This window comes from Onychostruthus taczanowskii, unplaced genomic scaffold (assembly GCF_017590055.1).
Source record: "Onychostruthus taczanowskii isolate IOZ18803 unplaced genomic scaffold, ASM1759005v1 scaffold198, whole genome shotgun sequence".
Lineage (NCBI taxonomy): Eukaryota > Metazoa > Chordata > Aves > Passeriformes > Passeridae > Onychostruthus > Onychostruthus taczanowskii.
This window is the reverse complement of record NW_024499217.1, coordinates 343,690-414,332: the sequence shown is the minus strand read 5'-3', so window position 1 is coordinate 414,332 and position 70,643 is coordinate 343,690. Positions and strand designations below refer to the sequence as shown.

At 47.1% G+C, this 70,643-nt stretch overlaps 3 protein-coding genes across 6 annotated transcripts in view; 1 reads left to right on the top strand and 2 right to left on the bottom strand.

Moving 5' to 3' along the window:
* The window catches only part of SMARCD3 (SWI/SNF related, matrix associated, actin dependent regulator of chromatin, subfamily d, member 3), a 54,262-nt gene extending 32,152 nt beyond the window's left edge, over positions 1 to 22,110 (bottom strand). The window contains exons 1-3 of one of the 4 annotated variants that reach the window (XM_041402378.1): positions 21,896 to 22,110; positions 8,960 to 9,177; positions 5,887 to 5,929 (exon numbers count right to left, since the gene is read on the bottom strand). In XM_041402378.1, the coding sequence (XP_041258312.1) occupies positions 5,887 to 5,929; positions 8,960 to 9,177; positions 21,896 to 21,955 (321 nt within the window). In that variant the 5' untranslated portion in view covers positions 21,956 to 22,110. Of the gene's footprint in view, positions 1 to 5,886; positions 5,930 to 8,959; positions 9,178 to 12,471; positions 12,497 to 15,371; positions 15,418 to 20,049; positions 20,220 to 21,895 lie in introns of those variants that run through there. The other 3 variants (XM_041402377.1, XM_041402379.1, XM_041402380.1) reach the window with 3 other exon arrangements.
* A 21,887-nt stretch (positions 22,111 to 43,997) lies between these two features.
* LOC121334871 (ATP-binding cassette sub-family F member 2) lies at positions 43,998 to 66,343 on the top strand. The gene is made up of 15 exons (XM_041402374.1): positions 43,998 to 44,018; positions 56,295 to 56,616; positions 58,704 to 58,916; positions 59,797 to 59,979; positions 60,286 to 60,457; positions 60,595 to 60,690; positions 61,741 to 61,843; positions 61,928 to 62,023; positions 62,124 to 62,243; positions 62,780 to 62,869; positions 63,095 to 63,205; positions 63,462 to 63,524; positions 63,991 to 64,119; positions 64,936 to 65,139; positions 65,748 to 66,343. Exons 1-15 carry the CDS (start codon positions 43,998 to 44,000, stop codon positions 65,883 to 65,885), a joined length of 2,061 nt encoding a protein of 686 aa, XP_041258308.1. The 3' UTR covers positions 65,886 to 66,343.
* CHPF2 (chondroitin polymerizing factor 2) lies at positions 50,951 to 56,241 on the bottom strand. The gene is made up of 4 exons (XM_041402375.1): positions 55,663 to 56,241; positions 53,344 to 53,908; positions 52,706 to 52,888; positions 50,951 to 52,426 (listed from the first exon to the last, which is right to left on the bottom strand). Exons 1-4 carry the CDS (start codon positions 55,932 to 55,934, stop codon positions 51,164 to 51,166), a joined length of 2,283 nt encoding a protein of 760 aa, XP_041258309.1. The 5' UTR covers positions 55,935 to 56,241; the 3' UTR covers positions 50,951 to 51,163.
* Positions 66,344 to 70,643: the final 4,300 nt, after the last annotated feature.

Below are 70,643 nucleotides of genomic sequence, written 5' to 3'. Positions count from 1 at the left end.
ATATTTGGCAGCTTCTTGAGAATTAAGCTACCCTGGAATTTCTGTCTTTGAGACAGGCAACAAAATCCAAAACCTCTTACTCCCTCAAGTCTGACAAGCTTAATTTGATCCCTAGCTTTTTTTACTACCTATGGCAGATAGACATAACCCACACATCTCACAGGTATTGTTGAGAACCAGAATTTTTATCTTCAGTGGCAGTGACTGAAGTCTGACTTGGCAGCTACTTTCCCTGCTGAGAAACTTTAGCCTACAGCTTATTGACAAAAGTGTCTCTACCACTGAGGCTTCTATGGTCAAAGAAAGACAGCTAAAGGCTGACACTCCTTATAAATCATAACTGTGCCACCCTACAACCCCTAAGAGAGAGTGGTTTGAGGAAGATTTCTGACTGACTACCACAGGGCCAGTAACACAGCCCAATAAAATGGCAAAAGCAATCCATGTTCTTGGGCCTCGTCTCTTCGGACCTGGCAAGCCACTGCTGTTGCTAGGTCCCTTCAGAGGCATCCTTCAGGCTGAACAAGACCAGTTGTCCCAGTCTTTCCTCATGTGCTGATCCAGTCATTCAATCAACCTGACAATCATCCACTGACCTTAGTACAGTTTGCCAATGTTTTTCTTGAATTCAGGATTCTAGACTAGGATCTAGACACAGTGCTCCAGCCCTGAGCTAACAAGTATAGAGCAAAGAAGGGTAATCAGATCCCTCAATCTCTTGGCTGTGCTCCTGGCCACAGAGCTCTGGATGCTGTTAGTCATCTTTGCTGACAAGGCATACCTCCCGCTCACACTCAGCTCACTGTCCACCAGTGCCTCCAAGGCCTTTCCAGCAGTGCTGCTTCTCAGCCAGGTAGCCCTCCTCTTTCTCAAGGAAGAACATTTGACTTGGTTGACTTTCATAAAGTGCTTGTTGGTTCATTCCCCCAGCATGTCCACAAGCATATCAACTGGTTTCCCCACCCAGTGATCAGCGTCATCTGTAGATTTTATAAGCAAGCACTGCACTGCCTCCTCCAGTGGCAAAGATGCTGGACTGAACAGCTGCTATGACACATCCCTGCAGCACTCTGATGTCAGTATCTTCATGGCCAAGAGCAACCATTAGCCACCTTCTCAGCCTCATCATCCGCCCACATGGCTGTCAGCCCATTTAGACCAAAATGTCCCAACCTGAATACAAGACTATTATGTATGAGAGAGTGGCCTTGAAAGGACATTGGCCAGTTCTCTCAGCTCCCTCATATGTAGCCTGTTGGATACCATGGAGTTGCACAGGTCAAATTTCCTCAACTAATCCCTGGCCCTATTCCCGTTCACTGTTGCCTGTTCCTCTGGGATGTGTTCACTGATCACAGGGCATGGGAGGCATCATTAGTGCAGACTGAACAAAGAAGGCTTTGAGTGCTTCAGACTTATTGTCTCTGTCATCACTGGATCACCCAGCCCACTCAGCATGGAGCACACATGTTCCTTGGTCAGCCTTTATTACTAGTGCAATAGTAGAAGCTTTTCTTGTCCTTGATGTCCCTTGAAGATCTCAACTAGAGCTGAGCTTTGACTTTGATGATACCATTCTCTGCATGCCCAGGCAATGGTTCTAAACTCTTCCTTTGCAGCCTGTCCCTGCTTCACTTCTTGTACATTGCCTTTTGACGTTGGGACCACCATTGTGATTACCCTCTTCTGGGCTCCTCATAAATCTGCTCATTTTCCTGAATTTAAAACAGGCTGCTCTTAAATGTCCTTAAAGACCTCCCAGCTTCCTTAAGCCACTTTGCCCTTCAGAGCTGCTTCTCAAGGAATCACACCTACCAGTCCCCTGAATAAGCCAAACTCTACTTGTCTAAAGTCCAGGGTTTGTACTTGACTACTCTCCTTCCTCATCCCCGGCAAGATCTTTAATTTCTTTATTTCACAGTTGCTATATCCAAGGCTACCACTGATTATCACACCCCTAACCTCTTCTTTCTTACATGAAAGAATGGCAGATACAGGTGTTCCTCACCTCTGGTTGGCTCAGATGGAGAAAGAGGTGGACAACAGCCATGCAGTGACCAACCCACAGCAGGACAGCTATTATAGCATGGGATCTGTGCAAAGAATTCCACATGGTGGTCAGTGAACAGCAGCAGCAAAAATTGACTAAATATTTGTGCAAAGTTAAATGAAGCAGAGAAGATGAAAAGGAGAGGACAGGTGTACAAAACCCTGTCAGCACAGCTAGACAAAAAGTCCTCAGGAATTCAGGGCTGAGTGAGAAGAACAGCAACCAATACTGAGACAAGCACACCACTGAAGGAGAGGCAGTTTGCTGTTTCAAAGTTGCACTCTACTCAGCAAGTTAAACAAGGAAAAACAGAGATGAGCACAGCTATGCAGCCAGAATGGTTTTCACCTGAGATTCCTGCATCAGAATGGGTAGGCGAGAAAGCCAAAAAAACAGAATGGTGGATCACATTCACAGCTCCCTGGGAAAAAATGCAATGACTCAATACTAAGAGAAAATAAGACTGACCAGAAGCAATGAGGAGGCAAGGCCTGGAGAAAGAGGTACAATCTGAGGTGCAGTCATGTGTCCCTACTGACAGTTTGTGGTCTGAGGTCGAAATTGAGGCACAACTGCGAAACCTAGGTCACAAGGGTAGCATCAGCTCCAGAGATTTAGGTTCCAGTCATGAATGAAGATGCCTGTGAACTTCTCCAAAACTGAATGAGGGTTTCAGCAACAGCCAGGTGTGAACAAGGGAAAGATCCAGAAGTGAGGAAAATAGGGCAGGAAGGATCCTGCTGGACAGAAATGGAGTCAATGTTAAATACACTATAAAAAATGCTAAGCTTTGTTATGTTACAGTATGTCAATGTAAGCGTAACCAATGTCTTTGAGTTCATTAAAACTGCATTTTAGACAAAAGATATGCAGTCAATACAATCAACTTTTACATTTAAGTAAAGCATTTGACATACAGTCATAAAGGGAACCACTCCTGAAGACAGAAAAATGGGAGCTGGAGCAAGACCTGACATAGGAAAAATGTGTTCTTGTACAAAAAAAGGAGAGGTATGCTAAGAAAACTTATTAGTGATAAATTTGGGTGTCACTGTCATTGCAAGGAAGAGGATAGTACAGAGAATGTAAGGAAGTTCAGAACTGTATAATGGAGATGGGATGATATATAGCATTACAAGAGTAATGCCTCAGAGTCTAAATCCTGCTCTAATATGGGAATTCATCAGTTGCATATGACAGAAAGCAGAAATACTTGTATTAGCCAATCACAGAATGACCAGAGGCTGTATCAATGTGCAAAGGCCAATTAAAAACCCCAAACAAATAAACAAAAAGCACAGCAATCCAAATTTGCAGTGCTATTTCGAATAGCGCTAAAAATGCAGGAGAGCATTCAAGCATGGTGAATATTGGCAATCTGTAATACTATGTGTAGTTCTGGTTTCTTCAGAGGTAGATTTAAAAAGGTTTGAAAGATTAATTTAACTGTGATCAGATAAAACAAATGACTAAGAGGATTTCAAGAGGGGAGCCTCTCTAACTTGGCAATCTAAAAGTACTTCTCTTGCCAAGCCTAGCAAAACAAAAAAAAAAAACCCAAACTGCCAGATCAAAAGTATGTCTCAGGTAAGAAACCTAACTAGTCTTGAAGTGGCTGTTGTGTCATGGTTTCCATGACAGAGGGAACCAGACTGGAATTGCAGGATGTCCCATGCAGTTCCCTAATCCAATCTTCCTATGTGCAATGTTTGCTGGGTTGAATTTTTCATAAAATTATATTCCTGCAAAATTAAATCCTTCTCAAATAGTTGACCTGGAGTGGCTCAGTGATTCTACCCAACCAGCACGATGCTCCAGGACTATGGCACAGGCTTGACCAGAGAGTCTGGAAATCCAACAAGAAGTTACCTGTGCCAACTGCCTGAGTCATTATCATAGTGAGGAGCAGTGAGCACCCACCTCCTTTCCCACTACTACATAAGATCATTTTCAAGAGTCAAATCTTGAAAATCTTCCCTTCTCCCCTTCAAAGTTCCCAGAAAACATAAGCAAGAGTCTTTAAAAAGTCTATGGGTAACAGATGCTGACTGGCTGGAAAACACTCCAGAGGTAGTGACAGAAGTTTTACCCCATGTTTCACATGCATTCCACAGCCACCAGTGCACATCCTCCACTTGACAGGACAATGATGTGCACAGCATTTCTTCATCCCACAGACAGTGTAAGGGATTTCTGACACACTAACTGCAGCCTTACAAAGTACCTTAACCCAGACAGAGGTCACATCATTGATACCACTACTGCAGCTGCACTGATAAAAACCCCACTGCAGAAGAGACTTCTAGCAAATGTCTTATTACTCCATCAGTTAAAGCTATTGGCTGGCAACAACAAAGATACTGAAAAGCAAGGATATTTGGTGACAGCATGGCTCTGAAAGCATCTGTAGAGATTTCTGACACACCTATGTATGGCTCTACCTATTAAAGAATTATCATGGACTTGGTAAACAGTCAGTGATCTTCTGCTGGTAAAAAGGTTTGATTACCTCTTACACCTTTTAATCTTATAAAGGCAACATGCAAAATAAAAACTGAAAATAAAACCACTCCCACAACCAACCAACCCAAAACAAAACTAAAAGCATCTTGAAATTGACATATATTTCAGTAACAGCCTCACTATACAGGATGTATCATTGTCTGTGAAAACAGTTTGCGTGGGACAGACAAAACTGACAGTACAAGAAACTTAGCTTTCATTATACAAAAAAGGTACAGACCACCAGCAGAGCAGGAATGAGACTTCAACATAATTACCAGGGAAGCTGCTAGTGGCTCAGTGGTTTAATGGTACCTTAGTCCTTTCAAGACTGCAACATAAGAGATCTAATGGCTTACATATGAAATGCTGTGCTTTCAGAATGTGGCAGGAATTACAAGAGAAGAAGTGATAGCATAACATCAGGAGCATCAAAGTGGGCTCATTTCTTTGGATGGCTGGCAGTAGGCACCTGTGAAATGTCACAGAAGTGACTTTGGAGCCTGCCAGCAAGTTTGGGCTCACTTTAGCTCACTTTCTTGAAAACTTGAAAAGGACATGGAGGAAAAGGACACACCTGTCCAAGGGATTCCGAGCCCAGAAAAAGCACCAGCAGTCAAAACAACTTAGATTAGGATGTGACAAGGGTATGTATTTTGAAGCCCTTAGGGACCAAGCAGTTTCTTCCGAACTGTACTGAAGAGGGTAAAGAAAATAAAAAGTATGGGAATAATGAGAGAGGAGAGCAGAGAGAAATCCCAACGTTTAGAAAGGAAGTAGAAGATGTAAGCACTGAGGATCAAACATAGGCAGACACCAAAAGCCAGATGTATCCCCAGGGATAAGAGAATTAGTAACTCTCCAGACAATACAGACCCCTCAGACTCTGTTGTTTACACAGGTTCACTTCAGCCCTATGGTGACACAACCATAAAAATCACAACCTGGCAGCTCTGCTGGGCCAGAGACCTGAGTCTGAGCCCACCCCTCAGGTAGAGCCACATGTGGGCCAGGTTTCGCCAGGCTCAAGGGAGGATGGCAAGCCTCGAGGAGAGGCGAGGCCGCGGAGCCGAGGAGCTGCACCCAGCGCCGCGCTGCCTCCAGCAAGCGGCAGTGCTGGCTCGGCTAACCCAGGCACGAGGCCGCGCAGGCCGGGCCGCTCCGCGCTCCCAGCCCCCAGACAGCCCCAGCCGCCTCGCCAGACTTTCACCCACTGCCTACTTACTTTTTAATTAGATTTTTAAACAAAAAGTGAAAGAATTTTCTAAATTTCCTCTAATTACACTAAGATGCTGAACTGATTGTGAAGGGAATAGGAAATGAAAGCGACTCACCCTCTGAGGGAGAATTTTGTCAGCCATCTTCCTCCTCTTGGCACTGTACATTTTTTAAAGAAAAAAACACGTTACCATGGTGACAGATCTAGGAGTAACGAGGCCACCTGCTAAATTATCCTGACATCTCCACATGCTGGTGCACAGCTGTGCATGCATCAGCAAAAGGGTCTCACCCATGCCCAGGACCTTGTACCCCTTCTCTCAGCAGCCTGGGGAGGCAGATAGGTAAAAACAAATCAGGGCTGTCTGTTATGCATCCTGGAAAGAAGTCTGTAAGTTCTTTGATCACAGCATCTGCCGTGGTGCAGGGTGGCAACATATGCAAGTGCATGTGCACACGCTGCTTCTAGGTACAGGCAAGCATGCAGGGGACAGTCTCACGTGTGGCATGCACAGACACACCTATGCATGTGCACCTCTGAGTGGCTGAGTGCCTGCAAATGGCACATCAACTTGTTCAAACAGACAACACTCATTTATTCAATCATGCCCAAAATTAAGTGCTGAAGAACACACATACATATATATATGTATGCATTTCACATGAGGTATGAAAACACACACATATGCACACCCTTCCTTCATATGTACATACACACTTGTTTTACTTTAACATATTTGCATGAGTGATGGATAAAGATAGAAGACCTTACATTTCCACATTTCTTCATCTTTATGAACACACATGTGGGAAGACATATGTGTGCCTGCAGTGTGTATACATACTGTGTCCATACCCATACATAGGCACAATTCTATAGCTATGCTTTTAAAAACACACTTGTACTCATGTACATAAACACAAATGTGTATGTGCCTGAGAAATGCTGCTGTCAGGAAGACTGTCTTCAGATTCTAATAATTGTTCATGCCCACCAAACCTGTCACCCAGCTTTCTCTAACAGGGGCCAAGAGGGAGTTCAGGTCCTATTCTTCATCTCTTTAACTTGTGAGGCCTTTATCTTAAGCAGGAGATTAATCACTCCGTCTGTGACAGACACCTGCTGCCACTCTGCCATGTCACAAGGACACCCCTCCTTTTCACACTGGAAGTCTGTCATCAGCATGTCCACATAAAAGCTGTTTCCACGCACGTTGGTGTGGCATATTCTCTTCCCACCTTTGTTAATAATGACCCAGGGCTGAAATACCAAATTCTTAAGACTCTTCCCCATCCCCACAAAAGTCAAGGCTGAGGAACTCTTTATGCCTGGAGATACAGCGGGCAGAAAATTCAGTTAAACCCAACTTAATAGGTGAACAATGTCGCCTTTTAAAAAAATGTAGGAATAATGGGAATGGAATGTCACATGGTGTGAAACTCGAACACCTTCCACAGCTCACAAAATGAAATCTGCACAGAAACACTTCACAGAATCTGGAAGTAAAGGCTGAGCAAGCCCCAGCCTCCAAAAGGGCTAGGGATATGCATGTATCTGCAACAATCCCATAGGCTTGCAAATAAAAAGCAAGAAAAAAAACAAAGCAACATCCCCAAACAATTTGGATCTCAACCAGTTCTTCAATAATCTCTTACAGAAATGAGATTTTTGTCTCCACCGAACCTGCCAAAAAAGGACAAGTGCAACTTTCTTGGCCCATGCTAGAAAACATGGAACTCATTTTACCCCCAGAATTGCCTGAAAAACACATAATGGGAAATAACAGGGAGGTGGAAATGATAAAATGGAAAACATTCAACACATTATCTGAAGGGAAGGTACAGCAGAAGAAACTCTCTGAGTACCCACGCAGCACTGGTGTGATCTGGGCTCAAGGCAGCAGAGATCACTGCTGGGTCTCAAACTAGCAACACTGAAGTTAAGAATAGGGGAGGGGAACTTTTTACTGTGAGTCAGGCCAACAACTTTTAGCAAATACTGTCCTCTAATGCTCCCTGAAAACTAGTTAGTGACTAAAGTTTACCTTAATTATCCAGCAGGGGCAATTTTTCAGGTTATATCCACCCTAGTAGCTGAAGGCTGGGCGTTATTTTGTGCAGCCTCCTGGAGAACCTCCTGGGAGGTGCTATAGAATGTGCATTTTGGCTGGTGCTGGGGAAGGCCTCCAGGAGGCACACGTGCTGCTTGTGCTCACGTGCTGCACTCACACACATTCCTTCTGTGGTCAACCTTTTTCAATTGTAATGTGTTCATACTCTCAAGATCAGTGTCCTTTCCAGATGCATCCCAGACACAAGCATTCCCAAATCTGGCTTGCTGATCCAAGGTATATAACCTGGACAGAGCAGGGCTCCTGAAGAACCTAACTTAGAGAGTCATGTTTTACCTACAGTCCCTGACACCACCAGAACACTGCCTGAAGCTGGATATAAGTCTATAATGATTTTGCAAAAGGTAGCCCACACAGATGACTGCACCCTATGTGCGTGTGGATCACACTCAACACTCCAGACTGATGAGGTCTAATGTGCTGCAAAAAGAAGGTAGTTAACCTATTTAAGAGAGAATGCATTCAGCAATGTACAAGGTGGGCATATTTCAAAAAAAAAATTCCACACAGAAATCCTTCTGATTTTATGAAATTACTTCCAGTGCATATTTATTTATATGCAAAAACACTTGGGACAACTGCAAGTTTTATGACCACTCTTCTGAGTGACCATAGTACAAGCATTCACATGACAAACCGAAGTTTTTTCCACTTGTGTGGAAACAACTTTGTGTTTCCAAACAACTAGGTAAGCCAGTCAGAAATCAGAGCAACTATACAGAACAGGCAACAAATAATACAGTAATTGTACTACATTAGAAGAGAACTGTTCATTAATTCTAAAGGCCAAACATACTCGAAAAATTTATGGCCTGACAAACCTGCAAAGTAAAAACAGAATAACTTCAAAACCAGACCTTAGTAAAGGTTGGTTTGTTCAAGACCATTCATTAAAAAAAAAAAAAAAAAAAAAAAAAAAAAAAGTAAAATTTACTAAAAACTGTCAGTACATAGATCTTCTGTCTCATTTGATCTTAAAAGTCTTATCTACTGCTAAAGAGGTACCATCTTTGCTTCCTCAAATTGCCCTCCTGTGTTTTCTTTCCAGAACACTCACCTCCTAGCTCGGTTCTGAGTGGCTTGCTGCTGCTGCTGCACCTGCTGCTGCACCTGCTGCTGCTGGACCTGCTGTGGTGCAGTGCGTTTTCTTGTGGTTTCCATCACAGTCTGGGGCATCCCAGGTCGCACTGAGGGGCTTCCGACATATGGGGGGCCTGGAGGACCCATGGGAGCCCCCTGATGGGGCATTCGAGCTCCTGATGGCATCCCAGGGCGCTGGAGGAAAAGCGAAACAGAAAGAAAAGCCAGTTTGGTTCCTCTTTCTGCAGCTGCCAAGACATTTGTACATCATGCGACAGAGGCCCCAACAGATTCCCTGTTTTGACCATCCTCATAAGCACTAAGCAGCAACACAAAGCATGTGAGCTCTGTGACTGGTGTATCTTGGGTATCATGAAGAGGCATTCAGGGATAAAGTAGACAGGAAACAGGGAGGCAAAATACTAGGCTTGGGAAAACACTCAGCGGTCAGTAGCAGATCCAGACCAGGTTACAGCTGAAAGCTCTACCTTTCAGCCCGAAGGGAACCCCCCATGGCAGCAACACGCAGTCCACACCGGTGCAGCTCGTGCTGCTCCGAGCTGCGAGCACGCTCCCGCTGCCGAGCAGGCGGCTCTGATCGGCCGGGAGGCAGAAACCAGCACAGGCAAAGCACCAGGATAAACATTCCCACTGAGAGCCTTCTACTTCGCCTACACCAGAGAGCAGTGTAAGTTCGTAACGCAACACGAATCCTTTATAGAAAAGGTCACGTCTCTGATCAAGCCTTTAAAATAAAAATAAAAAAATGAAGTGGATGTGGTAGTTTGTCAGCAGCCCCTGTAGGCATTCTAAAGCCCTGGCATTTATATTGTCTTCTGCATGTTCTTGAGAGACACTGGGTCAAATCACAAGCTTAATGCTGCACAAGACACACAGTAAATCCAATTCTGAATTCTAAAAGTTTATAGCCATCAAGGAAAACCACCAGTAAAATAATGACTGCCTGTAAAATGCAATTCAAAAATGAGAGATGAGCTTAGTTTCATACTGAGAATTATCAATATGTATATGTTCACATATATGTAAAAATACAGAAACACACACTCTCTACGCATTTGAACCAGGATGAAAATAAGAATACAACACAAGTCATCTGAAAGCCAAGTGCCCTTACAAAGTCTTTTAAGGAAACCAAGAGGCAATGGCATCCATTATGGATAAACAATTGGTTAAAGGATAGAAATGAGGCAAAAATAATTTGTTCTGAAAACAAAAGGAAGGCACATGTAAACTTCTACTGGGATGTCTCCTTTTCAGCATATTTAAAACAACCTGGGGAAAAAAAGAACCAAAAAAAAAGCCAGGAAAAAAGCAAGGAAGTGAAGAAGTTTGTTGGCAATGCTTAGTTATTCATGCTGACAAGGACGAAGGCCAGTTTCAAGAACTGCAGAAGGACTTTATGCGACAGAATGAATGCTTAAAAGGAAGATGCAAATGTTCAATGCATATTGTACCGAATTACAAAAGGGGAAAAAACAATACAAGAATCACAAAGTGATGGGCCCTAAGTTGATTGCTGTCCAGCAGAACCAAGACCTTGTTTAAACAGACACTTCCAGAAAAACATTGGTTCACTGGTTACTAGAGGTCAAAAAAAGTCATAGAAAAGAAATAAGAGTGGAAGGAACAGAGGATATCAGTGCACCATGGCCATGGTGTGTCCACAAATGAAGGTCTGTGCGCACTCTGGCTCCTGCAGCTCAGTGATAGCAGAGAAGAGCTGAAACAAGGACAATGAATGGCACAGGAATTCTTAGCATATGGAACTGCATCCAGGGAAGTAAAGGTAAATACGTTGTGACTTTTCATCTGGAAAGAGGTGATCCAAGGTGATCTAAAGGGGCATTTGCCAGAGCTCTGCAGAATCACGTGTAGCCTGGGGAGAACAGTCAGGTATTGACTGTTCACTGCCCCTGCCAGAATAGCAAACCCTGGCCATGGAGGGGTCAGAAGGGTCAGGCTCACAGACCACTGGAGGGGTGAGTTTGTCACACTGTGGGTATCAGCCTGTGGAACCCTCTTCCAAAAGGGTGCTAACAACATGGAAGACATACTTGGCTCAATAGCTACAGACTGTGAAAGTACTTGGGAGAAATACACTAGTGGACCCCAAAGTGAGATATGTCCACCCCTGAGGGTATGCAAGCGAGTCCACTGGGGGTGGGAAGAAAATATTTAGTGCACAGTCAACATATACAATTATTTTTAAGTTTGTATCACCTTTATATCATAATTTCTATGATTTCTAAATATTTATAGATGTATTATAATAAAACATAATTCTAAAAATAATTTGAACCTGCATCTCCAAATTAACCACCCAAATCCACTATAGCTCCCAAATCCCCAGCTCAGTGCCCTCCCTGATCACCACAAGTCTTAGATATTCATCACGCTTGTATCTATAAAGCAAACTGGAGAAAGGAGAAGAACGGATAATCAGCAAAGAACCAATATGGGCTGTAACTGGTACGGACAGAGAAGCAAGGCAGGAGTTAGGAGAGTCACCAGCACAGGAATCCAAGCAGGTGAATTCAGCAAGTGTCAATGTAAGAACACAATGGCAGGTATGGCCACGGAGAGAGCAGCAGGCAGCAGACAGACCACACTGCAGCTTTGTGCAAAGCTCCAAATGTCTTCTGCCATGAGCCTGGAGCCCCAAGAACAGCTGGAAGAGAACAGTGCTCTCTGTTCCCGTGTATGTGCCCCGACCCTCTGACCCAGGCAGAGTCAGCGGAAAGAAACGGCCCAGAAAATGCTTCTCTTTTGAGCCTGCATTTAAGACCTGTCATCTGTCAAGCCACACATTGTGGCCTCCTTCCAGCAAAGGGCAGACCACCGGCCAGCTGCTGCCTGTCAGTCAGCTGGGGACATCTGACAGTCATCAGAAGAGCCCGAATCCTGAGCACAGCCATCTCGTGGAGACTGACTGCCTACATGGATAAAACTGAAGGCCCACGTTGGTGCTGCTCTGAAGGACAACTTAGGGCTTGAAGAACAAGGTTGGCAAGCTAAATCTACTATCAGTCTTGGTCTTACGTTTTTGAACTTCCTACAGTTTCCTTTGTTAAGCACTAAAATAGAGAAACATAGAGAAAGGACAAACATGAGAAGAGAGTGGCAGCTCTAGCAAAAGCACATTCGATCTCGTCCCTTGACCACCTCATTCCTTTGCCTCTGTTCTCATGTTCTTACCTCTGAAATCATTCATAGATAAAATATTACTCACTAAGCAACTGTGCAACTGTCTTCCTGCTGCAAGCCCACCAGACTCCCAAGATACACAAATCCTTTGTCTATTTAAACTCTGATAAAAGAAGAACATACAAGCAGTATCTCACTGTACCTCAAAGCTTATTTGCTCTCAAATGCATGCACGATACAAGACAGTGACGGACAATACACCAAATTTTTCACAATAGTTACATTAAAAAAGAAAAGTCTTCATACTAAAGAGTATTCCAATACCATTATGACTTTTGAAAGAGATCTTGAAGGTGCATCTATCTACAGATGAGGATCTGTCTCTCCCCCTCTTCCTCAGCAGGACGGAATCAGTCTTAAACAAGCAGCATCCATGGGAAACACTGCAGTGCAAAACTGACACATCCTCCTTCCTGGAAAATCAGCTACCTGAGACCCCCATCCCTGACCCATCTCTGTTTGTACCCACGGTCCTATGTCCTTTTTACCTCCATTGATTCCATTTACATGTATTAATCTGCACAAGCACCTTGATGGCAAAACCACTGTTGGCCATAGGAACTGACGAAGACTACAGCCTGTCCCCAGCTGAAAGGACCACTCTCACAGCTCTGAGAAGGTGAAGCAGAGAACAGAGCAGAAGTGAGGCACAGCGTCAAGGCAAAGACACAAAGGCACAAAACCAATATTTCATGCATGTATACTGGTCCCCAAGAGTTCTGCCGACTGCCTGTGTACATGTGCACAGCCCATCACCGCTCTGGCTACAGCTGCTCAAACCTGAGCATGCTGTCAGTACAGCAGAACACCTGCCCCCTGACACCTGTGCCATAGCCCTCCACTGCCTTCCACTGACCAGTTTTCTAAGCCGTGTTTGGCTTGTCTGCTGTCTTCCTTGTCTGAACTTCCTGTCACATCAGAGCTCTGCCTCTGTCCTCTTTGTCACACTTAAGTGAACTTCTGTCTGACAGCAATAACAAGACAACATTAGAGCAGTGCTTTTCTATGCTCTTCTACTGCAGAGTCTTTTCTCAGGGGATGTGCATCACAGCAGTCAAAACACAGAAGTAGAAAAAAGGAGTCCTGTCTGGACATAACAGTAAGAGGAAAATAACCTGGAGAACTGACAGGTGAAAGTAAAAGAAAGTGTCAAGAAAAGTAAAGCAAGAACACCCACAAGAGGCCTCAGAAAGACTGAAGAGAGAGCCAGGAGTTGCTGCATTGCAGTTGAATGCTGAGCTGCACTTAGAGCAATCTCCTGTCCTGACAGACTCCAACCACCTCAGCACCACACAGGCAGCTCTTGCGGCTGGCCCGTGGGGAACAGCCACCAGCTCCTTGTTAACAGAGACACTGACAGATTTTGAGAATAACCACCACCACCAAGTACACAAACAGCATATTTCTTAACTAAAAAGGAGCTTTCAAGAAAAATGGAGAGAGACTGTTTACAAGGGCCTGGAGTGACAGAACAAGAGAGAAGGGCTTCATACTGACAGAGAGCAGGTTTAGATTAGAAGAAAATTCTTTACTTATGAGGGTCATGAGGCCCAGGTTGTGGCTGCCTCATCCCTGGAAGTGTTCAAAGCCAGGCTGGATGGAGCTTGGAGCACTCTGGTCTAGCAGAAGGTGTCCCTGCCCACGGCAGAGGGGTGGGACAAGCTGATCTTTAAGATCCCCTCCAATCCAAATCATTCTATGATTTCTATAGGGCATAAACCGAAGCAAGAGGAGATACCTGATGCTGTCTGGAAGTAAAAATGAGTAACTACAAGTACATGGAACCCTTAAGAAATTTAGACTAGATTGATGCTGTGTAATGGCAACAAGTTTCTGACTGCACAAATGGTTTCCCAACTGGATGTGTTGTTTCAGAATGGACTCTTAGAAGTACAACAAATAAAACTGGTACAAGGCTTCTCTCCTCCTTACAAATATAGATGTTGCTTCCTGCCAGATTCACCTTCCTCCATTTCCTAAAAGCTCTCGGTCTGTAAGTCCAAGTGTTCCAGGTACCACACATTTTAATATAATATTCACAACAATCCAGAAGTCTTTAATTAGGAAAACATCCCATTTACAGAACTGTGAATTGGAACATGAGACTAAGTTCAGTTCTAATTCATGCATGTCTGTTCACAGCTCAGAGTAATCTGCCACCAAGCTCAAGTGGTGTACTTGGATGCAACCAAAAGAAAAAAACCCAGTCTTTGGAATTGAAACAAATAAAACTTACACACCAGCTTTGAGTTCCACCAGCTTTAACAGATCTCATCATACCACTGCTGTGATCTAATGTATAGAAGGGATTTTGTGTGAAGAACTACCAGGATGCACCTCTTGAAAAGTATGGCTTTGGGAGGGAGAGGAACAACAGACCTCTGCAGCACCATGACTGGCTCAGAGAGAGAAGAAGCTGGTCAAGAGCTTGTTGTCTCTTCCCTTACAGTAATCAAACAACAGTTGGCACGATCAGATAATTCCTTATGCAAGACAAGCTGAAAAAATTCCTGACACAAAACACTGACTGCTAGAAGCTTACAAGGGTTCAGGAAGATAGCATTAGACTAACATCCATAAATAAAATCCACAGAGAGGCACTACACAGAGGGCAGCTTTGGGTCAGATAGCTCCCAAGCTCCAATTCAGCGTATTCATATGAACAATCACTAAGGTTTTGCCTTGTTCCTGTATTTCCATGCTGCCTTCCACTGCCCCCATTCTACACAGGATACTGAACTAAACCATCGTCTGACTATTTTCATATTCCTATAGTATTTTTTTTTTGAAAGAGAAGAGCAATTCAAACATCTCACAGATCCATTTTATCCATACACCTACATTCATCAGCAAATCCAAGTTTTCTCAAGCAGAAACTCAAATTTGTTTAACAAGCCCATATTGCACAAAATCACATTGATCTCAATTAAAGCCTTGACTAGCAGGAATGATTTTATTTTCTTCATTACGTACCAACCTTTCTCTATTTGACAGTCTGAAATCAGTCCATGGCTAGAAAAGGACAAACCTTCAATCTCTACCAGTAGCTTGCTCACATAGTTGGATGTTGTACAAAGTTTTCACTCTAGTTGTCCCCTGCAACTACCTCCCAATCAAATTCCTTGTCATAAAGTTTGTTGACTTCTCCAGGCTGCCCTACTCACCCCAAATACCTCCTTGCTGACCACAACAGGGAACATGCACGCAGCAAAGCAGTGCCTCCATTCCAGGCCCTGTTCTCTGAGGATGCCCTTGCAGAGAGAAGCACACAGGGAGCTCTGTGGTAGAAAGTGGAACAAACTGTCCAAAACAAACTGTTCAGGAGGCTCTTTCCTAGCCATTCCAGTGTTAGCTGGCTTATGCTCTGACAAGACAGTACCTACACCCAGGACAAAAGAAAACTAGTAGGATATTTTTTCATTAGCAAAGATCTACTTTTTTCAAACTTGGCCACACTCTTCACCTCACTATTGCGAGTAGTGATCTCTACAACCCTGTGACTGGGTGGGAGAAACAGTCACATTTATTCACTTAAAACTAAAACAGACCACCATTCAATTTTGGGAAAATATCTTTAGTTTTTCCCATTCTAATAAAACCTCCATAATTTTTATAATATACTGAAATATGAGTCCTTGAAGTCATGCAGTTCTTCCTCCTCTCAGAGAAGTACTACCAGTATCTCCATCATCTTTGACAGATGTTTACTTCTTTAACCAGTACCCAAGAGCCTCCAATGACAGAGATTTTACAAGTTACATGATCAGTCTCTATACTTAGAGATTATAAATAAAACCAAAAATACCCCTCTTCCCTCACTGATGAAGCCTTCAGAGGTGTCCCACTACTACTGTCCTCTGAGTTCCCAGTCTTCTGGCTTATTAGTCATACAGATTACCAAAACCAGAAAAAAACATCATTGTAAGTATATGCCATGGATTTACCATTGCTTCTGGGTTATTCCCTGCCCCACTTCCCAATCAGACTAACAGTTTATGTGATTTCTTATTGGTTAGACACTAGGCAGCTCACAGGACATCCAAGCCTTTCTCCTGAATAGTGACATTTCATTTAAACCCACAATGTATCAGGAGATGCAAAACTCATATACGAAATTCATTGCTTGCCCCTTTTTCCAAATCACTGATAAATCTGTTATAGATCCTCTGTATCCATCAGACCTGTTGTTTAGTCTGTTCTAACACTGACGAGTTATTTATCATATATATTAAGTATTTGTTTACATGCTGGTGTGCTCTGACACTCTTCTTTCACTGTTGTAAATGCCATTTCATAGGAGACATTTTATGTATTCACCATAAAATCCTATGACCAAATTTGATAAGTAGATAGCCAAACAAAAAGAGGACTGAGGATAAGGAAAGGAGTCACATCAGCGATACACAGGTTTGTATGAATTAGCAATCTTGGAGTGTAGCTAATACTAAATGGTAGAGATTAGCAGGAATTATGAAATAACACCTATTAGCAGAAAATAAATATGGATAATGACTTCTACTGCCACAGAGAGCTTCTTAAGCATAGTAAAGAGGATGAAGACCAAGATCACTATGGGAAAAAGAAGGTGATTTGAACTGACAGCAAGTACATTGTAAATACAGCTATGACTCCAGAGTTCAGAAAGGCACATAGACCTTTATAGGGGTATCTGGTGGATAAAAGGCAAGAAGATTGGCTTTGGAAGGAAGATAAAGTGGGAACAGGAAAAGGACACAGCAGCAGATGAAGAAGGTCAGAACAATGTGAGAAGAAAATGAACCTCTCAGCAGGTTCTTGTGCACAGATGACACAGCCAAGGTCGCCAGCACAAGGCACCAAGTGAAGGCTCCTGCAATCCAGTCACAAGGGGACAGACGTCTGGACAAGAGTTTTGACAGGACCAGCACCACAGACCTTCTCAAGACTAAACAGGCAGATACCTGTTTGAGTAAGAAAAAGACAAAAGAGAAAGAAACAAAGAAAAAGCAGGGGAGGGAGACATAGGCAGGATCCATTTAAGGGATCCAGCCAGCAATGAGACCTATGGTAGGGACTGGAGGATAGAGGAAACTGAGGAAAGTAATGATCTGCAGCAAGATTAGTAACTTGTTCAACAAAATATAAGAAAACAGCTGGACACCTAGAGAAATGTCATAAAGACTGCCTGAAATGTACTACTGGAGAGCAGAAAATGCATTGATAAAAAGATAATCAACATAAATGTGGTGATTAAAGCCATATTTGTCCATACAAATGCTAGAAAAATAGAGCAACAACAACAACTAAGTACAGCATGAAGCCTTTGAGGGGAAAAACAATTCTTCCCACAAAAATGATGTGCAAGATGTTGATGAAATTGAACAGGAGTAAAAGCATAGTAAAAATAAATAACTGAAAGAGATTTAAACTTTCTAAAAGCCCAGCTGCTAACCAGAGGTGTAACAAACTATCAAGGTCTCAAGCAGGTGAGAATGAAGAGTCCCACTTGAGAGTTTTAACCTTTGAAAGATTTCACCTTTCAGGGGGATCCCTTCTGCCTGGGACAAACAAGGAAGAAGACATCATCTAGACTGGGAATATGGAAAAGCACAAAGGCAGGATCAGGTGCACAAGAGCAAAGGGCAAAGTGACCTTAGCAAAGGAACATACGTTTCCAGAAAGATCAAGTGAATCCAAGAGCTAACTGCCCATAGGAAATACTGCAGAATTATCCTGTTAATTTAAGTGTCCACAAACAAAAAAAAAAAAAAAAAAAAAAAAAAAAAAAAGATTTCTCACAACATTCTACCTCTGTTTGCTTCTCCCCATTTTTTGAGGGGGGAGAGAAAATAATTTTCAATAACCAAATTAAATAATGTTATCACAGATAGAATAAAAAAATTAGTCATTTGAAGAAGAGATTGGTCCCTAGAATTAGAGCAGAATCTGACTCCAAGAAATTCCACTAAAGTCTGCAATGCAACTTGATTTTTCACTTAATTCATTCAGGTGTTGACACACTTTGGGTAGTAATAAAACAGAGGAGCCAGCGCTAGGCAAACTCAAGGTAATGGCTGGCATGGCACATTCTCTTATTTGGCAGGATACAGGGCCCGGAGAGATAAAACAAAGTTATAGGTTTTTTTCATCTTTTTTTGAGTAATGGAAAAGTGACTACCCCAACCCATGTTTTGATCAAAATGAACCTGAGATGAGGAAAAAACTAAAGGAAAAAACAAACCAGGCACCAAAGCAGAACTAAAGGAGATGATAATGAAGGATAGAAGAGGGTGATAAAAGAGGTGTTCAGGCACCAGAACTACAGCCAAGAAGCCCCAGCCTCGGCAACAAGGAGCAGGAAGATATTTACAGATATTCCAGGCTAATGCATATATTCAAGTAAGATGCCACGAGCAACAAAATTCCCAGGGTAGAAAAGGCAGACTTTCCGGGCATCCAAATAAGTAATGGAAATGAGTTCTGCTATATTCATTCCGGTATAAATTAAAAATTTCCCAGGCTTAAGAACCCTGCATGCTGCTTTCACACGAAGGCCAGCTAGATGTGGAATAAGCAAATTCACATAACTATTTTTGCCACTCTTCTTGATACTAAAGGAAGAGCACTGGTGTGCAAATGCCAAGGGAAACTTTAGAAAAGGCAAAATCATCCCATCTGCCACCCTCCCAACTTGCTTCTGGTTCTGCTCAGATACAGCCATCACAATCCAGACCACCTTGACAAACCCACATGTCCACAACTAAACCACTGCTCTCCGTCACCCCGAAGAGCTGCCAGCCTCGCCCAGCCTGCTCCTGTACACTGGCACCACATCACCTCTTCACAGCTCCCACCACGGCAAAGGCCACCTCAGAGTCCCTAGCCCTGCCAAATCCACCATATCCAGGATCTAAACGAAACACACAAGATCCTACACATCTGGAGTAAGCCTGAATCATGGAGACAACTCAATAGTCTGCCTGGAGCCCCACAGGTTTCTGTGACCTCTGTACAAGAGCCCCCACCTGATGTCTTCAAAAAGGTGTCACAGGAGCTGCCAGGATCCTCAAGAAAGAAGCACTTGGGAATACCAGCATCCAAATAATATCACATTCCTTCGGGCTCTTTAACAACCTTATTTCTGTTCAATGTGTATTAATGCTAGAAATCCAAATGTTATAAATGGTGACTGCTCTCAGACACTGGAGTCATTTAAAGAACGTTTCCAATGGCAGCAAAACAGGGTGAACGTTTCCCCTTAAATGGAGATCGAAGACCTGATTCTTAAACAAAAGCTGGAACATTTCTAAAGACCTGAAGGATTGCTTTAATTAAGCATGGCACCCTGAAATTCTCTCGTGGGTGAGTTTCCATAGACTGTTACAGACCTGCAGAGCTAATCTCTTCAAGCCCCTGAAAGTCACCTGTTAAGTAGCCAGAGGATACAAATGAGCCAAGACTGGAGACAAGAACCAGAGGCAGCACCCCAAGGCTTCATCAGGCTCTCATCAGAACTGTTTTTCAAAACACAAGTTTGATTACAGAACAAAGTGTCCTACAAGCCCATATGGGTTAGATCCAGTGCAGATTCTGCACCATGATCAGGCTGCAAAGCATGCTATTCACCATTCATGGAGAATCACAGCAGAAAGCACAGCACACATCCCCCCAGACACAAGCCTGTATTAACAATGAATCAGTGCATAGGCTGGGGGTTCTACAGACCCCAGTGCTCTCCTGGTGATGCAGCTATCAGCGCCCCAGGAGCACACTGCAGGAGCCGATCCAGCCCAGCACAGAACCTCCAGTTTCCACTCATCCCTCTATTCAGAGCCAGCCAGCTCACTAACTTTCCCGACTCACCACCCCATGGACCAGAAACTCAAAAAGTTTGCTTTTCGTAGCTTTGCGAGCCCCTCCTGTAACTTCATCTGTAGCCATCAGGGTCTGCTCAGCCTCTCTCACTCTCTCTCTTCCTCTTTCTTTCCCTTTTCTGCCTTTTTCTCCAACTCTCCCCTCTGAGTCCTGCTGGGCTCTCACACTTCTAATAGCACGGAGTGGGGAGGGGGCCCCTTCAGGGCCTTCCTGACGGCCCACTCGAGCTCAGCCTCAGCTGCTGCATTCCTCCACTGATAAGCCAGAAATAGTTTGTGCTGCCGGGCTCTGTCTGTTTACTCTGCAGGGACAGAAAATCCAGCTTTTTAAACCTCTCTGTCCAAACAGCAGAGATAAGCAGGAGGCAAATTGAAAAACACGTCTCAGTTTTCCCTGGTAGTGCTGCAGCCTCTCCTCCTCTGCATCAGGGATGGGAAATTCTGGGGCACGGGGAAGGGGGAGGGGGCAACTTCAGCAGTGACAGAGCTCAGCACCTCGCAGAGATGTTTTCCCATTGGAAAATGCAGGCGAGCAGTGGTTTTCCCTTGCTCCCACTGCTCCTCCCGCACTGCATTTCCAGGCCCTTTCCCCAGGGACCTGGCAGGCAGCACACAGAAACATTCGCTGGCAGCATTTCCAGCATGAGAGACGGAGAGCTAACCCCTCCGGACAAGAGAGAAGCAGCAGGAGGCCGGAGCTGGGAACAGGGAGGGACAACATGTGGAAGCGAGGGGAAAGAAAGTGTGTGAGGCCGGCGGAGGAAGGGGGTGGGGGGCAGCATGGCGGCACAGCTCCCACGGCCTGCTTCCAGCCCCCACGGCCTGCTTCCAGCCCCCACTCCCACCGCCCCTCCCCAGTGACCGCGCTCGGGATGCCGTGGTACCCCTGTGATGGATTCTCTAGAGAGCCCAGGCTGACTGACAGACGCAGACAAATTATTAACACCACAGCTGCTCTAAGACATCAGCAGTTCGCTGCTTATCACACAAAGCCCTGCACGACAGCGTGCGCTATCCCAGGACACTGCTGGGAACGTGGGAACAAGGGGGGAGGCAGAAAGGAGCAGCAGCGCCTGTGTGGCCCGGGCGAGCGCGGCGCTGGCAGCGCGGCGGCCATTCCGCACGCAGAGCGCGGCTCCTCCATCATGGCCGGGCCCGCGGCTCCCATCTCGTCCGGCAGCTCTCAGGGCCCGCGGTCCCTGGCCTCCCTTAACACAGCAATAGGCGAGATGTTGCCAGGTTACAAGAGGGGTTTATTCTATTCCTCTGCTTGAAATTCTTGTCTGCGGGCTGTGAATTTTCTGGCAAGACGGCAAACAACGGGATCAGATCAGAAACAAATAAAAATTATTCTGCCCTCATCCAGTAATAAAAACAAGCACAGAAAAGACACTGCATTGACAAGCAGTGAAGGGCAAGCCATGAAGGTCACATGGCCTTCTGAACACGGGGTGAGGCCAGTGACCTCCACTGATTTTTAGGGTCACCCCAATCTACATGCTATTGTGTGGCAACAGCCCTAGGAATCACAGAAACTTAGGGAGGGTGAGCGTGGTTATCAGCTCCCCCTCTCAGCCCCTCAGAAGGAATATGCCAAGCAAATCAACATAGCCTTGCCTTGTTTTGTGCTGGAAAAATTCCTTAAGTTCTAGCTGAACTAAAGGAACATATAATCTGGAACCAAATGCTGCATGTCTGGTGGACGTTGTCATCTGAGGTTAACTTGATCTGAAGGGTTTTTTCCAACCTAATCAACTCTAAATTCTACATGGCAGCGTGACTGGCAAGGCAGCATGCAGCTGGTATCTGCTATGTTTTTTAGACCCCAGACTCACACAGGAATGTTGGCTCCCATCATGTGAGCCCCCTCCCTGCTCCCGGCAGACACCGTGCATTTTCCTCACAGTCTGCACTGGCTGTTGCTGCCGCACTGGCCGGCGGTCTCTCAGTCCCGCCCGTGGGGGGCACCGGCCCCGGCCCGTGCGGCTGTTTTCCCCCTCGCGGGGAGCCGTGCGAGCCCCACCGCGTGAAACGGCACCAAGGACGCGCCGCAGCGCCTCCTCCAGCAGCCGTCGTTACGGGCCCGGCGCGTCCCGCGGCCCTGCCCGTCCTGCCGGCGCGGGAAGGGGCGGCGGCGGCTCCGGGCTGCGGCGCGGCGCGCGGTCCCCCCTCGCGTCCCCCCGCGCTCCGTCGCCAGCACCATCGGCACCGAATGGCAACGGCGCGCCCGGCACGGGCAGGGCGTGCGCCTGCCACGGTCCCGGCGCCGCCGCGGGCGGGCGAGGACTAGCCCGGGCCAATCCGCCTGCCCGGGGCCGGGGGCCGCGCGGGCGGGGGCGCTTTAACCCCTCCCGCGCCGCGGCCGGCACCGCCCAGGGCGGGGCGCGGCGGCAGCGCCGGCGGAGGGCAGGCACGGAGCGCGACCCGGCTGTCCTCAGGCCGGGACCGAGCCCGAGCCCCGGCCCTTGGTGCCCCGGCCCTTGGTCCCCCGGCCCTTGGTCCCCCGGCCGGAGCGTGCGCCCGGCTGGGCATTTCAGGGTTTTCTTATTTTTCCCCTTGGCTGCGGACACGGCTCGGAGCCGCAGCCGCCCCGGTCTCCATCAATAGCCACTGAATACCTGCTGGAGCAGGAGGACATTTGCCATGAAGTGGTAGTAATTTCAGCTGAAAACCATATTGTATATATGTAATATATATTGTAATTTATCTGGATGTTCTTAACAGACATCCAAAACCAGGTTTCCTTGAACATCAAATTCCAAGGCCAGCCACTTGAAAATTAAGGAATGGCAGCCTCGCTTCAGCGGTCAACTGAGTAAATGTAAAACAAAAAGTCTAAAAATCCTGCAATAATAAAAACTCAGCTCTTAGCATGATGGTAGTTCTCCAAGCACTTTAGAAAAAATCAGCACATGCAGCTCTTATGTTTTGCAAATGGAAAATACGGTACAAATGGATGGAAGTGACTTGCCCAACGTTACCTAGCTGAGAATGAAACCCATTTCCTGTGATTCTTCAACCCTTCACAATAGTGTCCAGGAAAACTACTGTGTGAGGCATTTGCACAAAAGGGTGAAGGTTACCATACAAGAATGTAATTTCCCATATTAGGAGACACAGCACATAATTTTATTTCAAATTGTTTGGTTTTCTGTTTTTTTTTCCCCCTAAAAGTGTAGAAAATAGTTGCCAACGTTCTTTCAAAAAGTGACTGATTTAACCCGAGTGATCCCCAACTGCTGCAAGTATCCTGGCAGCTCCCAGCCGTCTCTGACCTGGAAGTTCTCTGTGCCGTGGGGCTCTGTGCAAGCCCCGTGTTCCTCCACTCATTCCTGAAGGCTGAGCACGCGCTGGGGCCTCATTCGTACTCACTTTCAGCTCGCTTCATGTCCCATTCCCAGACCATTTCATTTCAGAGAAAGGCTGATCTCCCTCCCTGGTGCTTCCTGGGGCATTGGGAGCCCACTTGGTCTCTGTGTGTGTGGTTTGGTTTAACTTCTGTTGTTCAGGGCTTTTCAGGCTGTTCAACTAAGAAGGTCTGATTAGAAAATATATGAACCAAGTTGTTGTTTTAGGGAGACATGTTTGCTGCTACTTGCCATTTTCTGGTCTGTAGGTAATTATAGAAGTAGATGAAGGTACTGATTGCTTTAAAAGGTGTGGTTTCCCTCATCCAAGTTTCACTTAAGTCAGCATTGCTCTTTTCACTGAAACTTAGAATATTCACAACAGTTTTGGAATTGATGCAATGTGGCATAGAAGACATGCTGGAACCAGAAAGTATCCCAAGACGGAGGCTCTGCTTAATCTAGAGAAATGTTCAATTGTTCCTGAGTTCAGCATTATTCAATAGTCTCATTAACAATATAGATAATGTACTTAGAGAACATGCTTATTCAATTTCCTAGCAACATACAGTTTGGAGAGGTTACAAGTTTGCTACAAGAGATTATCAAAATTAAAATCCTGAGGACCTGGAGATATGTCCTGTTTTTTTTCAAACCACAATTCAGTGCAGGATTCCACATAAGGATATAAATCAACATCTAAACAGAAGATGGAGAACAACTGGCTGAAGGGAGGTTTTTTTCATAAAAAACATCTGGGGATATGAGAGGTTGTAAGCTAAATGTGAGTTAACAGTTCTACACTGTCACAAAATAAACAGATAAACCCCCAGAAGATCAGGAACTGCAGGAATGCTGCCCCACTGCTCTCATCCCCTTGGTGGCAGCACAGGCACTGACAACGGTACTCTAGATTCTTCATTTTTCCTCATTCCATCTCTCCTCCTTCTCCCCATCCCCTGAGCTCTCCAGGCCACAAGCTGTTCCAGCTCAACATTTCCTTAAGGTTGAAAAATTACATGTTGCCAGAATTGCTGAGGAACTCTTCCAAAGCAATTCTGTCGTGGTTTGAATTGTCAGTGTCTCATCCAGACCAACCTTTGCCGTCAGGCTCTGTGCATCAGAGGAAATGTGGGAGAAACCAGGAAACCAGGATTGTTAAGGAAGGACAGTAAGTGTGACAAGAACTGTAAGGTCCAAACAAGATAAAGAGAAAACAACAGTCATCAGGTCTCCAAAAGGCTGCTGCAAATACAGGGAAGAGCTGCTCCCCATGCACAGAGTACAGGAAATAACGGCTTGAATTTCTCCGGGAAGATTTATGTCAGATATTCAGGAGAAGCACAGGAGTGACAGTAGAGATGTTCTGGGATAGTTTGTCCAGCAAGGATGAGACTCCTGATCGCCAAAGGTCTTTCAAGAACAGGTTAGACAAGCATCTATCCAGAGTGATGTAGGTGGTGTGGATTCTGACTTTGGACAGGACAGAGGACCAGCTGATTTCCAGAGGTTCCTTTTGCCTTATTTCCCTACAGAAACTGAAATTTTGTAACACAGAGGTTTCTTTCTCTGTTAGGCCTTTCCAGTACTTGTTTCTAAAATCTGTTTGGGAGGGAGGGAGGGAGGGAGGGAGGAAGGGAGGAAGGGAGGAAGGGAGGAAGGAAGGAAGGAAGGAAGGAAGGAAGGAAGGAAGGAGACAGAGAAGTGTGTGTCTCTATCTCTGAAGATTCGAAACGTCATTGTGAAGAGGTACAGAGAGAAAGTTAAAAGTAATCAAAGACAACAGCAGGGATGCTAAAAGACAGAGAAATATATAAAATATATATGTAACATTATAGGATACAAAATAATGAGTCATCAGAATTATCATCAACCATACTAATATTTTAGTCAATTCTGTTTGACCTCATGGTAAGCTGTCTAGTTCTACCATGCCTTTACCTCCACTTTTCCATCATCACCATCCTCACCATCCCTCTTTACACCAAGTGTGCAGCAACAGCTGTGCACAGCTTCAAACATCGGAGCAAAGAACCAGAGCACTGCAAGGAGCTGCCATAATCCTCATCCTCTAACCCAGGGCCTGAGCAGAGCTGCAAAGTGTGAGAGGTTAGTATTAAGACTTTGGTCCTGGAAGGAGAACAGTTGGGAATACCGATTTGAATTTTTCAGAAGTGAATGAAATAGAGGAATTCTTGGTGAGTAATCCCGAGGGAGCAGAGAAAAAGACCTATTAACAACTACCCTCAAACCAACTGCCCCCTACTCCAAAAAGTGTATCTTCATGATATTTGGTGGTTAGAATGATGGCTTTGGGATGCATTTGGTAAGAGCATCTAGAATATTCACCTGCTGTCACTCACTGACAGAACAGAGCTGAGGGAACCACTGGCTCTTCCCAGTGAGGGTGGTGAGGCCCTGGCACAGGCTGCCCAGAGAAGCTGTGCCTGCTCCATCTCTAGAAGTATTCCAGGCCAGGTTGGACAGGCTTGGAGCAGCCTGGTTTACTGGTTGGGCTGGAAAGTCCCTTCCTACTCAAACCATTCTACAATTCTCTGATTCTAAGTATAATCAACAGCAACCATGTCACATCTAACCTTTCCAGATATAAGTTTATTGCACAGCACTTTAAATCTTGGTATTCCCACAAGACAGCTGCTAAAAATTTGAGCTCTGGGGTTTTGTGGCTATTTTCATTTATTCTTATCAACCTTGTCTTTAATGGTCCTTTGTGTCTAATGTTTATGCTTTGAAGCATTTCTACATACCTGTCACATCCACATTCACTCTTCCTTCTGTCAGACTAAACAAGTGAAACTGGTTTTTGCCTTCTTAAAACTCTGTGCCCACTTCTCATCATTCCATCTTTTCCTGTCAGTCCCAGTTAACCTGGCTAGAATTAGGGCAGACAGAATTTACCTCCAGTCCCAGGCCACATACTCGTGTGCCATTAAGACTCTTCTCACAAGCAGAAATCTATCAAACCTCACCAGGCTCAGAGCTGCCTTCCTCAACATCCTGACAGTGACAGCTCCATGTTGTCTTGCACGTGAACTGAAGTACCAGGCTGTTTCTCCTTCTTAAGCACTGTGATTAGATCACTTCTGGCATACCATTCCTACTCCTGTGACAAGGCCCCAAGTGCATGGCTGTGCACTGTACTGCCACCAGATACCAGCTGGTTTCTGTTAGTGTAGCTCACAGGTGTGTAGCTCAAGCAGTTCTTCCCACATAACCTGTTCTCTTCTGCTTCAACAATGCCTGTTTTGCATCGGCAGCAAATTTAATTATTACATTTCCTATTTTTGTGCCATGGGCATTAGTGACAATATTAAATGACACCAATCCCTAGAGAAATCCTGAAGAAACTGCAATGTCTTTTGTGTCTTCTTTACTGAGCTCCTTATCTACTCTGCAGTTCTGCTTTTACCTGTCTTCTGAGTCCCAGCCAAATTTTCACATCACACTGTATCGAAGGCTTCACTCAAGGCTGGACAAGAAAGACACTGATTCCTTTGTGAGGAATCAATCTACTTATCTGAGAAAGAGTAGATTAGTGAACTTAGGCTGCTTTTTCATACCACACGTATCCTCCTCATGCTCAGTTATTTTCTTTTTCAAAAATCATTCTTGAGCTTTGCACAGACTTAGGATGAAGCTAGTGCATCTGCCTAGAGTACTCTTGCCCTTCTGTATTGTCAGAAAACCTACAGGATTTCCTGTTTGTTTGTCACGAGTCCATTAAAGTCCACTTTGATTAATAATTAGTGCTAAGAATTATGTCCTATTCTCACTGAAAACAATTTGAAAAGTCTCTATAGTTTAAGCAAATCAATAGTAAGTAAATATGGACTGAAAGATGTATTCATAGGCAAAGCTGCTTAAGAACTGAGCACTAAGAGGCTGGAGAAAGCACAAAACCAAAGAAGGAAAACAGAGCAGGCTTGGCATGGACTGTCTCATAAATCCAGCTCCCACTTCAGCTGAACTGGAAGGACAATTAACAGGGGAATACAATCATGTCAGCCTTAGAACATGATGGAACTGCGAGCAAGCAATAGTGGTCATCATAACAAAAACTGCATTGCCAGACAAGGCAAAATTTCTTTTAAAATTATTTTATTAATAATTACATGGCAGAATAATTACAACAATTACAGATTACTCAAAAAAGTCAAAGATAATCTCAAACAGTACATCATTACAGCAAACAATGGCTTTGGAAAAAAACCAATGGCAGTCAACAGGAAATGGCAAATGTGACTTAGAGGCAATGTAGTAAAACATTATTATATGCCTGAAATTCTTAATAGGAACATAATTTGTATGTAATTTGTATATAACATTACTGAAAAGTTATAAATATAAATAAAGTTATGAAAGTAATAAAAACAAGTGGAAAGAAAATGACTACTATGGACTCCAAAGTGGGTTTTACATACAGATTTTTTTACCTCCATCAAAGATCTAAAAGAGAGAAGCAAAATATTTGTAGATTAAATCCTCACACAAAAAGATTTTGGAAAGTTTCACAGCCAATCAGGAGAGAGGATAAAAAACTCAACTTGGCCTAAAATGTTAGACAGGAGATTTCAGCTGGAAAAAGTCAAGCTGGTGGAAGATAAATCCTGAGGTGGAAGAACTGTGCAGTGTGTGTAGAGCAGGCAGGATGGTTCGCTAATCCTTTCAGCGCCGACTCACCCAGTAGATAAATACGTGTGAAATCACAGGACTGCGAGCACAGCAGCTCGTGGCACAGGGACACGATTACAGCGCTTGGGCTCCAGATGGACAACGGGCTTTTGAACAAGGCTCATCTGAGCAACTAAGCATTGCAGAAGTGGGAAAGGCTACAGCACAGCACAGAGGCTTGTCCGCGCCTCTCGGTCAGCAGAGCACAGGCACAGCAGGCTGGCAGCCCCAGCTCCCAGGCACAGCCTTTGTCCGGGCCAGCCGCACACAGCGGCGCACCACCGCCATCCCAGGAGAAAGCAAGGCACACAAGTGGCGCCACAAGTTACACGTTAAATCATCTTCAAAACGCGCAGAAGAAGCGCAAGCTGAATCATTCTGGCATTCAGTGCTTTTCAAATAGAGTTTACTTTGGAGAACTTCCAGGGGAGGGGCGTGTTTGTGCACGGCCGTCAACTGTCAGAGGGAGAAGAGCTGAGTGCTGTACTTTGTGTCACATTCTCTGTCACACGCCACAATCCTTCCCATCCTTGGGACTCACTAGTTTCTGGTGCTTGAAAGTATGAGGAGGAACAGCTAAGAACAATGTCGTCTGTGACCTTGACAGTTTGCAGATGAAGTTAACGGACAGAAATAGGAGCCCAGTGGAACAGAGAACACCAATCATCCCGACAGGCATGCCAGCTGTCTTGCTACTCTGGTTTGGAACAGCCACCAAATTCCTACCCTGTGCACCCCATCCTCAACACCTGTTTTCAGATCAATTTATACCCAGCCTGCAACTTAAAACCATCAACCATCAACAACCACTTGTGGGGGATTTTGACTACCTTATTGTCTCTTGGGAAACAACCATGCTTCCTTCTTCAAAGAGATTCCCTTGTGTTCTGATAAATGTATCAGAATACACAGCCAAGCTAGTATATATCATATGATACAGCAACACCAAATGTTAAATATTATGTTATAAATATTATGCCAAATAATAATACATAAATATCTGCTAAGGTTATAGAGAGAAAAGCTTTTTAAATTGTTATTGTAAGCCTGAGATACCATGAAAATTAAAGCAGTATTTCTTTAAATCCTTTTAGATCAGATCTTGGACATTAATCTCCAGTAGGGTATTCACTCAATCTAAACAAGCATAAAACAAACGTAAAAAATTAGTGAAAAGTTTATGTAATGGAAAGTTAATCACTAATATTCCAATAATAAGAAATACAGGAAGCTAAGAAATATTCCAGAACAGAAAAAGCTTGTTGTATTTCTGTTCTTCAGAAGAAGTTCTTCTGTCTATCACATAACTTACTCATTTTCTGCTGCATTTGATCTTTAGCAACTCTTCCATTTGGCTGATTTTGTTTTGACAGTTACTCATCTTTTCTTATCTTCTGTTTCTCCACCTCCTTCTATTTGAGTCAATCCTTCCTCTCCCCAGTTCAAGCTCCTGCTGTTGCACATCACAAAACTGCAATTCTGTCTCTTCTGAACTTAGCAAATACTTTTTTTTTCACTCTGATTAAATCCTCTTGGAATGCCACAGGCAAAAATTTGCTCTGAAACTGTCTATATGCAGTACAGATACTGCATATAGAAAAGGGCCCAATTCTGCATCCCTCTGCATCCCATCAGCCTTACGCATTTGCTGATTTTACCCTGCCCTGCATCCACTTTGCCATGCAATCCCAGGATGACTTTTCTCTTCCACAGTGCTGCAAGGAGTCAACAATCTCAGCTCCTCGTAAGAAATTATTTAATCAAAATCAGTTCCAGACCTGCATCCCTCCCCTGTTATGGCCTTATTGTAAGGCTTATGATCTTCCCTTACACTTCAACTTCATATGTCTATCAAAAGACAAATCCTCTTGCCTGTCTGCAGAAACAACAGGTCTCTGATATTTCAAACCAGACACAGCCCTGAACACCTCCCCAGAAAATTACTATTCTGTCTGGCAGCTGGTGAAGAATGGACCACATATAACTCCAACAGTTAATATTTCAGTTCCTGATCTCGTTGCAGTCTCCCTGTAGCAAAGCATCTGAGAGAGCAGGAACATGTGAAATGCTTTTTCTGCCATTTGCCGATGGCTGGAGGACAGAAGGCCCTCAGTCACTCTCTTCAGACTGATGAAGCTGTGACATGTTCTCCTGATTCCTATAGCAACGGTGCAGTATCTGCTCCCAGCCCGAGAGCCCACCTCTCCCTCCTCCAGAAAGCTTCTGAATACCCACGCTAGTGATGCTCTCTCTGGTCCCTTTTCACCCTGAGCGCGCACTGAATTCCAGGGTAACTGACACCTCACAGGACGGGAGTGCTGCGATGGCTGCAGCCTTCAGCACTCTTTAGGAAGGGCAGGCTGGGGGGTGAGGAGGAGGAGCTGCCCTTCAGCCAAGCGTGTGGCTGGAGCACACAGAGCTCTGTCTCGGGATGGACAGAGCATGAGCTGAGCGTTCACAGACCAGAGCTAGGATCAGAGCTGTCAGGTGGACCAACATGTAGCGCCATGGTAGGGGTCTGCTGCAGACTGCCTGCTGAGGAAGAAGTAGTGGGACCACAGGCAGCAGGAAAAATCCCCATGTCCACAGTCTCTGGTATTCATGGAAGACTTCAACCACCCCAGTATCTGCTGAGGGCATAACAGAGCACGGCACAAGCAATCCATGAGGCTTCTGGGTCACAGTGACCATAAAATCCTAACATGGGCAACTGAGAAGCACATAAAGAGAGGTGCTCTGCTGGACATGGAAGAACTGGTCAGGAATGTGAAGGTCAGAGCAGCCTTGGCTAGACCATGACATGATATTTCAGGAACATGAGAGGATGGATCAGGGTAGAAAACAATCAATCAGTTGGAAAGAAGAGAGTTCCAGGAGATCTGGTTGATTTTCAAAGATCACCTCCTTCAAATTCAAGACTGGTTTATCCCACAGGCAGGAAATTAATCAAAAGCAGCAGGAAGCCTGCATGCATGAACAAGGAGCTCCTGACTGAGCTGAAGCATTACAAGAGGCAGAAGCAGGGACAGATGACCCAGAAGGAATACAGAGACAGTGTCCAAGCATGCAGGGTTGCAATCAGGATAACAAAAGCCCACCTGGAGCTGAATCTAGTGAGGAACATGAAGAGCAGACAGAAAGGTTTTTACAAGTATCTCAGCAGTAGAAGACAGTATGTGAGAATGTAGGCTTACTGAGAATGAACACAGAAAAAGTTAAAGTACTGAATGCCTTCTTTGCATCTTTCGTTATTGGCGAGATTGGCTATCAGGAATTCCAGGCTCCTAAGACCAGTAAGGAAGTCTGGAGCAAGGAAGACTCGACATCAGTGAAGGAAGACAAGATTAGAGAATTTTTGAACCAGATGGATATACACAACAGGTGAACAGGTTTTACTTAGAAAAGATTGCCCAAACAGCAAGTTCACTCCATCACTGCAGATATTCAGAAGTTCACTGAACTTGGTACTCAGCAAATTGCTCAAGCTGACCCAGCTCTGAGATGGGAGGTTGGAACACACGGTCTCAAGAGGTCCTTTTAAACTTCAACCATTCTGTGATTTTATGATTCTACTCAGGAAAGACTTAAGCATGACAAGTAACTCAACTTGCCCAATCAACATGTAGTGAATTGGTATGAGGAACCACAGCCTGGAGACTGGAGCTGAAACAAGGTAAGGACAAAACACCTGGAGTGTCTTTACCTGCAAGCATATATGCTAGTCCAGCAGCAGTGATTGAAAGTGGGTTTTACCTTAAAAGGTACGTATTAGGGGGCAAAACAGTATGCTAATGAAGGTAAGTAACGCATTTCTGTTTTGCTATCCTTTAATGCAGGACGAGAAAGAAGCTACTGGAATGAAAAGCAGGCTGTTGATGAAAAAACTAAACACTGCTCAGTAATACCTACACACAATACACAGAAATGCATTCAAAATGCTGCTTCTAAAATAATTTTCTCAGTTGATCACTTTGAAATTATCACTGTTCCGTTAGTCCTTCTGCATCCCATGCCTCGTATTTAAAAAAGATAGATAAAAACATCAAACCATGCTTCAATCCTACTTCTGGTGCCAAATATGAGTTGGCTTCCTTAGAAAAGAATCACAGTGGGTTTAGAAGAAGTGGTGCCTATTATACATAATTTGCTTACTTTATTAGCAGTTCTTATGTGGTGGATCTAGTGCAGATAGGCCTGTCAGTGTCTGCATAATTCTCCTTTTAGAAACCAGAAAGGGCTGCTGAGATGCAGATTCTTTGCATATACATTGTTTCCTGCTTTTTCAGATCTGTCTGTCCACACCTTTGAAAGAATCAACATCAAACACCCTCTGATGCCTCTCTGGATAGCAAAAATCCGACTTTTCTTATGGGAAGCCACAAAGAATTCTTTAATGCTGGCAATTAGGAAGGAACTCCCCAGATGAAACAACACTGCACAATTAATCTGTTTTCCACAGGGAGCAGGAACACTTCCAGTTCACTCCTCCTTGTCAGCTGCAGGATCAGAGCACCTGGATGTACCCACAGCCTCTGCTCCAGGGAGGAGCAACAGCGAGAGCTGGGAGCCTGCGCTGACGCTGACAGAGCTCGGCACAAGCCCTCCTTGAGCACCCCTGCAGCCCGTTGCCATGGGAACAGATAGATGCCTTCCTGTTGCCAAGGAGACAGCCACTGCTTTTGGAGACTGTGCCCAAAGCATTTCAGCATCTTTAAGATCATAAAGAGTTTTACACAGACATAATCACCTCCTCCAGTTAGGCACATCAATCATTCTTCCATTCTTGTTTTCAGAATGCGTTTTAAGCGCTTTGCTATAATATGTCAGATTATCCCTAATATCTGGTTTTGATATCAACACTTAAAATGACATTGTCAGCCTACACACCTCTGCATGCCTGTCTTTTCTCCTGTTGTCCTGCTGCTCTTTCAATTCACTCTCACTGATCTAATGTGCAATAAAACAGATTCCTTCCTTTCCACAGGCTTCCTGTAGTCTAGAACTGCACTTCCAGAAAAGCTGGTTGGCAAAGGCAGTGTCCATCTCCCCCCTGTCTTTGCCACTAGTTTTAGCCAGAATATGTCTGTAAAATCAGCGGGCTCTGTCCACCGGAGGCCCCAGGCAGCAACAGCACACGGCAGGCTCCTCGCAGGCGGTGCGGGAGCAGCTCCCGCAGCCCGGCTCAGCCCGGCTCAGCACGGACACTGTCCTGGGGTCCGCGCTGCCCCGCAGCCCGGCTCAGCACGGACACTGCCCTGGGGTCCGCGCTGCCCCGCAGCCCGGCTCAGCACGGCTCAGCACGGACGGCACGGGAGCTGTGTGCCCGTGGGACCGGCACTGCAGCCGCGCAGGAGCAGCAAGGTGGCTCCCTGGGCTGCAGGATGCTGTGCTCACAGCACTGCTCGTGCCACCCAATCCCGTTCCACATTCTCTCTCCTCCCTCACCCAAGCCTTTTCCCCATCCTTCTGAAAAGGCTGCACTGATACTTAAGATTTGCAATGTGGGGAGGAGTGTCCACTGAAAAAGGGACCTTCTGCTCCACATACCTGATGTGGGGAAGGAGACTCTGCTAGAGACTGAGCTCAAAGATCAGTGGATAGCACGCCTCGTAATGGGGAAGCCTGGCGGCTTGGCGTTTCTGGCAGCAGAGGGAACCCTTCTCCACCCTTATGCCTCAATTTAATGACTGAATGCACTGCAGTGCCCGAAGAGTGAAGGGGAACATGGTCCACTTACTAATCACAGAATAGAAGTACAGAATCATTTAGGCTGGAAAAGACCTTCAAGATCATCAAATACAACATACTTCCACCACTAAGCCATGTCCACAAGTGTCATGTCTACATGTCTTTTATCTTCCTTCCAGGAATAGTGACCGTGATACTTCCTTGAGAAGCCTGTGCTGGGGGCTTCAGAACCCTTTCAGTAAATAAATATTCCCAACAACTTGAACCCGTTCCCCCTCCTCCTGTCCCTGTTCCCTGGAGCACAGCCCGACCCCCCGGCTGTCCTCTCCTGTCAGGAGCTGTGCAGAGCCACAAGGTCCCCCCTGAGCCTCCTTTTCTCCAGGCTGAGCCCCTTCCCAGCTCCCTCAGGAATTCTCCAGCCCCTTCCCAGCTCCCCTAGCCCCTCCTGGGGCTCCAGCTCCTTCCCAGCTCCGTTCCCTGGACTCGCTCCAGCCCCTCCATGTCCTTCTTGTCGCGAGGGGCTCGGAGCTGCCCCCGGGACTGGAGGTGGCTCAGCAGGGCCAGCACAGGCACAAGCACTGCCCTGGGCTGTGCTGGTACAAGGCAGGTGCCATTGGCCTCCTGCCCACCTGGGGGCATCTGGGCTTACGTTCAACTGAAAAAAACCCCAACACCCAAAACATTTTCTGCTAGTTTTATAATTTCATCACATGCCTGTATCTTCTATAAATTCTAAGTCCATTTGTGCTTTACCTTTCCTCAGTTGTGGCTGATGATCTCTAGCACTTTTACCTTAATTTCTCTAAGAATTCTCTATATGTCATTTCTCTAAGGAATTCTCACATGCCTCCTCTGATGGAAATCTCTCCACCTTTCACTCTCCACCACTCTCACTATCCTAATCACTTTTTCTAGAATTCCTCTTGTTCTACTAGTCACTGCATCTTAAGGGATATGAAACTCCATTCTCTCTTCACAACATAGAAGAGCCACGGATTTATACAATATTACAACAGTAACTTCAGCTTTGTTAATTCATTTTCTCTAATATCTAACATCAAAGTTTCCATTTTAATCACTACTGTTAAGCTTGGGTTTACAGAGAGCTCTCTATAAAGATGCCAAGAGTTCTTTCCTGAGCTAAAAGAGATAATTTTAGCAATGATGTGGCTACATTAGCAGGTTTATTTTCTTTATGGACTTTACATATAAATTTATTCCGCCATATTATCATCCAGTTTTGAAACACTCTTCCCAAATCCTAAGAGACAGATTTAGGTTCTGCTGCACCAAATAATGTCACATTATCATCTAATTTTGTTGCTTCATTACTTAGACCTTTGGAAATCATTCATCATACACTGCGCACCAATGGGGAACCAAAAAAGCACAGAAACACAACATTTATTCATCCTTCTACAGCCACCACCTTCAGCAACTCCCGGTGTCCCAGGGATTGCACTAATCCAGCTTAGACCTCTTGAAAGCTATGCCTGCAGTTTCCTAAAGGCTCATCAGTCAGTGGAAGTCTGCTCTTGGGATTTGTAGCCATTATCTCTTGACTAACAGCCTGACAGTATCTCTCTTTTTCTGTAGCCTTTCCCCATTTACTTATTATCCCCTTTGCACGGAGAACCTCCTTGACTGCCTGACCTTAAAGAAGAAGAGGTGTACTGTCACCTCACAAGTACCCTTACATTTCCTGGCACAATTCACCAGGAAGTGCAAATTGCTGCCCCTGGGGAAGAACAGCCCCAGGCATCAGGATGTGCTGGAGGTGACTGGCCCAAGAGCAGTTTGTCACACAAAGACCCTGAGTGGAACCCGAGGCAGCAGCAAAGGCAGGGCACCTGTCTGCACTGGCCACCGTGCCAGGAGGGGATCCTGCCCTTCACTGCAGCATGGTGAGTCACAGCTGGAGAACTGTGCCCAGTGCAAGAGAGACGTGGACATACTGGGGAGTGCAGAGAAGAGGACAAAGAAACTGGAGCATCTCTCCTGTGAGGAAAGGCCAGGAGTGCTGGTACTGCTCATCTGGAGAAGGCTCAGAGGGGAGCTCATTAATGTATATAAATTCCTGATGGGAGCATGCAAAGAGGATGGATCCAGGCTCTTTTCAGTGGTGCCCAGTGACAGGCTCTGATGCCACAGGCACAAACTAAAACACAAGAGGTTCCTTTGGCACACCAACAAATAGTGTTTTACAGTGAGGGTGACAGGTTGCCCAGACAGGTTATAGAGTCTCCCAGCTTGGAGATATTGAAAAGCTGTCTGGACATGGTCCTGGGGAACCAGTTCTGCTTTATGACCTCCAGAGGGCCCTTCCAACCTCAAGGATTGTATGACTCACTGCTTTTTCTTACTGCTTACAAAGAGTTTTCTTTATTGACTATCTATTTCCCTTGTTAGCTTTTATATTCTTTAGAAACCTGGCTGAGAGCCATTTTCAAAACACTGAAATGCAATATGCTGACAAGCCCACTTTTATTTACATGACCTATAAAAGAATTCTAATCCTAATAAAACAGGGACTCAATGGAGAATAGAATAAGAACATAACAGACCTATGGAGGACACGTGTTTCTCTCTACAGAAGACACGGTGACTCCTTACCTGCAGTGGCACACTTACACACCAAGTCTTCAAACAAAAAACAGGACTCCACTAATTACAACTTTGTGTGCAATTTACATTGTTAAAGATATTAACAGATGAGGATGGCTGTGGCACTTGACAGAAGACTTCACTTAGAAAATAAAATTTGAAGGAGTTATGAAGAGCTCAACAGAAGACATTACAGAACACAGTATCAGCCAGTACTGGCTTTTTATCACACTGCAGCCACTGCTGGTCACATCTCTAAAAGCATACAGCAGAGTTATAACCATACAGATATAGAAAGACTAGATACAAAGTAATCCTCTTATGGAGAGGAGCTGAAGCAGAGTGCCTGTTTATATTGCAGAGGAGGGGGGAAATATACAGAATAAAAATTGTCACTGTGATGAAAGGAGCACATTATCTTGCAACAGAAGAACTTGAGGATCACCAACAAAAATGGAGGACTAAGTTCAAAATGAATTAAATGTTTTTCATGTAAAATAGCCAGCCTAGGGCATTAACTGATATAGGACTTGCCAAGAGACACTGGAGATGCAAAAAGCAGTAACTAGATATGGAGCATCCAGTCTTCTCGGTCTTGTAAACCGCTTGGCAAAGCCTGTATGTGCCAAATGTCCACAAGACACAAACCACCATTTGCTTCAGATGATGGTGGAGACTAAAAGTACCAGACAGTCCAGAGAAAGTTATGACAGCAGATGTTTCTCAGGTCCCCTGTCTGAGGGCACACTGTCTTGGTCCCCTAGCTGGTCTGTGCACATCCCAGGGAGATCTAGGCATAGGTCTAGATCTGTGCTGTTCTTAGCAGTCCACATGGGTTCACTTCCTTACTAAGATAGGTCTGGACTACCAAGCACAAAACTGGCACAAGAATTACTTACAAACCACATACAGATACCACTGGACTAGAGACTTTGATTCATACAGAATGCTAAGTATTAAGAGAACAGGCAGAGGGGCTGGCATGGCCTTTAGAGCTTCAAATCCTTCCTTGCCCCAAGTCAGCCTTGATCTGCCAAAACCCTTCTTAACAGATATTTGTCCAAGTTCTTAAACCTTCCACTGGTAGGTCTACAAGCAGTGTATCACATTTAAATTTCCAATGGTTAACCAGCTTGTCTCTGTGGAAGGTATAAGGCTCACAGTAAGGACCAGTGGAAATCAATTAGCGCTCAGTAAAATATGGGTGTCATATGATCCAAAAGCTTCTTTTCCTTTAATCCATTAATGTGTAAACAACCACGATCAATGTGGATCAACACCTGGCTGGGGTTGATGACTGACTTCTCCAGTCATGGGATGTTCTTTGATGAATACAGATTACTAAGGAGAGATAGGATTCACCATCAGCCAGTTCCCTGAGGACCCTGGTGTGCGTTTCATCAGGTCCCATGGACTTCTGTATGTACATGTTCCTCAGATGGTCTAGGTCCTGATCTACTCCTACAGTGGGCAGGGCTTCATTCCCCCTGTCCCTACCATGAGATTCAGGGACTCCAGAGATTTGGGAAGAGCAATTACAAGTGAAAACTGAGCAGGAAAAAAGTTGCTGAGTACCTCAGCCTTCTCCAGTTTGGTCATCACCAATTCTCCATCTCATTTATTGGGGGAACAGATCCTGGCCATGAGGGCTGACATCCCAGAAACAACCTGTGTCCTGAGCTGACGCCCCAGCACAGACAGCATGTATGGGGGGGGATTGTTCCTGTTTGCACTTGTCAGACCTCACCTGTGGTCCACAGTGCAAGACAAACATGGATCTGTTGGAGCAAGCCAAGAGGAGGCCACAGAGATGCTCTGAGAGCTGAAGTCCCTGTGCTCTGGAGATGGGCTGAGAGAGACAAGGGTATTCAGCTGAGAGAAGTGAAGGCTCCAGGGAGATTTTCTTGCAGCCTTCCACTATTTAAAGGGGGCTTGTAAGAAAGACAGAGAGAGACCTTTTACCAAGGCCTATAAGACAGGACAAGGGACAACACTTTTAAACTGCTGTTTTAAAGAGGGCAGTTTTAGATGAGACCTAAGGAAGACATTTTTTACAAAGAGGAAGGTAAAATGCTGGAACACAACTAGGTGATCTGTGAAGGTCCCTTCCAACCCATCCCATTCTATCCCTCTGTGGCCCACAGTGAATGAGCTTTGTACCTTCTCCTGCAACTGCTAAGACTGGCCCCTGTCCACACAGAGTGATTAGCCTGCCAGCCCATTCAGCTACTATGTGGTTACCCTTATGATCTCAAGGAACGAACAAGAATAAAACCACTCAAGTAACCTTCCACTATGTCCTCTCTCTATCATGAAAATTGAAAGCTTAAAAATCTGCAAGTAAAATCATTCCTCACTGGTCTCACAGCTGCAAACACAGCTCTTCTGTTCCACGTAGACAACACCTTTTAATTGTGAATTCTGCTGTTGCCATGAATCATAGTATTTTCCAGGAGAAAATGACTGGTTTAGATCTTTAAAATTAATACATTTATAAATTTTCAATAACATACTTTGTTGGGCCTCAGAATTTCACCAAGTGAAGTCAAATTTCTTTCACATTGTAGACTCATAAAACATTAAGGGGTTGGAGTGGATTTAAAGATCATCTAGTCCCAAGCTCCTCTGCCCTGGGCAGGCAGGGACACCCCCCGCCAGACAAGGTCACTCAAGGCTTTATCCAGCCTGGCTCTGAGCACTGCCAGGGTCGAGGCACCCACAACCTTCCTGGGCAACATGTGCCAGTGTCTAACTACCTTCACAGGAAACTTTTCTTCCTAATATCTAACCTAAATTTCCCTCTTTCAATTTGTACCCATTACTCATTTGTACCCATTACTCCTTTTCCTGTTACTGCAGTTACTAACAAAGACTCGCTCTCCAGCTCCCCTGCAGCCCCTTCAGACACTTCCACATAACCTCTTCTCCAGACTCAACAGGTCCCAACTTTCTCAGCCTGTCTCCATAGGGGAGTTACTCATCAAAAGCATACTTGCAAATCAAAGGCCACATGCTGAAAAGTTAAGTTAACATGATTTCGCACTTCAATGCAATAGCTGTGCCTGTAAATATAAAAATATATAACTGGTAAATTGTGTTTTCTTCTCTGCAGTTTAGGATCTCGAAAGGAGCTGAACTACCTTTAAACAAGTAATTTTAAGAAATTTATTCACAGGCAGAGAGTAAGTGTGCCAACTTTGGGGTTAAAAAAGGTAAAAAATACAATGTTGAATAGAATCTTATACTGACATTCTTGGAGCAGGCAAATTCTTAAGTCTAGCTAAGGCCTTCAAGCTAACTAAAGCTAGTTCTGTTCAGGGAGAAATGCTTCTATCCCTTGCTTTGGGCACTGATAACAGACAGACACAAACACCACCTCCATACCAGCAGAGAAAACAGAGAAGGCTACAGGACTGTAAGAGGCCAGAAAGGAAAGGATAGGAAGTCTGTTTCTCAAACTCTGGAACCTGTGAATGCAGAGTTTTTTAAAAAATGGAAGGAAGACTAAAACAGCTTTCCATAACATTCATGAGGCTCTTGTCCAGCACAAAGCCGCCACTGCTCTCAAATACATGCAGGTACAGAAATGACAGTGTCATTGTCACTTCCACATCTACTCAGTGAATATTGGAAACAATGACAAGGGCATCTCAGGCTGTCAGTTCACACCTCACTTGACGACCACTGAGGAAACCAAACACACCTCACTTGATGACCTCTGAGGAACATTCCCAGAACAAGACCTCTTACCCAGTGTTTGCATTATGAAAACTCTATGGAGAGTGTGCACAGTGCAACCTTGTGAGCTACATGAAAAGGCACATAAATTGTAGATACCTGCTTGGTTCCATGTACCCAGGACATTTCTATATAAATGCAAAACCTGGATAACTTCCCTGGTATCACACCCAAACTCTTAATCCTTCGAAGTTTAAATTAAGAACCATTCAATTCCTCCAGCTGAATCTTTCCAGAAAAGATAAGCTCCTGGAATGCTGTTCAATTCAAGGAGAGACCACCAAATTCCAGGTGTTAGCCCAAGCACTCTGCTTGAAAACCACTGTGGCAGCACTGCACTGGGCAAGGAGAGAGCACCGAGTGATGATGAGAATGGAATGTTAACATTGCCATCTTCATCAAAAGCTGAAGGAGTTTTCATACATAAGCCCTTCCAATTCCAGTGAGAATTGTTATAACCTAGGCTGTTTATTTCCAAAGCAAAATAGTATGCATTTCTTCTACCACACATTTTATACTACCAGTGAGGTGACCTGTGCAGGCTGTGAAAGGTGAAAAGTCGCCAATCCAGGTGTGGCAGAAACAAAAGTCCCCTAAAGGCATGCTGTGTACTGGCTGGGAAAACAGACAGCAGCTACAGGTGGATATTCACAGTGGAAGCAACAAGAACAATGTAACTAATGGTAGAAAATAAGGATATGAGTGGCAGATTTGGTTACCTTATCATGGAGGTGACCAATGTCCATCCAGCAACAGCAGGTACTGAAGAAGTCTTCCTAGCTGGGAAGAGCTAATTTAAACATGCACTGAGAAGCATGGGAGCCCCACAGATCATTAACCACCTGACAAGAACTAATCATGTTTACTTGTGGCAAATGGAGTAATGAATTACCACAAAGAATACCTGCTGCTGCTGCTACTACTCCTCCTCCTCTTAGCAAATGCATCCTCCAGTGTCACTTCCTCTGAGCCAGTCCACTCTGCCAGATCAGAATCTTCCTGCCAACACCAGCACAAACTATCACAGCAGCAACTGGCTACTGAAATGACCAGTTTATGTCAGCAGCAAGCTGGCATCTTAGGATTTATTTCACAGCATAGTATTTCCCATATGCCCAAAGGCAAACATTTTCCATCCCCAGCCCAAAGCACAGACACATTCTTCCTGACTAAAACAGGTCACTTTCCAAAGAGTTGAAACCTACCTGTATCAGACAAGGCAGCTGAACACCTGGAGTCACATCTGTGTAGACCAAGAGGAAGCAAGAAATTTATCCTGTGGATGGAGCAGGAGACCAGATATTATGTCATGATGAATTAGCAGGAGATGTTCTCATTGACCTTAAGCAGGAACAGCTCTAAGACAACAGGCTGAGAATGCATTTGGATCCAGCTCTGAAAAGAGAAAGTACATACTGGGTGAGAGGGAAATAACATACAATAAAAATAACACTCTCTAGAACAGCATGAACCCATGTGACGCTTCATAAGCAGCACAACTTGCGGAAAAAGAGAGAGGGGAGAAGAGCAAGAAAGGGAAGATGAGACTGACACAGCAGTTTGGGACTTCTCTGGAGACTGTGCACATAGGTGCATGACCAGGCTGCCAGGACAGCAGTTTTGCCCAGGCACTGGCCCATCCAGGTAGAGTCTTCAGTTTCCCCACAGGACCCAGCTTGTATTTGTGGAGTCTGGAAAGAACACAAATGTTACTGCTTGCCTATAACCCGTCAACCTATTGAGCAGGCTCTGATAAGAACCACAAGGTGGGTAGGATTGCAGTAGACCCCTAGAATTTGCCTGTCCCAAGAAGCAAGGGTATTGTCTCACACAGATGTTCTCAACCTTGGGAAAGCAGGCCAGTTTAGGAACATTAACCAAGTCAGCTTGCTTTCATTCTTAAAAAATCAATTCCTTAAAGAACTCAAAATCCACTCCAGCATTTTATCAGGCACCATTAGGTGCCCGAGTAGCTTAAGGAGTGTGGCAGACTGGAATAATGATCCTACAGATTTAGGGCACAGTCAGGCAGCTTCAGTGTCTGCATGCTCCCAAAGATGATTACCCAGGCTAAGAAGGAAAAGGGACCTGTTCCACGGGAAGAGCTGAGGCAGCTGCACCTGCACATTCAAAGCCCTGCTGCTGCTGACAGCTCTGTACTGTAGCTGATGAAGAAAAGCAGCATTACAGCAGAACAGGCGTGAGCACCAGTGCACAAAGCATTCTCAAGCAAAAGCTCACACCTAGACATGCCAATAGAAACAACTGTTCAAAGAATGGATAGGCAAGAAAGGGAAGTATGAGCATTGCAGTCCCAGCCTGGGCAGTGCCAGGCAGCATGAGCAGAGTGGATATCTCCAGGGACAGGACCAAGGCTCTGGATCTAGTGGGGTCAAGAAAAGGGAAGAACAAAGGGCAAAAAGAAGATAATGGTGAATTCTGCTGAAACAGAGCTGTAGTCAAGGAAGGACAGAGCCCAGGCACACAGGGGCTGAGGCAAACACTGCAGTGGAGGCAGCACAAGTGAGAAGGGAGAGTGCATGAGGTACAGAAAGGAACATTACTGCAGCGCTGAGGAAAAGCAGGAGAGCAAAGGCTGAGTCTTCTCACCCTGCCTTAGGGGCAAGGCCAAGCTGCAAGTTCCTCCTCATAGAGAGGTCAGGGAATTCCAGCTCGTTTGGTTGGTGGTGTCCCCATGGAAAACAGCAGATTGTTGATTGCTCCTGAGAGAACCCCAAGGAACTGATTATGTTCAGAAGCTGCAGCACTTCCTTGAATGGGTGGTAGGGTGAAGTCAGTCTCTCCAAGAAGGGCAGTGCTGACAGCACCAGGCAAGGATAATGCACACTCTCCCAGATCATGCTAACTGGTGAATGACGTTGCTTGCTCCTCAGTCCCCCATTTCAATTCTACCTCAGTTTCTCCCAGCAACAGCTTGCACACAGGGATCCTCCACAGGCCACGGTGATGGAGGGAACGGAGAAGAATTCAGGCTTCAGGGAACAGGAGGGAAGGAAGGAGCAACAATCTCCAGCAGCAAACTCCTGGTGCCAAAGTGAGATGGTTTGAATGTGTGGGAAGTCAGGAGATATTCCAGAAGGCCACGCAGAGCATCAGTCTCCCACAGACATGGATCTGTTAGTCCTGAGAGAGTATCTTGGCCCATGTATCTCCCTCTGAAGACAGAACTGAGAGGCATCTTAGAGGCAGCAAGTCAAGTACTCTCTCAAAAGCTGCCATCTCCTGTGTGACGGCTGGTTGTTCCTGGAGCACCAGAGACAGCAGTCAGTTAGATGCAGAGCAGCGCTGGGCTGTCTCCAGGGACAGGTGTTAAGAAGAGGACCCTCCTCTTCAGAGGATGCATGGACTATGTCAGGGCAGGATGGGCAAATCCAGAAGAGTGATGGTGTCTCCCTCGGTAAAGTCGGTCCCTGCTAAAGGGACTCCCGAGGGGGCCTGCAGCCCACATTCGGGAGCGGTAAATGAGCACTGGGCTCCCCCTTTCTGCCTGCCTCTCCGAGCGAGCCGAGCTCCCGCAAGGCAGCAAAGCCGCCGGGGCTCGGCAGAGGACGCGGGGCCCGCGCTGGGACAGCCGGCGTGGGCTGCACCGCCTGAAGCCGAGTCCGCGGGGAAGACCAGAGAGCGCGGCGCGGCCGCCGCCAGGGTTCCAGCCGCGGCTCCACGAGCGAGCGGCGGCGGCGGAGGAGGGAGCACCGCCGGGCGGTACCGGTGGTGCAGGGGTCCGCCCGGACTCCACCAGGCTCCCGAGAGGGCGAGCCCTGCGGGCAACGCCCGGGAGGGAGCAGCAGCGGCGCTGCCCGGGGTCCGTGCCCGGCCCTGGGGTACCGCCGGGGTGGGCGTCTCGCAGATGCCCGGGGCCGGGCCGGGGGCCCGCGCGGCGCTCACCGTCCCGTCCATGCTCCGCTCCCGTCCGCGTGCGGAGCGCCTGCGCGGCGCTGCGGAGAGCGGCCAGGGACCGTCTGTAAAGTGCCACTCGCCCGCCGCGCCGGGGGAGAGGGTCCCGCACCGGGAGCCCGGCCCCGGCCGCGCTGCTGCGGAGGGAGGGCGGTGCAGCCGCGGCCCCTGCCCCGCTCCCAGCCCCGCGGGGGCGGCGCGGCACGGAGCTCCTCCCGGGGACCGGTGGGTGCGGCGCCCACGCCCTCCCAGCCCCACGGGCCGCGCCGGCTCTGCCACCTCGACGGAGCTCGAGAGAGGGACGGACTGGCTTTAGGTCTGCCGCCAGGGACCTCAGCACTGCCGCCCCTGCTTCCGCGGCCACAGCCATCCCCTTCTCTCCCCACCAGCGCCCTGCACCACCGCCGGAGCCCCCTTACTCTGGCAGCCCCCAGCCCCGCACTCAGCGCCCCGCACTCACCGCCGCCCCCTGCCGCCCCCGCCGCCGCAGCCCCGGTCCCCGGGCCGCGGGGCCCGACGCAGAGCCCCCGCCCCGCCCGGCCCGGCCCGGCCCGGCCCAGCACCGCCCGCTCGCAGCAGCGTCGGAAGCGCTCCCGACCGGTACCGAGAGGGGCTCGCACCGACAGCGACCGGGCCGGGGTTCACCGGGAGGCAGTGAGAATTCCAGTGGAGATGAGGACGGCAGTAGCAGGATGAGAGAGCAAACAGGCCAGGGGAGGTCTGAGCACGTCCAGTCCTTCAAACTCAGAACCGGCCCGGAGCTGCGACCCACTATCCGCATGCTTTTCCTTGTGTCAAGGAGCTGGTGACTCCCGGGAGGGTGAAATGAGGGTACTGGGCCTGGCGGGCTACAGGTCTGTGGTGCAGTGTCAATTTTATCAAGCAAAGGAAAATTGCTTCTTAGACACGCAAGGGGAGATGTCTGTGACATGCACTTTGACAGAGCGATGAGAAGGAACCCTCAGTGTGCCTTGCTAAAGCCCTGCAGTCCATGGGGATGAGGGAAGTTCGGACAGAATGAAAGCTTTGGAGTAATGCTCCAGGGAGCTGTGAGGAAGCAGTGAAAGGACTGAGCTCTACCTGCAAGGAGCCAAGCAAACCTGACAGCTTGACATGCTCAAAAACAGTGCAAGTCTAAAAGATGGAAGTAAAATATTGTAAAGACCACAAGGTGGATTTAAGTCTTAGTGGATGTTTTAAGGAGGGACTGTACACATGCTTTTGGCTTTTTCACTACATTTTCTTTGTCACATTTTCAAGCTTTTTCCTGTGGTTACTTGTACCAGCAAAACACTGTTGCAAATGCAAAATGAGCTTCTGTGGTACCTGTCACCAGAAAATTGCCCCGTTGAGAATCCATGAGCATGCATGCTGAGAAGAGAAGGTAAGTGCCCAGTACATCCAGGAAAGTTCATAATGGGAGAGGGTGACTGCCTTGGCTGAAGTACAGCTCTAGGGAGTGGTGAGCCCTGGGACAGTGGGGCATGAAAGCATCTGCTATAGTGGGGTTCAGGCCACGACTCCTGGCTTGAGACCAAGCTGTCAGCTGGCACCTGCACATGCTCTGGTGCTGTACAGAATATTTCACAATAGATGTGTGACAAGGCAATGTTCCAATCCAAATAGAAGACAGCAAGCTCCTATGAAAAGAACTCTGTGCTGGAGCTGAGAATGGAGGACTATGCTGGGCAAGAACACCTTGCTGTAGCTGGGGAAACGTGTTAATAAGAGCATCCTGTCCTCTCTCTGCTCATCTGACCAACTGCAGCTCCAGAACTTCTGTGAAGCAGTTTAGACCATTTGCAAGACCTGAGTTGCACTCTCCAGTGTGCTTGGGAATTGGCTCTGCAGCACTTTGGGGTGAAGCAGCATGGAGCTGTGACTGAGTGGAGGACCTGCCCAGACAGACCTGAACTGCTGGTCAGGTGTGCCCCAGGGAGCAGAGGGAAGGCCACCCTGGGCAGATCCCCAAAGGGAGATGGGCTACTCGTCCAGATCACGTGGCAGTGGCACATCATTTATATTCTGGTCTTGGAGAAGACTGATGGACACTATGATTAGATACAATATCTGAGTCTACAGCATCTGGGTTTGGGTTTTTTGGGGTTGTTTTGTTCTGGTTTTTTTTTTTAAGTATACTTGTTAATTTGGGATAGAGTAGCAGCTCTGTCACAGATGAAAGGTGGAGAGTCTATTTTTACCTGTTTCTTGAAGGGACTTCAAATGCTAAAAATGCAGCTGGGACTGAGGCTTCTTGTGTTTGTGACATATATTACACATCCTTCTCTAGGATCAACAGATTATTCCAACAGGATAAGCCAGCCAGTCTAAAACATGCAATGGATGAAATTACCTTCACAACTGAAGACAAGGAAGAAAAATATCCACTGCTGTGGACCCCAAAGAAAGTGACGTACACGCAAAAGTAAACACACCCAGTGCACGTTGGGGAAAGCAGAAACACCACATAAGGGTGTGCATTTCTTCAGGGCTACAGGATCAGACATGACAGTCATGGTAATTTATCTTCCTGGCCAGTACATGAACCCACTGTAGTACACAGACTCTTTATCATGATCCTCACATAGTGCATCATTTCTGGCTGAAATAAAGTGCATCCTTAAAAAAGATCTAGTCTTTCTTAGCAAAAGAGACAAAAATGGTGGCACAGAGTCACATCATAAGCACACCTGACTGATTTACCCTCTCCCTGACAGTGGCCAACACTGCCTGCCTAGAAAAAAATCACTAAAATAGGGTACATGAAGAGTGCTCCCTCCCTGGCAGCTCTCCTAAAGCTTACTGATTTGTAATTCAGAGACCTGCTGCGCAAGAGGTTTCGACTTTGTGTTTTAACAGCCTTTGATAGATTTCTCTTTTGCAAATTTTATCCACTGTATAGTGACAGTCATGAAATGTAAGGCCATGAAGGACTTACTATACCCACTTATATTTGACAAGTAATTACACACTTGCCTCCAATGACCTCTGTAACACAAACCAAGTAAATTGCAGCACATGGGAAAAGTTACTAGCATAATTCCACTAGCCACTCACTTTCAGCACTGAAAGCATGTGCCTGTTTTCCTTTGGAATTAAATCTGCTGCAGTCATGCCTTACCCCTGGACAACTAAAAACTGCTTTAGCATCCAGTGTTTTCACTTTGTACAGCTACTCACACACCCTATTCAGATCACTCACAACCTTCTAAAAGTTCATAGACTCATAGGAAGGTTTGGGTTGGGAGGGACTTTTAAAGGCCATCTAGTCCCACCCCGCCATGGACATTTCCAACTCATAATAAGGTCACTCCAAGTCCTGTTCAACCCAGCCTCGGAGACCTCCATGGATGAGGTTCTTGGGGCAACCTGTGCCAGAGCTTTCCAGCCTCATTTTAAAAATGGTCTCTCACCTAGTCTGCATTTACCCTCTTTTGGTTTAAAACTGTTAAACCCAGTTTAAAGTAATTACCCCTTGTCTTAAAAGAGTTCTGCATCTCACATTGTAAAAGACTTCGTATAATCTTGAGGTAAGTTTTGTGAACCTGAAATGTTCTTCTTTGTTCCCCAGAAGCCTTAAAAATAGGCTGTGTGCTATGCCACCAGGGCCCTTCTCGCTGTCTCACATCAACAGCATCTGTTTTCCCCAGACTGTCTACCCGTAAAGATCTGTTATATCATGTCTTAAATTTATACTTTATAAGGCTTGGACAGAGCCTGGATATTAGTGTCTGAAACAGTGGGTCGAAAAAAAATGAAGCTGCTTGCACTTTAATAGTCAATTTCTTTACAGACTTACCTTTTTTTAACATGCAGTCCTCTCTGGAGGAGTGACACACTATCTTCCCCAAGCAGGTAAGTTTGCGTTTGACTTTTCTAAGACAAAAGTCTATATGAAGGGCCTTACTCTGCTACACACTCTTCTTCACTATCATCCTCTTTTCATTACTTTTTTGCATATTTTTACATATCTGCTGATTTTATTTGTAGAGATCTTATATTTGCTTCCAAATAATCAATTAAGTGTCAAACAACACTGGCTGACTGTCCCTCAGATAAAACCAGAATCCCCAGCTTATGGATTGGGCAGTTTGCTGGCATATTTCCTGCGTCTCCTTTCCCACAGAGCTGGATTGTAAAAAATGGAACAATCAGCTTCCAGCTTCCCTCAGCTTTCTCCCAAGATACAAGATGCTCTTAAGAATTTTAAGTTCCGTGTAGTGTTGCATCATCATCTGACATAGCCTAAACACAGGCAGGGACTTGCCAACAAGTTGGCAACAACATTCCTGGCTTTTGGGTTACGTCCATCAAATCTCACTATCCTGTTTCCTATTATTATTTTTCTTCTCTAATGAGGACTCATTAATGAGTCTTGTTTCCCCTATGTAATTTCAAACCCTTTCCTTTAGCAGCTTGTTTTACATCCCAGACATCCCTACCTGTCACATCCCCTAATTCCTGACAGCCTATTCCTGAATCTCTCCCAGGTCAATGCTCAGCTTGGTGGCATGACACCCACTGTGTCCCTGTGCAGAAGATCTGCTGCTTGCTTAGTTTCTTACAGCTCCCAGTGTCCACTACCAGTGCTTCCAGATGTGTTATGTAGAACAATGATCCAAGGAATTCTCCTTGGATATTACACTGTACTGAAACCTGCAATTGCAAGCTCTGTATCCTCGCTGACACCAGGAAGTTATTTTTCATGCACCAGAATCTCTTTTACATTCAAGATGAGCACACCATCCCCAAGGTGAGCAGCACTGGAGTTCTCACGCTGTCCATCTCTGCTGTGGCATGTGATCCCACCTGGCAGTCACTGCATCCCAAGGAGATGTTAACCTGAGCACACACAGGCCTGTGCTGCTCACAGGGCAACAGTCAGACCTGGCTTTGCTGCCAAACAAACCCCTTGCCCACCAGACAGTCTCAGCCACTCATCATACAGAAATGCCCATGGGCAGCTCTTGGTCATGCCCAGCCATTCTGCCACTCATATGGCCTACCTTTTGTCTAACAGTGAGGCAAGAAATTCTCATTCATACATCCTTTCTGTGTGACAGCAGCAATGAGGAACAGAGCTGTTTTCTTGCACTCCTATAATGGCTCTAATCACAAAAAAGGGAGAACCAGCACTGCAGGTGGGGTCTGCAGGGCATGTTGGGTGTGGATCAGAGGCCTACTTGGGGCTCCCACATCTAAAGGATATGAGATGATGCACACTATTCTTCTTTTTGTTTGCTCTAACACATTATATTTTAAATAGCACCCTACACAGCCCAAGTACCTTTCCTACTTGGATCATAATGCATCAGAACCTCCTCATGCAGAACAACCCTCATAATAATAAATGGTTTCCCAGGTAATTGCCCTTGTCCTCATTCTGTGAATGTGTGCTTAGATGTTGCATATAGGTAAAGCTTTATAAAATAAGGGCCTTGTTAACCTTGTAAAATCATGGCTCAGGCCTGCTACTTTGGCTAAGTAGAAGAGGACTATGGGAAAGTGACTCATCTGATTTGGAGGTAGAAAAACAAGTTATATAATCATTACATGCTCAAATTGTGGTGAATGCTGGTTAGCTGAATTACATTTGTTATGCTAAAATGGAATGTAACCGATAACCACCAAACTTCTTAAAAAGGCCTGGTTTTTGCAATAAAGGGCTCTCCTTTGCACTTGCCTGGAGACTGCATTGATCTGCTTCATTCACTTAGCAACAAACACACATCTTCATAAGGCACTGCAAACATCTGTGATCTTACCAGGTAAATGTAACTGAGACATACCTTACTTAAGTAAGAAAATCTGAAATTTCTATCCAATTTGAACCAATGTTCCTGACTTTGAATACTTCTTTCAAGCTTTTCTAATTTTTCAGCATCTCTTTTGTTGCCCACACCAGACCTTCACCTCGCTCACCTCATGAGATGAGTGTAGCAAATACAACCTCTCTCCTTCAGCAGTGGCCCTGCAGCGATGAACAGGGTCAGTCACACTTGCCAGCTTATCACATAAATTCACAAGCTCACTTCAGGGCTTTGATTTCTGGGATGTTGGCTGGAGAAATGATGCTGGAAAGCTGAAAAAGTAAAAGGATTAGTGGGGTCCTGGTGGATACCAAGCTAAACATAAGCCAGCAGCATTCCCTTGAACAAAGGTGGCCAACATCATCCTGGGCCACAGCAGTAGGACTGTGGCCAGCAGGTCAAAGACAATGACCTGTCTCCTCAGCATAAGTGAGACATGCCAGCAGTGCTGTCTCCAATCTGGGCTTCCCAATACAAGACAGACATGGACATACTGGAGTTAGTCCAGAAAGGGATGTGGAAATGTTAAGTAATGGGAACTGGGACTGTTTTGTCTGGAGAACAGGCTCAGGACAGTGTAATCTGTGTGTGTGTTAGTAATGGGAAAGTGTAAGGAAGACACAAACAGCTGCTGCTCAGTGGTGTCCAGTGATGCTGAGAGAAGCAATGGGCACAAATTAAAGTGCAAAAAAAATAATTTAAACAGGAGAAAGAAGTTTTGAACTGTAAATGTTACTACCCACTCTACTGCTGGGAGTCTCCATCCCCAAGATATTTAAACTGGAACCACTCTGCACCTCTGGAAGAGCCAAAACCACCAAAGTGAAAGTGGCTGAATAGCTCTGTCCAGCTAACCCAGACAAGCTGTGTCTATGCCTCTTGAAAAAGTGAAATGCATAAACACACTGGAGGGTGCAGCAACAGCCCTGAGAATAGCACAGTCAAGGTAACTTTGCCCAAGTACACAGCTCACACTCATTCTCTCCCTGCACTGCTCAGCAGAATTACATAGCTTAAAGTAACGTCCATTCTATAGCTTGTTTACCTCCATCATCCCAGAGGCTGCAAAGTTTACAAGTGACGACATTACTCTACCTGGAAAGAAAATTAAATTTATTTTAAAAAACCCCAAAACAAACCAAACCCCCTCTACTGAAACAGCCTCATTCCATAGCCCATGTGCCCCAGGGTCTGGGAAAGTCTTCCTCCTCCCTTGACCTCACATACCCTTCACCCATGGCAAGGCTGGGAAGGGGATGGAAAGTGCCGAGTGTTAAGGTGCTGAGAAACTCTTGATGCTTCTTATCTCTCAAGTGCTGTTGGCCTGTTCCTGTTCAAAGAGGGCCATGGCTAAATGTGAGCGGGATGCAAGTCCTTCCAAGTTACTGAGCACACAGCGGTGGTACAGCTCCTCACTGAGCCGGGGATTGCAGCTTCTCAGTGTATATTTCTGCACTAGCCCCGGCTCCACAGCCCTGAACAGGTGCAGGCCAGAATAGTGGAGGAAGACATCAAATACTTCCATGCTCTCCAGCACCTCATCTCGGTCCAGGATATCAGCTGCGAGCTTGGTACGTGCTGTCATATAGTCAGAATTATAAAAGCAGGCCTCAGCAAAGGAATGTCTGTCAAAATGCCCATCTCTCAGGAAGTCAGTGTTGGAGGATGCTGTCTGCTCAGCACGGTACACCAGCGCAGGGTTGAACTCCTGGAAATGCACAGGGAAAAAGACTTGCCAATTGCTGATGGTATTCATGCGGCAGCGGTTCAGAAACTCCATGTTGATTTCTGTCCAGACGCTGGCCAAGAAAAACAGTGTGTCCACAGGGTGCTTCTTTGAGACTATATCCATGAGCTTTACTTGCGATGGCACCTCTGTTTTAACACTAATCCACGGGATTTTAACTTCTGCATAGCGTTTCTCTAGCTCTCCTACCATGGCTTTGACTCCAGCAAAAACATCCACCTGACCAACTCTCTGGGCATCGTAGGGATGGTAGATAAAAAGCAAAGTCAGCAAGGCATTATCATGCGTGTCCAGTGTGTTCATAGCAAACATATCCAGGAAGTTCGCTACAAAATCCAGGTCCTGCACTGTCAAGGGAAGCACCAATTGCACCCGCGTGGCCTCTGTCACATATGGCATGGGAATAATTTCCACCTTACTTAAGGGTCGGACCAAGCTCACTCGCTTGGCCAGAACATGACTGTGGCCCTTCTGGGTGGCAGCCTCCAGGAGCAGGTCCAGCGTGTATTCCATGCCCCGTGTGGGATCGAAGCGCCGGTAGCCGTTCAGCAGCTGCCGCTTGCTGAAGCGGAGCAGGGGCTGATAGAGACGGTTCAGCTGCTCCACCGCAGACTCAATGATTTCACTGACGTCTGCCTTACTGGCTCCAGAGAGCTCACACTTTGGGGAGCCGTCAGGACAGGAGAACAGGTGCTGTTCCGTGAAGTAGTCCCAGCTGATCACCTCAAAACGAGACTTTGGAAGGAATGGGGCATTAATGCCCACAGGCCAGGTCACACCTGCCTCACCTGCAGGGGTCAGTGCTGTCAGGTTCCTGATCTGCATCTGTGCAAACAGACAGCACAAATTGATCACCACTATGTTCCCAAAGAGATCTAGGCCAGCTCCTCCCCAGGCCCACCTCACCACCTACAACCTGGGTAGTCTCACCAGGAGTTTTGGGTAACACGGTATCAGAAATTGTTTCTGAGACAAGGGACTATAGCCTGTGTCTGACTGACAGTTGCCCACAAACAGAAGAAATGATCTTCCTCCAGTGTGCTGAAAATGAAGGAAATCCTCCATTTGGTCAAGGAGTTTTTGCAGGTAGCCCTCACCACATACCTGGAGGTCCTGGATCTCCTGATAGACTCTGTCCAGCTGGATCCTGCTGAATTGCTTGTGCAGCCGGTACATCAGGGTCATGTCAGAAACAGGGTGCACCGCCAGAGCTGCCTGGAAGTCCTCTTCTTCCTCCTTCTCCGGTTCAGTATTCTTGGCGAGTTCATAAGTGCGATAATGCTGGCCCTGAAGCAGACAAAAGCAGAAAGACTGGCATGGAACTTGAGTTCACAGAGCAGCTTTTCCTCACCCCATACACACGTCTGCCCCTCTTTCCATACTGACTGCAGTACCCACCAAAAAAAAAAAAAAGGGGTAAGTTGCCCCTCCCACCCTGCACTGCATTCCCACTTGCTTCTCAGTACCAACACACCCCTTATCATGCCTTCAAAAACCTGCCAGTAAATCAGCCCTGCTAGTAAGGCTGAAAGTTAAATCCCGTGTGTGCTCTCTCCTCCAACATCCCAGCTGTGATTCTGGGCCCCCCTCTGCCAATGCTGCCATAGCACAGAGTCCTTCCTTCCTCTGCAACTCACAGCAGCAGCTCACAAAAAAACTACTTGGCTATGCAGGAGAGAACAAATCAGATTCTGGGCTTTGCCAGGCTCAGCTAACACAAAATCTGAGCAGGGAGGTAGTACCTGGAGCTGGGAAACACAAGTGATGCCAAGGAAATCAATGATGCAACGACCTAGCCACTCATCCGGGCGCACGCTGAGGATCTCATTGCGACAGCTGTCCAGGTGTGGGTGGAGCTTAAGCAAGAGGCTACGGGACAGCAGGTAGCCAAAGCCCCCGTGACAGTAACGGGCCTGCTCATCTCCCCCAATGAACTCCTCCGCTCGTCCCAGGTACACATCTTGGTTAATACTCAGGTGTGTCACCAGAGCCTTGACCTGCTCAGCTTGGGCATAGGTGTCATCCTGCATGATGTAGAACCAGTCATAGTCAGAACCAAAATGTTGATGGATATAGTTCATGGTCTCATACATGAGCCAAATGGGCCTCTCGTCACCGTGGGCCACCAGCACCATGCCATGGGGCACCTTGGCACTGCGCAGCCCGGTGAAGTACAGCAGGCGTGGGAAGTGGTGGGCCACTGTCTTGTTCACTGCCACTGCCAATGTGTTCAGGGTGGCCTTGGAGGTCAGCACAGCCACAAACAGTCGCTCGTGGAATCCCAGTTCTGTCTGAATGTAGCGAGTTCTGTAAAGGAAGTACATACCTACATGACAAACAGCTGGAGGAGAAAAAAACATCAAAGAATTATGGTAACTTGGAACAAGTCATTAAATGCTGGAATCTACCCAGGGTGAAGAAGTCAAGCCTAGTCATAGAGGTCTAAGAGAAGACTCACTAGTGAAAATCCCATTTTGTAAAAACACTAGCTTCCTTCAAGGTATCTACAATCTCACATTATCTATCTAAGCTAGAAAACTGTGCCAGTGCAATTAAAATTAACATACCACAGAGCTAACCACTTGGAGCTTAGTACGCAGTGCAGCTTAGCAGGTATGCTCAACAAAAACACAGGAGTGATTGCAGAGGAGTCTCTAGTGCTGGTGGCTGATGTGTGCTGGAGTTCACCAGCTGCACATGGGGCCCTGGGTGCTGTGAGATCACTGGAGACCCAGGCCATGAGCCAGCAATGGGTGGTGGTCTTTGGGCTCACAAACGGCACAAAGCCCTGCAGGACCCAGTGAACACTGAGAAGACTCTGGAGCAAAAACCACCACTGCACCAAGGGGCACGTGAGGAAACATATGAAGAGAATACACACACTGTGAGGGTACAAAAGTCCAGGGGTCTCTGTCCAGGGTCCCTCTGCAAAGGCACCACGCTGAGCTGTTATGATGTTGCTACACCATAGTGAAATACTAAGAGAAACCAAAGAGACTCTGCTACAGGAATCCTGGGGCCAAGGAAACTTGTCTGGCACTCTGAGTGTGGTGTGTGGAAGGAGGTGAGCAAGGCACCTCTTGGTCAGCAGAGCTGTAGCTGCAAAGGAGCCTCAGTCAGGGGCTGATACCCAGAGTGGCTCCTGGATGGTCGGGCAGGAAAATTTCCTTAACACATACACTACATAACATTGACCAAATTTTTTCTAACAAGTACACCAGTTAAAACAAGTTTTGAATAATAATTTAACACGTTCTATTAAACATGAGTAACAAAACAATCCCCAAATCCCAGAATGGTTTGGGGCAGAAGAGACCTTTAACACAATCTAGTTCCAACACCCTACCACAGGCAGAGACATCTTCCAAGCCCTGTCACACCCAGCCAGGGACACTTCCAGGGATGGCACAGCCACAACTTCTCTGGGTAACCTGTGCCAGTGCTTTGCCAACCTCACAGGAAAGACTTTCTCCCTAATACCTAATCTAAACCTACTCCCCTTCACTTTGAAGTCATCCCCCCTTGTCCTGTCACTCCACGTCCTTGTTAAAGTCTGTCTCCATCCTTCTTGGCTGCTCTTTTGCAGTACTGTAAGGCTGCAGCTAGATCACTATGAAGCTTCTTTTCTCCAGACTAAACAATTTAAACTCTCTCAGCCTTTCCTCCACTCCTCCAATCATCTTGGTGGCTTCCTCTGGATTCACTCCCACAAGCTGATGCCCTTTTTGTGTTGGGGACCCCAGGGCTGGATGCTGCATTGCAGGTGGAGTCTCACCTGAGCAGGGCAGAATCACCCTCCCTGTACCTACAAGAAATATTCTCACTCTTCTTGGGCAATTTGCAGCCTTTTTTCCCCCCCCGAGGTTAACTTCCGGAACACATCTCTTGCACCCCTTAAAACAACAATCTTGGCTGTTGCCTTGGTGCACCACACTCTTACTACACAAGTTATTTCAAACAGCAAATTTCACCTTGAACCTGTTCACTTACACGAAGATTTAAAACTTCCTACGAGAATATTTTGATTGAAGAAAATCCAGGCCAGAAAAAACATGCCTTACCTGAGCACTTTTTTGTAAGGCTTGTTGGGGTCTCTGTAATACGGCACAATCCGAGGCCTGAAGTCCTCGTGGCCCGGGCCCGGCCTCCCCTCCGCTGCCTCGGGCGGAGCGCCGCGGGCGGGCGGCGCGGGCGGGCCCGGCGCCAGACAGCGCTCCTCCGCCGCGCCGTGGCTCCAGGAGGCGCGCAGGAGGCTCAGGCTGCAGCCCAGGGACAGCCCGAGCAGGAGAGGCAGCGCGGGCCGCAGCGCGCTCAGGACCGCGCCCAGGCGCATCGCGGCAGCTACGGCCGGGCCGAGCTCGCGGGGCAGCCGCAGGACATGGCGGGCGCGGGGCGCTCGGGCGGCAGCGGTCCCGCGGCACGGCGGCCCCAGGGCTCGGTTACCCGCAGGCCGGTGACAGGACAGAGGGCGGGCCTGAGTTCCGGGACGGGGGCGCGGGGAGTGACGGCGGCGCCAGCGCGGCCGCGCTCCGCCGCTGCCACCTCACCTGCCACATCGCCCCGCGCGCTTCCGCTTCCGCTCCACTCTCGCTGGTGCCTGGCGGCCGCTCTGGCCCGCACCTCCGGCACCTCTATGGTACCTGCGGGGGCGGGGCCGGGCCGGCGCGCGGCATGCCGGGAGGCGCGGCGGCCGTGCGGGCGCGGCGCGGGCAGCCCGGCAGGCGGGCGGGGACCCTCGGCAGGAGCCGGCGGCGCCGTGTGCTCCGGGCCGGGGAGCAGAGGCGGAGCGACCCGGGCCGGGCCGGATCGGCGCGGCCTAACGGCGCCTGTCGCCCCCTCTGGCGTAGCTCCCACCCGTGCCATGCCCTCCGACCTGGCCAAGAAGAAGGCGGCCAAGAAGAAGGAGGCGGCCAAGGCCCGGCAGCGGCCGCGCCGGGTTCCGGACGAGAACGGTGATGCCGGGACGGAGCCGCAGGAAGTGCGGCCCCCGGAGGCCAACGGGACGGTGCTGCCAGGTGAGAAGCTGGCCGGTCCCGGGTGTGCCCCGCGTGTCCCAGGGCGGGCGGCCTGGCCGGCGCCGCTGCCGGCGGACCGTGTGCGCTCGGCTGTGGCCTGGGTGGGCGAACCGCGGCACTGATGTTCTGATGAGACGCCGCGGGCGTGGGTTGCGCGGAACCGGGCGGCTGCGGTAGCTGGGACCGCTGTGCCCTGAGGCAGCAGGACACCCGGGGGCTCCGCGTGGGCCATGTGTGTGAAGGATGCCCGCTGGCCCTCGCCTGGGGCTCGGCAGTGTGAAGATGAAGGGGGCTGATGGTGTTTTCTCCCTCTCTCAGACACTGTCCATTGTCAAGTGTCTTCTGATACTTGATGCCCAGACCTGTTTGGGGTTTCTTGTTTTTCCTTTCATTTGGAGTTTTCTTTCCTGCTGCAGAAACCACTGTAGCGTCTGAATTAATTCTCTTACTGCTATTTGCTGTGACTCTCGCCTGTTTCACTGAGACGTACCTGGTTTGCAGAAACTAAGAGCCTGTCTCTAAAAGAGGTTTTGTGTCTGTTAAAGAGAAAGGCTTTGCCACAGGGAGCTGCTGGTCCTAAAGGAAAGAGGGCTGGTAAGGCTTACAGAGAGTTTATTTTTGGGCCTCCCTTTAGCCCAGCTGGCAGCCCGCGGGTTCTCCGCGGCTCGGCCGCGGTGCGCCGGGAGGCTCGGCCGCCGCTCCCGGCGCGGCTCTGGGCTCGGGGGGCCCCGGCGCGCGGGGGCAGCCCGGCCCGAGCCGGCCAATCGCCGGCCTCCGCCGCGCTCATTTGCATGCCGCCTCGCTATTGGTGCAGCGCGGGCGGCGGGCGGGGCGGCGGCCGGCTCTCGGGAAACGGCTCCGGGGGCTCCGCCGGGAGCGGCCCGGCCCGGCCCGGCCCTGCCCGGCCCTGCCCTGCCTGAGCGCGGAGCGGCGTGGGCTGGGGTGTCTGTGCAGGGCCGCGGCTCGGGCTCGATGGTTCTGGTGGGTCCCTTCCGGCTCAGGAGATCATGTGATTCTATGTGGGTCAATACCGGCATATTTCTTGCTGAGCTATTCATAAATCGGGGTAACACTCCCTTACCCGTTTTTGCTCACCTGTTTAATTCTTTGTTGTCGCTGCTTTATGGCATTGCCCAAAGGGGTCCTGTATCAGTGCCAGTGATATTTTTTGCTCCTGGTGTTTGTTAATAGTGATTTTGCAGAGTGAGTGATTTTGCCAGGAGTGCTGGATGCTGACAGCCAGGGTGTCATTCTGCGCTGGCACAATCAGAAATCAGGTCTGCCTGCCAGGATCCCCAGTGCCATTGGCTGCTTCAAAGGGCAGCATCTCTCACTGAGGAGTGAAGTTGGCCTGTGACAGAAGGTCAGCATGACAGGAAGGATGGCAGTGAGTCTCTGGCACAGACGGCCCAGAGAAGCTGTGCCTGCCCCGTTCATAGAAGTGTCCAAGGCCAGGTTGGACAGGACTTGGAGCAACCTGCTCTAGTGAAAGGTGTCCCTACCCATGGCAGCAGGTTTGGAATTACATGCTCTGGAAGATGTAACCCAAACTATTTTAGGATTCTGTGATTCTATGATTTCCTTGTACTGTAGGAGGAAAGGAAGAGGGAACATGCAGATGGGCATTTTACCTTCTCAGAAAATTAGTAGGGACTGTTTCAATGCTGCTGCTTCTCTGTTCTCAGCTTTCCCTTTGTTTATTTCCTAGTCAATTCATTTTCTGGCCAAACCTTTTCCTTCACTTGCAGGCAATACTTTGTATGCTCTGTTCGTAGTCTAGTCTTTCATGCAAGTAGGGGTTGGTCCCATCACATTCAGAAACTGGCTCACTCTTGTGGCTGCTCACTTAGTTCTGATGGTCCTGTTCTGTTTAGATGACATTGAGATATTTAGCTGGTGGAAGTTCCTACTAGACCATATATATCCTCCTGCTAAGCTGAAAAGCTGAGTGTCATTGCATCCTGGTCTCCTCAACTCTTCCATAGAAATGGGAGTTGTTTTTGTGGTCCTGGGCCTTTTGGTGCAGGGGCTTATTGCTTCCCTTGTGTTTGTAAATCAGTAACACTTCTGGTCTTCTCTACATATAGAGGTGGATGCTCTTACAAAGGAGCTGGAGGATTTTGAGTTAAAGAAAGCTGCTGCCCGAGCCGTGACAGGAGTGCTGGCCTCCCACCCCAACAGCACTGATGTGCATATCATCAACCTCTCACTGACCTTTCATGGCCAGGAGCTGCTGAGTGACACCAAACTGGAGCTGAACTCTGGGAGACGCTATGGCCTGATTGGACTCAATGGGATCGGTAAGCTGAGGGGAAGCAGTGTGCCTCCCTGGAACTCTCTGCTGAGAAGCTGGGCAGGTGCAGGTGGGGAGTGCTGGAAACCAGAAGCAGGGCTGTTTGACAGATATGGCTGCAACCCAGCAGTTTCTGTTCTCCCATATCTCTGCCCAGGAGGGGAATTACTGGGATTGTTGATAGAAGTCTGAGATTGCATTCTAGATTTGGACTGTACTTTTGATCTTGTTTCTGTGGAGAGTTGGGTGAGTTGTCTGGGATCTGTTAATCTGCCTATTTCCTATGTGCCTGATTAGCTTAGTAGAGCTAGTAAACCCAATGCTGATGGTGTTGGTCAAAGAACTTGTACTGTAGGGAGGAGTAGAAAACGTGTGGTTTGGCCTGACTGGGAAAACAACGGTACAGTCCCTGGAGAAAGTGATGTTACATTGAGAGTTGTAGAATATTGGTATGATTAGAGAGGTGCTAGTAAGAGTGACCATCTGGTTTAAGTTTCAGGAAAACCCAGGTTGTTTAGGGATGAGTGCATTGCTTTTCTCTGGGATCCTGATACCAGCTGTCAGACCTGGTTAGACAGAAAAACTAAAACAGAGATAAAGTTTCCCAAATCTGGGCAAGGGCTGAAGTGCAGTGGTTTCCAAAAAGCTTCTTCATGTCTCAGTCCTGTCTTTGGGGTGGTGAGCCTTAGGTAGGAGGGTGGCCTGTCCTAATGAGGCAGTGGGCTCTGCTGTGACACCAGTTCTTCTGGCCTCTTGGGGAAAAATTCCCCATGATTTTCTGAGGTTGGAAAGGGAAGGAATCACAGTGGGGTCTGAGTGTATCTCATCTGTTTCACTGTGATGTATCTCACTGAATCCAGCAATTAATTGTGATTATCTGCACACAGGGAAATCCATGCTTTTGTCAGCTATTGGGAAGCGAGAAGTGCCCATCCCAGAGCACATTGACATCTATCACCTGACCCGAGAGATGCCTCCCAGTGACAAGACCCCTCTGCAGTGTGTGATGGAGGTGGATACAGAGAGGGCCATGCTGGAGCGAGAAGCAGAGCGTTTAGCTCATGAAGATGGTAAAGCTTCTCAGAGTCCCAAGGGACATCTCCTCCCTTTTCTTCCCTACCAAAAAAATTTGGGTTCCTTGGGGAAGTTTTCACATGTTGTGGTACCCGTTTCCCCCAGTTGCCCTGTACTAAGGGCAGAGATGACACTTCTTTGGCTGAATTATTCCATGTGGCATCTTAAGAAGTGTCTCCGGCTTGGATGGGGGTGGGCTAAACAGGAGTAAGGCAGAGGGACTGTGAGGTTTCCCAGCTGTGCAGCAGTGCAGCTGAGAGCCCTCTGTGGGCAGAGGTGCTGACCGGCAGGCTCTCTTTCAGCGGAATGTGAGAAACTCTTGGAGTTATATGAACGCCTGGAGGAGCTGGATGCTGATAAGGCAGAAGCACGAGCCTCGCGTATCCTTCACGGCTTGGGGTTCACGCCAGCCATGCAGAGGAAGAAGCTGAAGGACTTCAGTGGTGGCTGGAGAATGAGGGTGGCTCTTGCCAGGTGAGTGGAATAGTGCCGCCTGCCTGCTGTGAGAATGCGTGCCTGCAGAGTTGCAGACAGCTGTAAGAACTCCGAGCAGGTTGAGAGGCTCTGGGTTACACACTTACCCTGTGCTGTCATCTCCCCTGTCCTCACAGAGCGCTCTTCATTCGGCCTTTCATGCTGCTGCTCGATGAGCCCACAAACCACCTTGACCTGGATGCCTGTGTGTGGTTGGAGGAAGAGCTGAAAACGTAAGCATGGAGGAGGTTGCTGCTTCTGTGGGTTGTGCTTTTCTGCTTGTCAGCATGTGAGCATGAACATCTTGTCAGCACGTAAGCAAGTTGTGCAGGAGTAACTATAGTTCTTGTGGGTGCATAACTGTGTCGCAGTACCAGTGACACCTGCTTGCTGCTATGTGAGATTCTTTGATACAAGGGCAAAGAATTCAGTTCAACTCCCTGTCTCCCTGGCAGTGAAGAAATGAGAAATGCTGGTTTGTACTCCCAGGTTAAAGGTGGTTCCTTGAAAGCCAGGAGCAGGCCTTGGCAGCCTGTGTACCAGCATTGTGTACTGTACTAGTAGTATGAGCTTTCCAGACCTGGCTCAGCTCATCTTCCTCCCCACCATTTCTCTGTTTTCACAGAGCTAGTTATTGGAGTGTATTGGTTTCATCTTTTGCTAGTGTGTGAGGTGCCTGGTTTTCATAACAAAGGTAAAATGTTAAAGTGTAAGGCAAGAAGCTTATGAACACTTAGGAAGCTCTGGTTATGGGGTGTGCATTAAAAGAACTATATTATGAGAAGGACTTTGCCTTTGCAGAGGTTTTCCCATCAGCTCTGTCAGGTGAATCTTTTGTGTCCTCGCTTTAGAAGTGAGGTGCTTTAGAAAAGAACTTTGAACCTCTTTTGGTAAGGCTTTAACCCCTCATTGTATGGATTTGGAGCAGAGCCAGATGCAGTGTGCTTATGGATGGGAGTCTGTACTGAGGGGAAAGTAAGCAGCGAAAGTTGAAACTTCTTAGAAACGTGATGCCAGTGGAGTCAGCTGCATCAGTGACACAAGTCACTTGCATCAAAGGCAACCAGCTCTGGACTTTTGTGATAACAGGCAAAGACTATGTAATGGTGCAGGGTGTTTTACTACAGTGAAAACTGTTGTCAGGATTTACCCACTGCAGTTGGTTGTAGCTGCTTCACTGCCGATTTCCCAGAGCATGCATATAAAGCCTTTGTCACCATCAGGGCCAGCAAACAGGATTTCTTTTCTTGATTTAGTCTCTAATAACTTACGTGGTGCCACAGGTTCAAGCGGATTCTTGTGCTGATATCCCACTCCCAGGACTTCCTGAATGGCGTCTGCACCAACATCATCCACATGCACAACCGCAAACTTAAGTACTACACGGTGAGTAAGCAGAGCCCCATGTAACCAGAGCAGAAACTGGGCCTGTTCTCTGGACACATCTGATGTTCCATGCTCTCTTTCCAGGGAAATTATGATCAGTATGTAAAGACTCGCTTAGAACTAGAAGAAAATCAAATGAAGCGATTCCACTGGGAGCAAGATCAGATCGCTCATATGAAGGTACCTGCCTGGCTGCATGAGCACCCTCCTACCCTTTTAGTGGGCATCCCTGCCCCTTGTCAGCCTTATCACTGTGCCTTTTGGCTAATTCTTTTTGCAGAATTACATTGCACGATTTGGCCATGGTAGTGCGAAGCTGGCCAGGCAAGCTCAGAGCAAGGAGAAGACCCTTCAAAAAATGATGGCTTCTGGCTTGACAGAGAGAGTTGTGAATGATAAGGTAGGATCAGACGTGGGATTGCATCTTGAGATCAGGATCTGAAACATGGACTGCTGGAGTAGAAGGGTCTTCAGTAGACAGCAGGAATGGCTGACAGAGCCAAGAACAAGATGCCCTTCCTTGATGCCAAGTATCCCTGTACTCAGCATGGAGTAGTGCTGAACAATGAGAAGGAGAAAATTTCTAGGGGGGGAAGTGTAGTTGTCTTATCAATAAAGCTATTTTGCAAATATAGAAATCAGAAAGGAATGCTTAGGGCTCATAGGAGAGGATGCTCAGTGCAGCTTTTACTTGTGTTAAGAGTGCAAACCAACATTTGTTTCAGAGGGAAAGAAGTAGGGATTTGTTGGCCAGCAGATGAACTTGCAAGCAGCTCATCAGAATAAATCTGAGTGAGTTGCAAGAAGGACTTACAAAAAGTCACAATCTGGTGCCTTGGTCTACAGCTGATGTTGGTAGTGAGGCATGGTTATACTGGAATGAGTGGGCTGTCCCGTGATCTGAGTGTCTCACAGGTGGATATTCTATGTTAACAGACTTTATCCTTCTACTTTCCACCCTGTGGGAAAATTCCCCCTCCCGTCATCATGGTGCAGAATGTCAGCTTCAGATACACCAAGGATGGGGTGAGTATGGGAGTATGCATACAGGGATCACTTGTATTCCTGCCTTGTTTGGGAGTGGGAGACTTTTGGCTGAGCTTCTTGAGGTGCTGCAGTGTATGACTAGTGGAGCAAAGTTCTTGGCATGCTAATGCTGGGCCTGCTGGGGACAGAGCACTACACGTGCAGCGGAGAGGTTCTGTAGAGTGCTGAAAAGGCATAATGTTTTGTGGTTTTTGTGGTTCACAGCCATGGATCTATAATAACCTGGAGTTTGGGATTGACCTGGATACTCGTGTAGCTCTTGTTGGACCCAATGGAGCTGGAAAGTCAACACTGCTGAAACTGCTCACAGGAGAGGTTTGCTCTGTGCATTGTCTACCCTGCTCTGGGCCTTTACTTTTGGGATAGTCTTCAACAAAGTGCACTTGTTTGCCAGAACACCCTGGTCAGGCCTTAGAAGTCATGTGGTCTTGTTGAAACATAGGGCTTTTTCTCTATATTACCTGTTCAGACTGTCTCCCCTGTGCCAGACTGGAGTGGCTGGATTCTGTATTTCTGGCATACTACAAGAGGAGAGATTTCCTGCTGAAATGATTTTATCTTCCCCTTCTAGCTGCTGCCCACAGATGGGATGATTCGCAAGCACTCGCATGTGAAGATCGGTAGATACCACCAGGTACTCCCTGCAGCAGCCCCAAGGGACAGGGAATGCTGAGGAAAAAGCTGTCAGGAATGAGGAACCTTGCCCCTCTAGTTGTGCTTCTAAGACTTCTCCCAGTGCTGCCTTTCTGTGTCTGGAGATGGGGGAAGGAACTGTTCCATGGAATGGGCTCCAGCTCATGTTCTTACCCTGCAAAGAGGCTGGCTGTGGTCCTTCCTGTTCAGTCTCACACCTGCTATGACAGAGCTGGTTACCTTGTGTTTGGTGGTGAACAAGCCTTCTGTTCTGGAGCAGCACTCCTGTTCCTGAAATGGAAATTATTCCCTAGTAGTTTGGCACAGAGGCTGTATCCTGCAGGTGGGATTATTGGCTCATGTGTTTTGCTGCTCACCTGGTACCCGAGGTGTGCAAGGGGGGTAGTGCTTAGGGCCATTAAGTGGTTGGCCTGCACAGCCTAAAGCTGACTTTTCTTTTCTGCCAGCACTTGCAAGAGCAGTTGGACTTAGACCTCTCACCATTGGAGTACATGCTGAAATGCTACCCAGAGATCAAGGAGAAGGAGGAGATGAGGAAAATCATTGGCAGATATGGTTTGACAGGGAAGCAGCAGGTGAGTATGCGCTGTTGGGGTTTGCTTTTTGTTCATTAGGGGAGTAGAGGTTCTGTGTTTTCTGTTACTCTGCTGATACCTGACAGTGTGATACAGTATGCAGCATGCCACATCACAGCATCAAAATGCCTTTTCTATCTCTGCCTTTGAAATTGGAGAAAAAAATAAATCACGGCTCGTGGGAACTTCCTTTGGATCACATCAGTGTGTGGGTTGGAAGGGGTGACTCCCTCAGACTCTGGGTGGAAAGAAAGCAAGTTCTGGTTTAGTGCTAGACCTGAGCATGTTTTAATTATAATTTGAACTATTTTGCTTCTCTCTTATTCCCGAGATGAATACCAGAAGTGCTAGAAGATTCTCAGCTGTTTGTAGGGTCCACTTGGTTCAAACAAGAGAGTGGGCTCACCTTTGGTGCTCTGAGTCCCAGCGTGACACGCTGCTGTACGTGACACGTCCTTGTGTGACAGTTGTCCACGTGGCTGCAGTTCAGCATTGATTCTTACATTGGTTTTGCCCATTTATCACTGCAGAAGTTGAGAGTAGTTTGCTGTGTCAGTGAATACCAGTCAGACCAATTAACTGTCCTTACACACCTTTGGCACAAGCTGGGCCTTGCTGTGTACAGTCCTTCAGAACCCCTGGAATTCCCTTCTTCCCTGGGTGGGAGAAGGTTAGTGTAGGTATAAGGCTAACTGAACATTTGTCTTCTTGTGTCATGGAGCTGCTGGGAGCCCAAGGTGAGACCCAAGTGGTTTGGGTCAGGGTGGCAGGCTGTCAGGTCACTGCAGAGCTGCAAGCCATGTGTGTGTTGGGCAGGTGAGCCCCATCAGGAACCTCTCTGATGGGCAGAAGTGCCGTGTGTGCTTTGCCTGGCTGGCCTGGCAGAACCCTCACATGCTCTTCCTGGATGAGCCCACCAACCACCTGGACATAGAAACCATAGATGCCCTGGCAGATGCTATCAATGAGTTCGAGGGAGGAATGATGCTTGTCAGCCATGACTTCAGACTCATCCAACAGGTAAGGAGAGTTGTGAGTTTTGTCAGAGCACCTTTCTAACATTTTAGTCATTAAAACAAGGTGTTTTCAACTGACTGGCTCTTACTCATCCCAAAAAGATGGGTGAGTGAAAAAAAACCACCATTCCCTTACTGTGTTCGTGTTAAACAATTGCTGAGCTAGCCCAGGAAAACATTAGGTACTTAAAATAAAACAAAAACCACTACAAATGTGAAGTGCTGATCTATCTGCTATAGCTTTGGCTGCAAGTTCCAGTATGATTTTATTTCTCACTGTAATAGATCCAAGTAGTTCAGGTCAAGAACTACTTTTGTTTCAATTACCAATTTAGCAAGAAAGGCTTTTCATCTTAGTCCATGAACAAAACCAGAAATGTAGAGGGACCTGGAACTTTCAGTTCTAAAATCTTGTACAAATTATTCAGGAAACACCAGGGAAGATGTTTCCATGTACATACTTCTCTTTGGTAGTCTAAATGTGAAAGTTATCAAACTTTTCTGCCAGACTTCAGAGAGTAGTTTTAGTTAACTTTATAATTTTGGTAAGATTATAAAAACTGGCACTGCAAACCTCTCTCCTCCCCCTCCTCCTCGTGTGTTTGCTCTCAGGTCGCACAGGAGATCTGGGTCTGTGAGAAGCAGACAATCACCAAGTGGCAAGGGGACATCCTTGCCTACAAGGAGCATCTCAAGTCGAAGCTGGTGGATGAGGACCCGCAGCTCACCAAACGGACCCACAACGTGTGAGCTGGGGAGCCCCAGCCCGTGCTCTCCCCGGGGCTGGCGGCGGCCGCGCCACTCGGCGGGAGCAGAGCTGCTGCTCCCGCCGGCTGTGTTCTAGGATTGCTGCAATACTGCTTCCCCTCGACTTGCCTTGCACCTCTATGTCTGGACAGAGCTGTTCTCTTCTGATCTGGCTACGTTTGGGCAACTGTTTCCTTATTTAGACAACGTCCCATCTGAGCCAGGCCTTGGAATCTGTTGGCTTGGGGTCACAACAGTGGCCATTGGGGTGTCCAAGCTGCAGTGATACACAAGTGGAGACCCCAGCCCAGCTTTTCCTGCCTTTTCCTTCCCAATTTCTGCTTCAGTTTAGATACTTCACTTCAAACTCCTCTGGCCTTGGTTTGTTTTTAACTATTATTTAACAGTGTAATTAACAGATCTGCCTGAGAATCCGTCAGTCAATAAAGAGAGAAAAACAATCTTGTCTTGTTTTGTGAGCCAAGGTAGTTGGGTTGTGCTGGGGCGAGTCAGCAAGTCCTGAGCTTTGGGTGAGATCAGCCCTTCCTGCTGAATGCTCAGTTCCTCAGTACAAGCAAAGCTGTGGCCAGAACTTGAGAGATGAGATGTGCAGTGGTGAGTACTGAGCTGTGGAGGCACTGAGCAGGGTCCTCACCCTTGGCATGTCAGCTCAGCCAGACTGAGCACTGCATTTCCAGTGAGTCACAGAACAGGCCACGGCTGCCATAGACAGTGACAGACACAACCTGAAAGTGTTCTGAAGATCATTGTTAGAACATGGCTCTGTGGAACACCAGTGTGTGTTCTTGCAAACACACTGGCTCAGGTGTGGCCTTTTGCTTCACCTTGAATTGTCTAATAATAAGACTCAATAATGTAGGAATTTTGGACTCTGAATTCCTTGTTCCTTGCAGGTTTAACTAAAGACTGATCAACTGAAGTTTAGTTGTTATTTTTGTTCTCAATTACAGATTCTTGGAAAAGTTGGTGTTCAAACCTCACCCTGAGCCACAGAAGCTTGAATAAAATACATTTTTAATTTAGTATTGGAATAAAGGGTACTAAAGAGAAAGATAAGTAGCAAATTGAACCTAATAGCTATTTTTGATCGTGAGTCATTGTTTTAATTTCTTCTGACACATGAGAAGCACTGGTTAGAGGAGAGGCTTGTGTAGCCCAGCAGCCCATCTGGCAGCACAAGTGCCCGGGTGAATGAAAGGACAAACAAAGGAGTTGTGCTCCCATGCAGAGCATTCTTTGGTGCAGCTGACTGGCTTTAACTTTTTGAGTAGAGTCTTTCCTTATTTTTCTTTCCCAAAGGGCCCATGCAAATTGTGACTGCTGCTGTGGAAGCACTGAGTGTCATCCACAGGACAAATGTCACAATACAAGCTGCTTCCAGTGGATTAAATAGGACCCTTCAGGTTTTTATTGGTTCTAGCAATGACCTGAGAGGAGAAAAGTAATATGTTTTCTGGGAAAATAATGCCAGTTAGTATAAGTGCTTCCAAGTTTGTTCTGCAGAAAGGTCTAGATGGCAGTAAATGTCACCTGGATGAATATCTCACAGTGGAGGACTTGGAAGTTGTCAGGTAGAGCAAGGCTGTGAAAACTCACAGGGAATTGATTACTCAAAAGACTGATGGGTCACAAGTTAAACAATAATAGATTAATGCAGGTCTGTTTGTTCTGCTCTCTGGGTTGTAGAAAGTGTTGGTGAGTTGGAAACGGTTGTGAAGTAGCTCTGAGAATGGTGAGGTGTCAGAGTCCTTACTGAAGCTAGAGCTGTTTGTCCTATACCTTTTTTTCCTTACCAAAGATTTGGCAGCAATTCGTTTCACTGCATTTCAGATCTGCGGGTAATACATGGAGGATACAATCTTACCCTGAGTTCTTTGGGAATGGTAAATCCTGAGAATGGCCTGGGGATGCTGGGATGACAGCCAGCTCCAGTAGTTGGAGCATTGTTGCAGCTCCTGGAGCCAGGAAGAGCTGTTACCTATCTGCTGCTGCAAAGAGAGAGGAACTTCCCAGGTGCAGAGATGTCTCTGATGTATAAACAAGGTCCACAGACACATGTTTGAAGCAAAAGAAGCTGCAGCTGTACTAGAGGTCACAGTAGACCAGGACTTGTAAAATAGAATCCATAAATGTGCTTTAACAGCTCGATTTAACCTGAGTTTGTTCTGTGGTGGCAGTGTGTTGGGCTGTGCTGAAGCAGCTGTGGCAGACAGATGTCCTGGAGCACTGATCTCAGAGACAGTAACAAGCTGAGGCAGTGCCACTTCAGGCTGCTTCAGCTGAGAATTTTCTGGTTTTGCAGAAAAGCAAAACTATCAATAAATTACAATAATTGCTCCTCAGATGCTAGGATGGTCATTTCTGTAAAAGTGACCCAGCACCTGCACAGTCAGACTTGTCTGTCATCCAAAAGAAGGGTTGGCTCTAACACAGCCAGATGTGGCAGGTGCAGGCTTGTGGCGTTCCCTTGTGTGTGTGCTGCAAGTGGATCCACACACCACAAAACCAGCAGCAGGATGAGGCAGACCCAGCACAGCAGCGGGTACAGCCTCTAGCACACGCAGTGCAGGGAAGCAGATGGTAATTCTCCAAACCTGAGGGTCCAAAGCTGACTGTCCTGCTCCGTAGCCGAGCCTCCACCCTTGGTGTGTAAAGACTGCCTGTGCCTAGTGTTGAGTGAGCAGTTGCTGCTCCTCCGCCAACAGGCTCCCTTCCAACTAAACGGGTTTTTTAAGAAAAGACAGCTGTGTGTTTATCACAGTGTAACACGGTGTATCACGAACAGGGCGGTAGCTGGGGAGGGATACAACAGCCCCCGGCTCCTCCAGCACAAGCCCTGCATGCTGTGACCCGAGACCCTGAGACCGAGGAAACACAGCTCCGTTACACGGAGGGTGGGATGTCCCTCCGAGGGGAGCCCTGCACTGCTCCTGACAACACAGAGCCCCTTACGAAGCACGAGTGGCGATGTCCCCTGCTCCTCGCTGCCAGTATTAGTCACTCCTGTTTCAGGAGGATCCCACTGCCACGTATCTTCACAAACACACCGTCACGACCATTGCAGCCTGCACTGCCTGATCAGTCACGTTTCAGTTTCCGGGAGCCTCGCTGTGGCACTGCCCCCCTTGTCACTGTGACTGTTATTTGCACTGGGTGTCCCCATGAGAACAGGCTGAGAATAAAGCAATTCAGTGACACACAAGCAGTAGCAGAATCACTGACTGATGATGAAAGGACAAACAAAGGAGTTGTGCTCCCATGCAGAGCATTCTTTGGTGCAGCTGACTGGCTTTAACTTTTTGAGTAGAGTCTTTCCTTATTTTTCTTTCCCAAAGGGCCCATGCAAATTGTGACTGCTGCTGTGGAAGCACTGAGTGTCATCCACAGGACAAATGTCACAATACAAGCTGCTTCCAGTGGATTAAATAGGACCCTTCAGGTTTTTATTGGTTCTAGCAATGACCTGAGAGGAGAAAAATAATGTTTTCTGGGGAAATAATGCCAGTTAGTATAAGTGCTTCCAAGTTTGTTCTGCAGAAAGGTCTAGATGGCAGTAAATGTCACCTGGATGAATATCTCACAGTGGAGGACTTGGAAGTTGTCAGGTAGAGCAAGGCTGTGAAAACTCACAGGGAATTGATTACTCAAAAGACTGATGGGTCACAAGTTAAACAATAATAGATTAATGCAGGTCTGTTTGTTCTGCTCTCTGGGTTGTAGAAAGTGTTGGTGAGTTGGAAACGGTTGTGAAGTAGCTCTGAGAATGGTGAGGTGTCAGAGTCCTTACTGAAGCTAGAGCTGTTTGTCCTATACCTTTTTTTCCTTACCAAAGATTTGGCAGCAATTCGTTTCACTGCATTTCAGATCTGCGGGTAATACATGGAGGATACAATCTTACCCTGAGTTCTTTGGGAATGGTAAATCCCGAGAATGGCCTGGGGATGCTGGGATGACAGCCAGCTCCAGTAGTTGGAGCATTGTTGCAGCTCCTGGAGCCAGGAAGAGCTGTTACCTATCTGCTGCTGCAAAGAGAGAGGAACTTCCCAGGTGCAGAGATGTCTCTGATGTATAAACAAGGTCCACAGACACATGTTTGAAGCAAAAGAAGCTGCAGCTGTACTAGAGGTCACAGTAGACCAGGACTTGTAAAATAGAATCCATAAATGTGCTTTAACAGCTCGATTTAACCTGAGTTTGTTCTGTGGTGGCAGTGTGTTGGGCTGTGCTGAAGCAGCTGTGGCAGACAGATGTCCTGGAGCACTGATCTCAGAGACAGTAACAAGCTGAGGCAGTGCCACTTCAGGCTGCTTCAGCTGAGAATTTTCTGGTTTTGCAGAAAAGCAAAACTATCAATAAATTACAATAATTGCTCCTCAGATGCTAGGATGGTCATTTCTGTAAAAGTGACCCAGCACCTGCACAGTCAGACTTGTCTGTCATCCAAAAGAAGGGTTGGCTCTAACACAGCCAGATGTGGCAGGTGCAGGCTTGTGGCGTTCCCTTGTGTGTGTGCTGCAAGTGGATCCACACGCCACAAAACCAGCAGCAGGATGAGGCAGACCCAGCACAGCAGCGGGTACAGCCTCTAGCACACGCAGTGCAGGGAAGCAGATGGTAATTCTCCAAACCTGAGGGTCCAAAGCTGACTGTCCTGCTCCGTAGCCGAGCCTCCATCCTTGGTGTGTAAAGACTGCCTGTGCCTAGTGTTGAGTGAGCAGTTGCTGCTCCTCCGCCAACAGG

Bases quoted from the DNA above. Each gene is read 5' to 3' on its own strand.
- LOC121334871 (XM_041402374.1), top strand. From the start codon at position 43,998: ATGCCCGGGGCCGGGCCGGGG. The intron at 59,980-60,285 runs GTAAAGCTTCTC...GCTCTCTTTCAG, and splicing joins GCGTTTAGCTCATGAAGATG to CGGAATGTGAGAAACTCTTG. The intron at 60,458-60,594 runs GTGAGTGGAATA...CTGTCCTCACAG, and splicing joins ATGAGGGTGGCTCTTGCCAG to AGCGCTCTTCATTCGGCCTT.
- CHPF2 (XM_041402375.1), bottom strand. From the start codon at position 55,934: ATGCGCCTGGGCGCGGTCCTGAGCGCGCTGCGGCCCGCGCTGCCTCTC. The intron at 53,909-55,662 runs GTAAGGCATGTT...CTTCCTTTACAG, and splicing joins CCTTACAAAAAAGTGCTCAG to AACTCGCTACATTCAGACAG. The intron at 52,427-52,705 runs GTATGTGGTGAG...CTGTTTGCACAG, and splicing joins AGGAGATCCAGGACCTCCAG to ATGCAGATCAGGAACCTGAC.